The sequence below is a fragment of the Eulemur rufifrons genome, chromosome 30 (assembly GCF_041146395.1).
Source record: "Eulemur rufifrons isolate Redbay chromosome 30, OSU_ERuf_1, whole genome shotgun sequence".
Classification (NCBI taxonomy): domain Eukaryota; kingdom Metazoa; phylum Chordata; class Mammalia; order Primates; family Lemuridae; genus Eulemur; species Eulemur rufifrons.
The window spans coordinates 66,579,953-66,652,041 of NC_091012.1; the positions used below are offsets into that span (position 1 = coordinate 66,579,953).

Here is a 72,089-nt window from a genome sequence, read left to right on the forward strand (position 1 = left end):
ATAGTTACTAGCATTTCTTTGACATACAATAGTCCATTCTTTCATTAGATAATAGCTGAATGTTTTTGAGCTCATATTTCATGCTATTCCATTGGAGGTATCCCATGATCTCTAAAGTGGAAATAAGTGGTTAACAAGGAAAATGAATATATGGGCAACTTCAATGGTTAAATCTGAGATGAGATGGCTCCTTCCCATTAACTTCTTTTCATTGGAATTTTTCTAGCAACCTATTAATTTTTAAACTTGATCAAGTTTCAAGGAATTGAACATTTTCAAAAATTATTCATTGGATTTATCACCATCCATGCAGCCACATAATGGAGATATCTCTCCTCTCTCTCCCTCTCCCCCTTTCTCTCTCTCTTTCTCTGTCTCCCCCTGTCTCTTGGTTTCTCTCTTCCCCTTCACATTCAACATTTCATAAAGAGTTTTCCACATACCCTGGTAACATTGTTCATTTCCCACTAATGCTTTATCCCACTACACCAAGATCCCCAAGATCAATTAACATATGTGAATTCAAACACCTTTGAAGTATCTTCCTTGTGCAACTAAAAATAATAAATGGAATGGAAAATATCCTCATGACAAGCAATTATAATACAAAATCAGATCAAGCTCTAAATGGAATACATCCCTAAACCAATTAAGGGATTTGGACAGTAGTCTGGACAAAAACCAACTCCAGAGAATGATTGTCTTCTTTCACCAGCCTGGCCCAGATTAGGTTCCACATGTGCAGGATAAGCCTGCACAACTAGCAGTTCAAATGAAAGACATACAATTGGGCCCATACAGATGGAAGACCTTACACATTCAAGATACACTGAGACATCATTTTAGGCTAGTTGGCTCTGGGGAAACACTAAGACATTGAACACATAAGGGGGAAAAGGGGGTTTGAAATTAATATCTTCAGATTTTGTAAGTACTCCCTATAGCGCATAAACCGAGGAAATGTGTGTATCTGTTTCAGTAAGTCTGCAAGAGAGTGCACATGACAAGGAGGGATACATGACAGGTCCCACTGTTGAGATGTGAATGTGTATTTGTTCTCCTCATGTTTCTTCTTTCCTGCTCTTCCATGAGGTAGCCAGGTATTTAGAGGTAAAATCATGGCACAAAACATCATATTTCACTTATAAATATATACATATGTAAAAACGTATAGATAAACATCTTAAAAATATAAAACCCAAATTCTGCATAGTGATTACCTCTGAAAAAGAAGGAGCCTAATGCAATCAGAGAAGACTTAAAAGTGTGTTTCAGGCCGGGCACAGTGGCTCATATCTGTAATCCTAGCACTCTGGGAGGATGAGGCAGGAGGATTACTTGAGGCCAGGAGTTCGAGATCAGCCTGAGCAAGAGTGAGATACCATCTCTACAAGAAATAGAAAAATTAGCCAGGAGTGGTGGCACGTGCCTGCAAGTCCCAGCTACTCAGGAAGCTGAAGCAGGAGGATCAATTGAGTACAGAAGTTTGAGGGTGCAGTGAGCTACAATTATGCTACTGTACTGTAGTCCAAGCAACAGGGTAAGACTCTGTCTCAAAAAAAGTGTGTTTCAATTGCATATGAAATGTTTTATATGTTGACATGAGTACATAGAAGTCTATTATATTCTATAATTTTGTATATTTCTGAAATATTTCATAACAACTACTTTCTCTCTGAGATTTGATTCTAAATTTAAAATGGTCCATATTAATTTGAAATTTGGGGAAACAATTCCAGAGATAAGTGAATTGATCAATAACCTCATCACTGATTAATTTTTAAATGAATAATTTTTGTACATTACCTCCCATTTGATTCTCTGCAGGTATATTTAATGTATGTTCATTATATATGGGTTTCATTTATTTGGAGACTCAACATTTCCTAAAGATCATGAAACCAGTTATTAAATGTACACACATTTTTCTCCCCACTCTATCTGACTCCAAAGCCTACTTCCCTACTATTGGGAAATACAATCTTTTCCTGTATAAGGGTTGAGGCAAGTACAGGGAAGTAACTCCCCATGGTCCTGTACACAAGGATAGATCTGATAGTGGGGACCCAGGTCCCCTGATTTTGGCATGTTGTACAGCAGACCCATCTTCATGCTCTGCCATTGTGTACTGTCTCCTCTCTGGGCCTCAATGGGAAGCTGCTATTCCAGTGTCAAAATAGAAGGCAAAAGAAGATGGTAAGAAAGGACATCAAGTAAAAAGTAATTAGGGAATTATTTGCTTTCTCCTCCACTCTGTGATCAGGAAACTTGTCCTACAAAGAAGAGACAGCTAAGCTTTTCTATCATAGAAATATGTAAACATACCCTTTCCTGTTGCTTCAAATCTAATTTATCTTTAGGAGATGTTCATGTTAAAGGTGTATCTTTTGTGGAAGGGAGTTAATAGGGCAGGCTAATATCTATAGTTCTCGCAGTATTACATGTTAGACACTTTCCATAGGTTTGCTCATTGTTCATTTTTTCCTCACAACAGCTCAATGAGGTAAGTATCAATATGTCCACTTGACAGATGCCCCAAGTCAGGGTCACAAAGGGTAACTATTATAGGGTCACACATCTAAGTAGAGGCAGGAATGGGGATCTACCAGATACACACACACACACACACACACACACACACACAATAATCCCACACACATACATATAACATACAGAAAACACGTGCACATACATGTATTATTTTGTAAATTAACATCACATTTTTAAGCACTTTCCTTTTTATTCAACATAATGGCCCAGGATATAAATTTGCATTTCTTTAGTTCTTGTAATTTGACATGTTTTTGAAAGTTTAATGCATATGTAAGTTTTTTATATGACTTACTTGTAGATATTTTTGCCTGTCTCTCTATTCTTCAGGAAGAGTTCTTTCCACATTAAGGAGATTAATAGGGTTGTTTCGCAGGAAAAGTAGCCCCAAGAAAAGGGCAATAACCATTCTATATACCAAATAAAAAGAGAGAGCAAATAAAATATATATCCTAGTGAAAGATCTACTGAAATTATATATGTAATTTATACATATGTATAAATAATAGAACAGAACTGAGTCTTAATCAAATATATTGACTATATCAATAATGTAAATGGATATAACTTACCTATTGAAAGAAACAGATTTGCAGAATGCCTTTTAAAGTAAATTCCAAAATTATTTGTTTTCAAGAGACATATCTAAAACAAAGATTTTGGTTATGTTAAAAATTTCAAAATATCAAATGTATATCAGACAATTACAAATAAAAACAATTCAGGGTTTATAATGATATTTAAGAGGGCACAATTGAGAATTTTATTTAAGAGAATAAAAGGGATTTAAAAAAACAAAAAAACACACTTGATAATACTAATGGCTAAAACTCACTAGGAACATTAGTTATTAATACTTATGTACCTAATCATGCAGCAAAAATAAATTTTGTAGAGCAAAAATGACAGAAGGAACAGGAGAATTACGAAAAATCATATTAATATCTGGGGCTGTTAAATTTTGGGTTCAAATGCAAGTACAGGATTAAAATTGTGGAATTATATGAGAATAATGATAATGAAAATGGAATATATCAGAATGTACCACTACAGCAGTTATCAGAGAATATTTTAGGCATTAAATACTTAGATTGGTAAAAATAAAAATAAATGAATTGAACATTAAATTCAGAAAGCCAGATAAGGAACCACAACATAAACTAAAAGAATGCAGGCAAAAAAAAAAAAAAAACTAGTTAGAAGTGGAAGTGGAAATGAATGGGTTAGAAAACAAAACTACAGTGAGATTTATGTACAAAAGTAATGGCAGGTTTACTTGGGAAGATATCAAAAACATGGAAAGTCACTGAATAAGTTAATCAAAAAGGGGAGAAAGAAAAATGCATGAAGTTTAAAATGACAAGGGTGACACAGTCTTCACTACAACAGTCTTCAATACAAAGAAAATATGAAGTCTCTTAAATGCAAAGTTTGCAGAATTCTATTCAAATACATTTGAAAACAGATGAAATGGATAATTTTCTAGTAAAACACAACTTACACAAATTGGCCCCAGTAAAGGCAAAAGGTCTAATGAGATCAATCACATATAACACATACTGAATTTGGATAAATAATTCTTTCATAAAAAATCACCAGCTCCAGATAATTCCAGAAGAGAATTCTAGCAAACTGCTAGATGTAAGATAATACCAACATTATTCAAACTATTTCAAGGGTGTGGGAACTATATAAAATGAAGAAGTATAAAACTGATTTAAAAACACAGCTAAAATTGTATCAAAAATAAAATTACAGATCAGATAAAATAACAAGAAAGATTGTTCTTAAATATTAGCAAACCCCAATAAAAACACATCAAAAATAGATCATGACCTTATGGAGTTTATGACCTTATGGAACTTATGCCATGTATACAAAGTGTTTCAATATCAGAAAGACTAGTAATATAATTTGAGTATTAATGGAGCCAAGGCAATAATTATACCACTACCTCCATATGTAAAAAGATATTTAACAGTGTCAGCATTCCACAGGCCAAAAGATCCAGTTTCTTAAGCAAATAAATTAGAAGGTTAAAAAATAAGTGGTGAGACTTTCGATTAGAAGCAATATAACACTTCAGAGAAGGTTAAAGAGGAATTAAATCAGAGAAATTACAATTAAAACCACAATTAGGCACCACCACAAACCCACCAGAACAACAAAAATTTTAAAAAATTGTTTCTTAGTCTGTTTTGTGATGCTATAACAGAATAACTGAGACTGAGTAATTTACAAACAGAGAAATTTATTCTCTCACAGTTCTGGAGGCCAGGGATTCCAAGATCAAGGTCCAGGTATCTGGTGAGGGCCTTCTTGCTGTGTTATCACATGGTGGAAGGCAGAAAGACAAAAGAGTAGGAATTCATTCCCCGAAAAAGCCCCACCTCCCAACACTGTAGCAAGGGAGATTAAGTTTCCAACACATGAATTTTAAGGGACACATTCAGACTACAGCAGGTGAAAAATTCCAAGTGTTGGCAAAAATGTGGAATAGTTAAACTCTTACACACTGCTGGTTGGAATACAAATGGGAACAACCACTTTGAAAAACTTGCAGTTTCTACTGAGCTGAACATACACATACCTTATGACTCAGAAATGCCACTCTTTGATATACACCCAAGAGAAATAAACGTCCATCCAAAAGATACATACAAGAACGTTCACAGCACTATTTTCATAATAGGTCAGAAACTGAAAAATATGTAAATCCTCATAGTGGAGATATATATATATATATATATATATATAGTTAAATACCCACACAGTGTAATACTATCCACCAATGAGAATGACAATCTGTAAGTACAGAAAACAAAACGTAAAGGACACACACATTATGTTGATTGAAAAAGAGCTAGACACAAAAGAGAACATGCTGTTATGAGTCCAGGAATTTTTCTTCTAACATCCCATAGAGTTTGGGGAAAATCAATGCCCCATTTCCTTTTATTTGAAGGCACTTAGTGTCTTCTTATATTACCTGCACATTTATGTAAGAGAAGCATATATCTTCTGAGCCCTTGAAAAGTGATTTACTACATATAACAACAAGATTAATGCCATGTCTGATGGACAGGCAACAGAGTGCAATTCAGGAGACATACGTGGACCACAGCGACAGGTCTAACCCACTAACTCTAAGGAGCCTTGAGTACTCACCGCAATACATCTGTTTCACCTATTAAAGGGTGATCAGACCAGCCCTGCTGCCCAATCAACAAAGCACAGAACAATGTGATTTCTAACTGGAAAAGCACTCTGAATTCCTAAAAGGGAACAGAATTCACCATGGAAGTCCACAGAATTTAACAGCCAAGCTGTATAAAGCATAGTAAATGTGATGATTATAATGTTTTTTAAAAAATTATTATCCTTTTGTTTTTACAATTATAGCCTTTTTGTTTTTCTTAAATAAATACCACCTGGTACATGGCAGAAAGGCTATGGAAGAATAGTTTTCACCCAAAGACATATGGCCCTGTCTAACATCAACCACCATGGACTGACATGGTTCAGCACATGTCTTTTTCTTCTTCCTAAGTGTACTGGTTAGGAGGGTGGGCTCTGGAGACAGACTAGGGAAGAGCCCTAGTTCTTAAAAACTATCTGACTTTGAATACTTTTATTTCACCTTATAGTCACCCAAATGCCTTATCTTTAAAGCCAAAATTATGCCATGCTTACTGTAGAAGATAAAATGTTTTTAAACAAATATTAATATTACTTCGTGTTTTAGTTTTACAAGTTTACGTGGTCAGGAATCCCAGTATTTTAAAAATCCCACTGCAAAGTCATTGAAACACCTGGATTTCTGTGACCTTGGGAGAGTGAAATAGCCTCTCTGTGGCTCAGTTTCTCTTCTATAAAGTGGGGAAAATAATTGTCCCTACTTCATGGGTTGTTGCTTTGAAAATTACTTGAGTTAATATATAAAAACCCTTAGAACAGTGGTAGGCACACGGTAAAAGATCAACAAATGTGAGTTCTATAAAATTTGCAGGCTGACATTTTTACAGTTTTGATAGTTTTATAGTTGGCATTTGTCTTTAATAAAGCTTACTGTTCTTCCAACTCAATCCTATTCATCAATTGATTCTGAATAACAGGAGAAAATCACAATGAAATTAGACATTAAAGGATTCAAAATTTTAATGGACCTTGTCACAAATCCACAGAAGTGCTTTTAAAACCAGGATGAGAAATAGAACCAACTGGTGAAAATATTCAAGATGTAGACATCTCCCCAACTTTGATCAAGTGACTTAGGGTAGATGGAAATATCTGCTATTTTAAGAAGTAATCCCTTATGATTTTGACGAAGTAGTCCATGGACCTCACTTGGAAAAATCCTCACATCAATAGTTCACATTTGACTACCATTAATTTAATGCCCACCATGCAGAGTTCTGGGACATTTCATGTAATTACTCAAAAGTGCATTGGACATTTCCTCCCACCTAAGCCCACAGATTGCTTTCCCACATGGGATCACAATTAAACTCCGGACTATAATTGGTGGTCAAGAGGAATGGGAAATGTTATCCTATAGTGTAAACAAGGACGGTCAAAAGGCAGTGACTGACCTGACATGTCACAATGAAGGAAGCCTGATTTCTTCACTCTTGCTCCAGTAACCTGTTTAGCAAACTCCACAACACATTGGGTTCTTCTCTATGAGCTCCTGGTCTAGGGAAGAGTCCACATCCTTGTCAGATGTCATACTACAAAAGGGAGAAATAGGCTGGTAGTACAGGACTGGCTGCCCTGGCTGAACAGACCCATCACCCAAAACCTGCATTGGACCTTGCACCTCACGCAGGGGCATCGGGAGGGCTGAAGTTGGGGCCTGAGCTGACTGTAGCCGGTGGGTGATGGGAGTGTCGGCACCTGGTTGGTCTGGAATTGGCAGCCGGGAGACTGATGGTGGCGGGGTGTCTGGCGGATTCGGGGGCACTTCTGGACGTGTCACAGTAGGGCTGTAGGGGGGCCGTGGTGGCTCCTCTTCAGGAGCTTCCTGATAGATGGGTTTGTACAGTTTGGAGTCTCTGGTCCTTTGGGCCACAAAAATCCTGCTCTGTCCCTTATTAGCAAAGAACCGGACCCAAGGGGGCAGGGTCTGAGCAATCTCTAGCCATGAATCTATGTAAGGGAATTGGTTGGGGTGGCCAGGAGTCCCGGTCACAACTTCCAAAACTGCTCACACGGTGGGGAGGTCTAGAGTTCCTGTTGTAGGACAGTCAAACCCAAATGCCGGCCATTCGTGTTCACAGAGGGCCCTAAGTCTGCTGGGACTCAGTGTGACACTGTAATCTCCCGTGAAACCCTTCTTAAAGTTCTTTAACATGCATTTAAGGACTGTAGGCTTAGATTCTACACTACCCACCCTAGATCCCTGAACGGCGTCGCAGTTTAACAGACAAAAGGTGTGTGTGTGGGGGGGGTTTCTCTCAGGTGTCCGCCTGGCTGAGTCCCTCGTGGGAACTCAGGCGCGTCTTGGCTAAGGTGTGCCCGTATAAACCCCGGGCCTGGTCACTTCTTTTAGGGGAGTGAATCACTGTTATGCCGTACGCCGCCGCCACAGAACCGCAGGTGAGGACCCACTCAGATTCTGTAGCCATAGCTGTGGAACCACAAACAGTCACTCTTCACTCACTCACTCAGACAGGCAGGGGTTACACATTCCCGCCCTGGGAACTCCCTGCACTCAGGAGGTGATCAAGCTCCTATTCCGTCGTCTGACGGACCTGACTCGGACGGGTCCCAGGACTTTACCTGGTCCGATGCCTCCAGACCTGATTTGACTTGTCCTTCTCTCCGGCGTGTCCGGGCGAGTTCAGGCCCCCACGGCCAGCGGAAGCTCCCAAGGAGCGAAGATATTCCGCAAAAAGGCGGTTGGCTCCGGTTCGCTTCTGTCGCTGAGGTCCCACTGGTCGCTGCGCCCGTCCCCGAACCGGTGGCTTCCAGCGGCCAGCGCGGTCGGTTTTCCCGGTCAGGGAACCAAAATGTTACAGCAAGTGTTACAGCGAGTGGTCCCCAGGACAAACCAAGCGGCACACAGAGAGTCGGAGAATCAACGTTTATTCGATGGCGGGCTCAGAGGAGTCTCGCCACCAAATTCTGAGCCACGTCTACCCAATTCTTCCCACTTTTATTAAGTTGGGGTGATCCAAGGGGAGGGGGGGTCTCAGGTGACAACGCCCGCCAGGTAATGTTTAGTGTCTGCACCAGGCAATAGGATTAGTGTTATGCTGATGTGCCAAATGTTAGGTCAGTGATATGTTAATGTACCAGGTGTTAGGTTAGTGACATGCTAATGTGAGTCCTCCATGAGGGGTGGGGGTCTCAGGCCGCTGTGCAAGCAATAGATGGGAGCTTTCCTTATCATCCACACTTTCCAACTGTGGCAGTGGCTTGAGAGTGAGTCAAGAACAGAGTCCAGAGCCTTCCCTTTGTGCCACAATGTCAGCATTATTACTTTGCTCACTCCTCTATAGCCTTTCTCACATGACTTCACTTGGGGAGTATAAATGGCACCGCCTTTATGGTGTCAGTATGCAGATACCTATCAAAGGACTACATAGGTACACACCCTTTGCACCAACAATTTCCCTTTTAGAAGTTTATCTTCTGGACGTAGTGGAAGATGTTGATGATTATCTGGTTATAAAAATTGCCATCCTGATAATTCTCTTCCTTCAATTCTGAGCCTGAATTTAGGAAGGGAGACCAACAGGTATATAAAGCCATGAAGGGGCAAAAGGAAGCAAAGGTAAATGCTGTTGTCAACGCACCCACACACAGTGATACACACACACACACACACACACACACACTGACACATTAATATGCAAACCATGTTCTGTTATCACAATACTAGAATTCTCCCAAGACAGTTTGTTGGCCTCTAAGGAGATACATTCCGTTTACTAGTGCAAACAGCCACATTAACTCTGCCCTGAACTGCTCCCTTCAGCAGTGCACAGACTGTGAAAAGCTGTCATCCACACAGTGTAGATAATAGGGACTATCAGAACACTCTGAATAACATGGGGATGTGAAAATTGATTATGTCACAAACACAGGATGGATTTCTAGAAGTCAACAGAAACAAATTATAATGAAAAAATGATGAAAGATGATTTATTGCCTATTAGATTAGCAATAGCAATCATTCCCTTTACTTCTAAAATGTGGAGATACAAGTCCTTACATACTGCGATGTAAGGAACATAAATTAGTAACAGTACTTGGAATTCATCATGTTTATATAAAATTTTATAATTTCCAGGGTTTTGAAAGGACATTTCCGGGAACTTTTTATAAAGAAAAGCTTACAGAGATATTTGCATATACAGTATAGGAGCAGGGTGTTCAGTACACTATTGTTTGCAACAGAAAAAAATGGTAAAGCAACCAAATTTTCATCACTAGGATACTAATGAAGTGAATTTGGGGGCACTCACATGATGAAAAGTCTTGTCAAAAAAAATGAAACTAAAACTTCATTGTAAAGAAATTTAAAATGTTATTATAGAAATTCATTTGCATAAAAAGACGATCATAATTAAGGCAGGTCACACAGATCATTAATTGGCCAGGATGATAAGGAAACCCCCCATCTATTACTTAGCACAGCAGCCACCTGAGACCCCCACCCCTCACAGAAGACCCGCATCAGCATAATACTAACCTAACACCTGGCCATCAACTAACCTATTACCTGGCGCATCAGCATAACACCAAACCTATTACCTGGTGCAGCAACATAGTACTAACCTATTACCTGACACATCAACTAATCTATTACCTGGCAAACATTAGTCACCTGAGACCCCACTCCTTGGATCACCCCAACTTAATAAAATTGGGAAAAATTGTGTAGACAGGGCTCAAAATTTGGTGACGAGACCCCTCTGAGCCCGCCGGCAAATAAACCTTAATTCTCCGACTCTCCATGTGTCTCTCGGTTTGTCCTCGGCACCACTCACTGTAACACTTGCTGTAACAAGGACGTATTTTTATTTGTACAGGTCTGTAGCTATTTACCTAGAGCTTTCAAATAATAAAAATAGAAATGATCATTTTGTTCCTCTTACTTCGAATTTTCCCTTCAACACAGTAAGGGCTGTGTTTTCTGTCTTGAGGCCGTCAGTATGCCTGTACTCTAAGAATGCCTCCATTTCTACCCAGATTTCCAGAAAGCTCTGTAGGGTGTGATTGGGCCACAGCCCTTCCCTCCCACCTTCCTGCTCAGCGATGTTCCAGCTGCAGTTCAGGCTTCTGTCACGAGAGGGCACCAAGGTACCAGCATTATCAGATTCTCTACAGCTGCGGTCCACAACCCCCGGGCACAGAGCTCTGCTGCCCCCCGCCCCCTCCTCCATCCGTGGAAAAATTGTCTCCTATGAAACTTAGGAAAGTGGAGGCTGTGGGGTGCACAACAAGAGGTGAACAGCGGGCCAGCGAGGGAAGCTTCATCTGTATTTACAGCCACTCCCTATCGCTGGCATCACCTCTTGAGCTCCACCTCCCCCCTCCCTCCGGTCCCTACCCCCTCCCCCCATCTGTGGAAAAATTGTCTTCAATGAAACCTCTCCCTGGTGCCAAAAAGGTTGAGGATCACTGCTCTACAATGACGTGTAAGCTAAGAAGAAACAAACAAACCCATACCTCCCTTAAAACACGATTTATGAACTGAGGTGCAGAATTATTCTGATTCTGTCTGAATAAATCTGATAGGCTTTTAAAAAAGACTGTAAACTAAGATACAAGGTAGCCCTAATGCACCTGGGGTTTACTGGAAGGCAGGCATAGGGCAGTGCAGGGCAGGCAGAAGGTGACTGAGAGAGGATGAAGGTGCTGCAGTGGGGTCTGTGCAGCTGTGTCCATAGTGTCCCAGAGAGGGGATGACTGAGAGGGGGTGGGAGAAGGTCTGGGAAGCCTGCACAGGGGTGGGTAATGGAGGGTGAATGCCCTGCTGTCTGGTAGGGAGCTCTCTACAGTGTGGACATCTCGACCCACACTGAGGGAAGAGATACAACAGTAAATGCCATGTATATTTGAGGTCAATATCAAATGTAACTGCTTTAATATACATATGACTTTGCCAAAAATAACTGGTATCATAGTAAACAGCTTCATAACATTTCTTACTCTTTGCATAATTTGTCACTAAAAATGAAAAAAAAAATGAGTTGGTCCGAGGGTTGTGGCTTATTGTTAAGCTGACTTAACAAAAATGAACAAAAATGGAGACACCTGTGACGCTGTTTGGTGGCTAGAGCCAGGACTGCAGCTCTGAGAAAAGACCGGGGGGACAGCAAGAGGCAAGAAGGGAGCTTGGGAGGTTGGGAGTTGATCAAAGTGATCAGACAAGGGTTTTTGGAACTTTTCACTTACCCGAAGCAATCCCTCTGTCTTAGGCTGTTCACATCGCTATAAAGGAAATACATGAGACTCGGTAATATATACAAAAAATAGGTTTATTTGTCTCACGGTTCTGTGGGCTGTACAAGATGTAAGGTGCCAGCATCTTCTGGTAAGGGCTTCAGGGAGCTTCTAACATGGCAGGAGGTGAAGAGGGCACAGGCATGTCACATGGCAAGAGAGGGAGCAAGAGAGAGAAGTGCCAGGTTCTTTTTAACAGTCAGTTTTTGAGTGAACTAATAGAGCAAGAACTCAGTAATTACAGGGAGGATGGCACCAAGACATTCATGAGGGATCTTCCCCTGCCACCTGTGACCCAAACACCTCCCACTAGACTCCACCTCCAACAATGGGAATCAAATTTCAACATAAGATTTGAAGGGGACAAACATCCAAACTCTATCATCCTCTGTATCATTTTTCAGGAATATTTTTAAAAGTACATTTTCTGGGATATTTACGCCTGAGGTCATAAGCCAGTCCTGGTCTGCAGGTAGAGCTACAATAGCTAGAAACACACACACACACACATTCACAAATGCAGAGTCAATTCAATTTTTTATCTGCCTCATTTCCTGATGAAATTGAGTATAATGCATGCTTTTACAAAGTAAGGAATTTGTGGAATATATGTGCACACTACTTTTGTCATTCTGATCATAAATACATTCTGTTTTCAATTTTTTATCAAAATATATTTTCCTGAATACAAAATTTCAAACACTATACGAAAGCACATTTATAAATTTAAGTTATCCTGCATCACTCACTGGCCAAGCTTCCATCACCTAACACAAAGGAGTCTGTTACATATAGAATTGTGCACACTCTCCAAACCCGTCCCTGCAGATGAGGTGCACACAAACATGTACACCTATATACACATATAGTCTTTTCCAAAAATGCAGTCGAAGTCTTCATCTTCTTTTGCAAACTGTCTTTTTTACTTTATGTAAATTCTCAGGATTTTTTTTTTTTTTTTTTTTTTTTTTTGAGACAGAGTCTTGCTTTGTTGCCCAGGCTAGAGTGAGTGCCGTGGCGTCAGCCTAGCTCACAGCAACCTCAAACTCCTGGGCTTAAGCGAGCCTACCGCCTCAGCCTCCAGAGTAGCTGGGACTACAGGCATGCGCCACCATGCCCGGCTAATTTTTTCTATATATATTTTTAGCTGGCCAGATAATTTCTTTCTATTTTTAGTAGAGACGGGGGTCTCGCTCTTGCTCAGGCTGGTCTCGAACTCCTGACCTCGAGCGATCCACCCGCCTCAGCCTCCCAGAGTGCTAGGATTACAGGCATGAGCCACCGCGCCCGGCCTAATAGTTCAATTTTTATTCCACTTAAACCCCTGCTATTCCATTGGAGGTGTCTCATGAGCTCTAAAGTGGAAATAAGCAAGTATGAAGGGAAATGAATAAATGAGTAATTTCAAGGGTTAAATCTGAGATGAGATAGGTCCTTCACATTAGCTTTTAAACTTGCTCAAATTTCAAGGAATTGAAGATTTTAAAAAATTCCTCCTTGGATTCCTCATCCTCCATTCAGCCACAGGATTAGACTCCTTTCCTCCCCTCATTCCCTCTCTGCTCAGCTCTCACTCTTCTCTTGCCCTCTGGTTCTTTGTCTCTCATCTGCTCTACTTCTCTATCTCCTTCTCTCTTTCAAATTCAAATTACCAAAACAAGTTTTCTACATTCCCTGTTCACATTCTTCAATACCTACTGACTCTTTATCCGACCTGACTATGGCTTCTATCCACAGGATTGCAATGGATGTGCTCTTACCAAGAACACAATCTACCTTTTTGTCAGTAGGTCTCAATTTTTGTATACATACATTAGCGTACTGGTATTGCTTTTAATGACATCCTAAAATAGGCATGCTTGCGCACACTGCTTCTTTCACTTAACAACAAATCTGTGACAATTGCCCCGGCTCTGGAGCATGATGCACTGGACACAAATCCAAGCTGTCCTACTTCCTGACTCTGCTGTCTTGGGATTTAGCAAGAGTACCTAATTCATAAGGGTGTTCTGAGCACTGAATGACTCAATACATAAAAAGCATATGGTACATAAGAAATATTAGCCACTTTAAATTATTTTAACATGTTACTGACATGAAAAACAAGATACTGACTAATGTTTATTCATAATCAATGACATTTGCAGTATATTGTTTGTGAGTATGTTCATTTCCTGGGATTGCCACAACAAATTATTAATATCATGAACTTTGTGTATTTAAACAATAGAAATTTATTATCTTACAATTCAGAAGTACAAAACCAAGGCCAGAATTAATAAGGCAAGGCTATAGCCGGGGCCACCCTGTCTCTGAAGCCTTTCAAGGAGAATCATTTCTTAGCTCTTCCTGCTTTTGGTGGCTGCTGCTTATTTGGTTTGTGGCAGCATCACTCCAGTCTCTGCCTCTGTCTTCACACGGCCTTCTGCCCTGTGTGTCAAATCTCCCTCTGCTTTCTTTTATAAGGACACCAGTCACTGGATTTAGGCACCAATTTCAATCCAGGATATTCACATCTGGAGGTTTTTAGCTTAATTATATCTGCATAGACCTTATTTCTTAATAAATGTGGGGAGTTATGATTGAGACATATTTTGGGAGTGACACAATTCTACCCACTCCAGTGAAACAAGCAAGTTACACAGTGAAATGTAAGACAAAGTATCTTTTGTATGTAAATATATAAATTCATGCATACATATTCAATCATAGGTTTAATATCCTCTGTATATGAAATACTCTTAAATAACAGAGATAGGTCAATGATACAAAGAGATAATGCACATAAAAATCAATATAAATCCCCAAAGAACATTTGAAAAAACACAAAGCAAATAAAAAATAAAATGAAAAAAGAATCATATCTACTCAATCAGGAAAGTCATAGATGATAATGCAATATATGGTTTCATTATGCAGAAGAATATATATATTGACATTGGTTTATAATTACATGTGTTACTAAAATAAGTTAGTTATTACATGCAGAAAAAATCTGGAGAATAGATACCAATAAATTAAGAGACTATTTTTGTATAATAGAGAGGGAGAAGATGGGGACAGATAGAATATTTTTAATTTCTAATATATGTCTTGACTATATTTGATATATCTTAGACAATGAAAAGATTTAACTAACAGTGTGACAAAGTTAGTGAGATAACGTGTTGTAAATCAGGAAAACCTGTGGCCCTAGTCACAAAATGATAGTGTAGAAATACATTTATTAACTAAGAACCATGTTCATATACTGCTGTGGAAAAAGAGCACATTAAAAAGATTTATTTGATAAATCAGCATGTGTACGTTTGGGGGAGATAGTGGATTCTTTTATTTTGTAAATTTGTGATTTTCTAGTGTTTTAAATATGGCAACTTCATTGTACAAAATGTTGACAACATAAGATAATTGTGAACTGATTATAAATATGATACTCATATTTATTGTTTTTTTTTTTTTTTTTTTTTTGAGACAGAGTCTCACTCTGTTGCCCAGGCTAGAGTGAGTGCCGTGGCGTCAGCCTAGCTCACAGCAACCTCAAACTCCTGAGCTCAAGCAATCCTCCTGTCTCAGCCTCCCGAGTAGCTGGGACTACAGGCATGCGCCACCATGCCCGGCTAATTTTTTTTTTTTTCTATATATATTTTTAGCTGTCCATATAATTTCTTTCTATTTTTAGTAGAGGTGGGGTCTCGCTCTTGCTCAGGCTGGTCTCGAACTCCTGAGCTCAAACGATCCGCCCACCTCGGCCTCCCAGAGTGCTAGGATTACAGGCGTGAGCCACCGCGCCCGGCCTCATATTCATTGTTTTTTTTTTTTTTTTTTTTTTTTTTTGTTGAGACAGAGTCTCACTTTGTTGCCCAGGCTAGAGTGAGTGCCGTGGCGTCAGCTTAGCTCACAGCAACCTCAGACTCCTCGGCTTAAGCGATCCTACTGCCTCAGCCTCCCGAGTAGCTGGGACTACAGGCATGCGCCACTATGCCCGGCTAATTTTTTCTATATAGATTTTTAGTTGTACATATAATGTCTTTCTATTTTTTAGTAGAGACGGGGTCTCGCTCAGGCTGGTCTCGAACTCCTGACCTTGAGCGATCCACCCGCCTCGGCCTCCCAGAGTGCTAGGATTACAGGCGTGAGCCACCGCGCCCGGCCTCTCATATTCATTGTTTAGGAAACATCTTCACGGTATACTGTTTTATGCATAAAAAATTAGATCAAAACTATTTATTTTACAAGGTGTCTGCTTGTGTGATGGGGATTTCCAGGTGTTTCTATGACTCAACCTTCTTCACAACAATTATTTGTACATCAACTAGTGCAGCTTTCTATTCAGTTCACACGAAGGCTAAACTTCTAGTCCTAGGGCTTTAAGATACCAGGATGAGCATGAATATAGCAGAATTGCCACCAGTGTGTAGAAAATCTTTGGCTTATACAACAGAATTCAAGCACCTCCCTCTACCCCAAATTCCCTGCCCATTGCCAAGCTCCCCGGTTGAAAGTTTCACTACTGCATTTCTGATTTTGTCCACCAGGTGGCAGCGTTCTCCACTCTCTGCAGGTTATTTTTCTCCCAGAGATAAGGCATAATTTTCATAAACAGAAACAAAATTTTTCCCCAAGGCAGATAACAAAACAATAAGTTCAGTGTAACCCCCAACTCTCCCTGAAAAATTCATATGTTTATAAAAATAATGAGAGGACATACACATAGTTTTGTTTCCTACTTATTCCTATGTCTACATCTAATTAATTTATGAAATATGTTTTGGGTGTCTACTTCAGAGGTTCAAATCACTTGAGGTGAAAGGATATCAGAAATTTTATAAAGGATGGGCCAGCCTGACAACACCAGAATCCAGTGATCAGTTTCAAGTTCGCAGGAGGAGAGACAAGCAGACCCAATGAGTCTCCTGGTATAACACCGTAGGAGTAAAGGACACCATTTCTGGGGTACTCTTGCCAAAAACCTGAATCTGAACAAGGCTTTAAATCTAATTATCAATTTAAAGGAAATTGGAGGGGCCAGAGGAGCATGACAAATAACATAATAAGGATACAATCAGGAAAATCCGGAAGACAAACCCCACAGGATAAAAGATCCAGTTTCTTAAGCAAATAAATAGGAAGGTTAAGAAAAAAAGAAGACAGTCATTCTTTAGATTAAAAAGAAACTTAGAATTTCAGAGAGAGTTAAAGAGAAATTAAAATTAAATTTTAAATCCACAGTGAAATACCACCACATGCCCACCATAAGGAAAAAAATGAAAAAGTTGGAAAATACCAGGTGTTGACCAGAATGTGGAGTAGTGGAACTCTGAATATTGCTGGTGGGAATACAGATTGGAACAGCCAGTTTGACAAACTGTTTGGCAGTATCTACTGAGTTGCATACATAAACCCCATGACTCAGAAATACCATCCTCATCATCCTTTAGCGCATCCCTGGGAGAAATGGTCTCACCAGTCAAAGGGCATCAGACCAGCCCTGCCTCCCAAACAGTGAAGCATAGAAACAGAACAATGTGATTTCCATTTGTAATAGCACTCTGAGTTCCTGAAAGGGAACAGAATTCACCATGGAAGCCCAAGGAATTATTTGAACAGCCAAGTTTTCTAATGCATAGTAACAGTGATGATTATTACCTCTATAAAATAATTATTACCCTTTTGTTTTTACAATGATTACTTTTTCAATTTTTAAAAAATGAATAGCATCTGATTCATGGTCCAAACATTGTTTTCACACGGTTTCCAGCTGAAGAGATAGAGTCCCGACCTAACATCAACTGACATGGGCTAACATGGTTTAACAAATAGCTTTTTCTTTTTCCCAAGTGCACTAGGTAGGAGTGTGGGTTCTGAAGACAGACTAGGGAAAAATCTTGCTTCTTACAAACAATGTGACTGTGAACACTTCATCTTCACTTTACAGTCACTCAAATGCTTCAGCTGTAAAACCTGATTATTAAGTACTAACCTAAGAAGACAAGACTTTTTAAACTAATACTGTTTTGTGATTTGGTTTTAAAGGATAAATGCTCAATAATCTAATTAAAAAAATTCTGCATGGACATTAGGATACCTGGTTCTCTTTGACCTTGGGAGAATGAAAGAACCTCTATGTCTCAATTTCCTATTCTGTAAAATGGGAAAAACACTCATCCCTACCTCATGGATTGTTGCTTTGAGAATTACTTGAATTAGTACATGAAAACCCTTAGAATAGTGCTAAGGGCACAGTAAAAAATCAATAATGTGAGCTGTTTTATACATGCTTGCATATTGAGATTTTTATAGTTCTGATGGTTTTATATTAATAATTTGCATATGTCTTTAATAAAGCTTAGTAGTCTTTACAACTCAATCCTGTCATCAATTGATTTTTTTTCATTTTTATTAGAAAAAATGCTGAATATTTATTTCTTAAGAAAATCCTCAAACACATTTGGTATTTTTTTCCTATGAATCTGTATTTGTGAAGTAAATATTTTCCCAAATTGCATCAAAAACATGCAACAGTTTTTCAAAACAGATGTCTTTAAATCACTGGCAGTCACATGTCATGTACACAGGCTCTCCGCTAAAAGCAAGGATAACTTTCGAAATGGATAGACATTTATTTACTACCAAAGTTCACAGCCAGCGGTTTCTTTCCTCATAAACCTATTTCATGTCAATTGAAAGTATTATAAAATAACATTTCTGTTAACCTATACCCCAAAGATCCAAAGCTTTAGGTCTCTAAGCTTTAGATACACAATAGCGGAAAATGGTTATTTTCACCTGAAAGCCCATCTCTTAATTCTATTAATTGGCTGACGAGATCCACCAAAGAACTGAAAATAATTTCAGAACAGGAAATTCAAAATAACCCACTTTCCTATTATACCCTACAAAATTTCTGAAGTTGCTTATTATTTTCCTTTCAGCATAAAGAAACTAAATGTAATTAATTAGGGGAATAACAAACATTGATATAGCTGTTTGTCTAGATTAAACTGCTAGAGATAAGAGTATGTGAGCACTACATTTCAAAATTAATTCATTTCTAACCATAATTATTTTAAATAATTGTCTTACAATTAATTCTCTTTTATGAATCATCTCTGAGCCTTCGTAATCATACTTAGGTTTTTATAAGTCTGAAGTCTTCTATCTTTGAGGAGACTTCAAGAGACTTCTATAAAACTGACACTAAGGCAGATGATATGATTATCAAATTGAACACAAGTCAATTTTTTTCTAAATGTAGAACTATGGTAAACTAACAATGCTGTGCATACCCAAATGAGTTCCTGAGACAGAGGCTCCTTATTCCCATGTCCTGAGAACTTTCCATAGTTAAGTAAAAATGAAAAATTTTATCCCCATTGTGCTAGTTTTGAATGAAACATACAAATATGTTGTTTCAAATGCAGAATGATGTAATAACTCTGTTATTTCATATGTATCTGGAAATGAGACAAATAAGTGTCCTGGTCCTGTCACAAGAGGTAGAATTCCATCATTTGGTACAACATTCCAAGATAGTGTCAAAGTGACATTCCCAATTCCCTGAAGACCATTTCCATTGTCAAAGAAATAATATGCTGTTTTCATATCTTTCAACAGAAGCTTGAGATTATTACCTTTCAGAACAATGTTGTCCCGAAGGACAACAGACTATTATATTTTTGTTAAATATTCTGCTGCTGAATAAAGAAAAATCTGCTTAACACTCCAATCAAATGTCTTCTCTAGATCAGCAGTTATATGAAATGCAATGAATCCTAAATCACTACTTTCTCTAAATCCAGTGAAGTTTTCTACAATTTTTTAGCATAATCCCAGAGTTGTGCTACCACACCTATACACTCTTGTCTTTGAGCGCTGTGGTGATGAAGCTGCTCAAGTTGAGTGCCACCATCACGTTTGCTGAGCAGCACCAAGCTCATTGTCATCATCTCCTGCGAGCTCTGTCTCCACAAGCACATCTGGGCTCGCAGGGTGCACTGGCTCCAAGTGACCTGTGCCACCTGCAGTGCACAAGTTCCCAGAGTGCCCTCTGCCATGGATCCTTTTTTAAGCTCACCAATTTTCACTACAACCACAGTTGGATGACCTAACTATCCTGACAACATCTCAAAAGCACTGGGAGTGACTGATCTTGGAAAACAGCACCACCATTTCTCCACATGGCCCAACAAAAAGCCCAGGGATTATCCTTGACTCTGCCTTATCCCCACCCATTCTGCAGGCACAGACACTGCAGGTCCTGCCTGCCTTATCTCCAAACACAAAGTCCACCCTTCCCTCTGCACACGGCTGCAGCCCTGGTCCCGTCTACCGGAGTCCCTCCCCTGGGCTTCTGCAATATTCTTCTAATCGTTATCCCCACATGCTCTCTTGTCTCTCTCCAGTCCATTCTCCACACAGCAGCCAGAGTCACCTCTGACAAAAAGAATCAGATCATGTCATTCCCATACTCTAACCCTCCACATTCAGAATAAAACCTAAAGTCTTTACATGGCCCAAGCCATGTGGCTTCTGTTTGTTCTTTGGACCTCATCTCTCACCTGTCTGCACATTGTTACCCAGGCTCCAGTCACTCCAGGTTTTCCTCTGCTCCTAGATCAACTGGTGCCCACTCACAGCATGAGGACACTGACAAAATGGCCTGTCCTTACCTGGCTTCTTCTTGACCTTCAGGACTCAGCTCAAGTATCACTTACTGAGAAAGACCTTCACTGACAACCCTATCTATAATAATCCCTGTCCCGGCCATTTTCTACTATACATGCTTATTTTCTTCAAAACACAAATCCCCATATGAAATCACCTGGCTTACTGACTTGTTTAATTGTTTATTGCCAGTTTTCCCAAACTAGAATAATAGCTCCAGGGACCTTGCCTGTCTTGTTCTCTGTGCTGTTTCCCCAGTGCCTAGTTCAGTACCTCACATATAAATCACTGAATAAATATTACTTAATTGAAGGAATCATTACCAGTTTGATGCACAAAAGAAGATACCAATATTTAAAGCTGAGTAGCAGGAGCAACTGACAATCAAATTTGACATGAAAGCTTTCAAAATATTTTAATGGGCCTTGTTGCAAATCCACAACAATACTTTTCAAGCCTGGGTGAGTACTAGAACCAGCTGGAGAAATTACTCAAAATGAAGGCAGCTCCCAACCCACCTCCCTGGATTTGATTCAGCTGATTTATAGTAGATAAAAATATCTGCTATTTTTATCTTTGTAAAATGCTTTTTATTTTTATTTTTTTTATTTTTTAGAGACAAGGCCTCACTCTGTCACCCAGGCTGGAGTGTGCGATCATAGCTCCTGGGTTCAAGGAATCTTTCCACCTCAGCTTCCCTAATAGCTAGAACTAGATGCATGCACCTCCATGCCTGGATGATTTCTTAATTTTTTTTGTAGAGACAGGGTTCTCCTTATTTTGCCCAGGCTGGTCTCAAACTCCTAGCCTCAAGTGATCCTCCTGCCTTGGCCTCCCAAAGTGCTGGGATTACAGGCTTGAGCCACCGTGCCTGGCCAGTATCTGTATTTTAACAACCAATCCCTCAAGACTGGAAGAAGTGGTCCATAGGCCATACTTGGAAAAATCCTGTCCTCAACAGCTCACATTTGAGTACCATTAATTTAATGCCAACTATGCAGATTTCTGGGACATCTGAAGAGTCTCTGTTAAGGTAATTACTTGACAGTGCACCGGTCCTTCCCTCCCACCTAAATCCTCAGATTTCTTTCCTACATGGAATCACACAAACTACAGAATATTCCTGGTGGTCAAGAGGATTGAGAAATGTTATCCTGTTGTATAATGGGGTAGCAGTGACTGACCTAAAGTGTCCCAATGACAGGGTCCTGATCTCTTCACTCTTGCTCCAGTAACCTGTGGACTTCACACCACACCTGGTACTTCTTTATGAGCTCCTGAGTTTGGGGCACAAAGTCCACACTCTTCTCTGATGTTACACTAGACAAGAGAGTAAGGGGATGAGAAAGCACATGGAATAGAGAGGAAAGTAAGAGGATGGGAAAACACATGAAACGCAGGGGATGGGGTGGTGATGTCTTGCCTATCCCCTCTCAGGTAACTGGAAACTGTGCAGTGATGCTTCTCCTCTCCCCCAGCTCCATCCCACAATCCCTCCCCCACACAGCAGTGACACTGATGCTCACACATAATGGAAATGTGGGCTTATCCCTGCTTGCTGTCACACTTCCAAGTGTTCTTTCTGTAGTCACACTGTTATGTTAATATCAGAGACATCACGTTGACAGAATGAAGGAGGCAAAGTTGGAAAGCAGAACTGATATTTATTGAGGGCCTACTTTATGCCAAATGCCATAGCTTGTTATTATGAGACTTTTCCTCTTCAAATCCTCAAAGTAATGCTCTGAGATGGCATCATTACTACCTTTCTACACACGGGGGAATAGGCTCAGAGAGCAAAGTACACACTTAAAGCATTCGAGGAGGTGTCAAATGTTCACAGAGGCCAAATTGAAGGGGCTTCCACTGGCCAATTCTGGGACAACTTGAGCATCAACACATATATTGAGAGTAGTAACAGGGGGTAACCCTTTGAGAAAAATGGGAATCTCTGAGGCATACTTTTGATATAAATAGATAAGTAAATAATTAAACAAGAAGAAAAAGCTTTACCCTATTCTAAATGGCAACTAATAATTCTAGAAGGAATATCAGAATTGGAATACCAGCATGTGACAACACCATAGTAATAAGGGATTCAGGCAACAATTATAAATGGATACTCTGCACCAAATCCCACAGAGGTCGCTGAGTCACCATTGTAACCATGCTGGCCAAGGAAAGCTGGGAAAAACAAACAACCACCACCCCAATCTTGTTCCTATTATGTGCTAGGACTAGAGTAAGACTGACATGACCACAGCAATTAACCTCAAGTATTCCTTACAACAAATATTTCTGCCAGTTTCCATGATATACAAATATTTATATACACATACTTACGCATATATCACCATACAATTATGTTCTATCCCTCTTTCTCTCACAACCCAAGATCCCAGAAATTCATATAGATGGATTTACTTGGAGGTAAAGAAATAAAATACCACTTTGGAACAGATTGATTTCTACCCACACATATAAACTTTAAAGCTACTAAACCATGTTCTTTTAGTGATGTAGTGGAGATGCCCTGCTGAATTGGAATTGTCTCTATGACATTTCTGTCATTAGCTTCAATACATTGCCAATGACTTTCAAAAGCTGATATGGAAATATAGGTAAAAGCATGTTGAGTATCAAACACTTTTTATCTGAGAATACTTTGTGCTTTCAACTAAAAAGTTTCCTTAACAACTATTGTTAAACATTTGACTGCTGACAGTTCAGAGAAAATATAACAATTAGCAATTACATTTTGAAAAGTAATGCTATTTAAAGTAGCATCAAAATACATGAGGTATTTATAGATAATCTGTACAGCTATGGAAGCCTGACACTAAACACTACAAAGCCTTGCTGACAGAATTAAAGGTCTGAATTAGTAGAGGACATACCATGTTCATGGGTCACAAAAATTCAGTATTGTTAAGATGCCTATTGTCCCCAATCTGATCTGTAGATTCAATGGACACTCAATAGAAATCTTACCAAACTTCTTTTTTAAAAAATTGACAAGCTGATTATAAAATTCATGTGGAAATGCAAAGGATCTAGACTATGAAAACAACTTTTAGTAAGAACAAAGTTGGAGAACAAACATTACCTGATTTCAATACTCCTTAGAAACATGCAGTAACTGGCATTGAGATAAAAAAGCAGACCAAAAGAACAGTATTAAGAATCTCAAAATAGACCCACATTTTATGGACAACTGGTTTTTGACAAAGATACAAAAGCAATTCAGTGAATAAGGGATAGTATTTTCAACAAATTGTGCTGGGACAAGTGAATATCCATATTTACAAATACAAACTGTGATCCATATATTGTACCATATACAAAAGTAAGTTCAAAATTGATCATAGATCTAAATATAGAACCTAAAGCCAAAAAACATTTACCAGAAATTACAGGAGAAAATCCTTGTAAATTTGGGCTAGTCAAAGGTTTCATGAGACACCAAAACACAAACTATAAGTGAAGAAATCAATAAATTGGACTTTCTCAAATTTAAAAACTTCACCTCTTCCAAAGACACTGTTGATCACTTTCTACCTTTTTAGCTAAGATCATGTGTAGTATCTGTTTATATTAGTTTAATATCTGATATGTTCTCTATCCAAAGTCACTGTTGACAGAAATGAAAAGACAATCAATCACCTTACCAGGAAAAAATATTTGAAAATCATGTATCTGGTAAAGGACTTAAATCTAGAACATAGAAAATCTCACAAAACTCAGTAAGAAAACAGACACTCCAATAATAAATGGGGAAAAGAGTTGAACAGACACTCCACTGTAGAAGATATACAAATGTCAAATAAGCACATGAAAATATACTGAATGTCATTAATCTTTAGGGAAACATAAATGAAAAAAACTACAATGAGATACTACTAAACTCCCGTGAGAATGACCACAATTAAAAAGACTGACCATACTAAAAAATAGTGAATCTGTAGAGGATGAAACTCTCATACACTGCTGGTGGCAATGAAAAATGGTACAACCACTTGGGAACAGTTTGGCAGTTTCTTACAGTGTTAATCTTACATCTACCGTATTATCCAGCCATTAAACTCCTAAGCACTTACCCTAGGAAAAGAAAGCATATTTTAATGAAAAGATTTATTCACGAATGTTCATGTACAAAATACCCAAATTGAATACATCCCAAATATCCATCAGTAGATGAATGGATGCCACAATTTGTGGTATAGCCATACACTGGAATACTATTCAGCAATCAAAAAAGAATAAATTTTTGATATATGCAACCAAATGAATAAATCTAAAAATAAATAAGGTGAATGAAAGAAGCCAGTTCTGGCTTTAAAAAACAAAATCTATATGATCCCATTTAAATAAATATTTTGGACAGAAAACCTAATATATAATGACAGCAATTCTGTGTTTGCCTGCAAACAGATCAGTCAGAGGGGACAGAGAATCAGCACCACAGAACTGCAAATATCATGTCCTGGGAAAGAAAAATAATGACGTTTAGGCTCACCTGGTTATTTGAAGGGACGTGGTTGCACATGTCTCCTAAACGGGCAAACTGTGTTGTAATTACTATTTTTGAAAATACCAAATTCTTATGCCTGACATTTTGACATTTATAGCTAACACTGGATAAATTCCTGGCTCCTTAAGAATCTCATTATAGGATGGATAAAAAAACAATGGCAACCACGGAAGAATACATATTATAATCTCAAATTGCTAGGAAGACCATTTAACCAACTTCATATTTTAACATCCATTTGAGGGATACGTGGGAATCACTATTATTATTTAAGGAGGGTTGAGTGTGTACCCCACATGAGCACAATACTGCAAATGTGTGAAACTCTAAGTTTTCATATGCTAGAAGGTCACGATGTATAAAATATCAATAATTATCACTCTGGTTTGGAATTAAGGGGAAATATATTCTGTTATACTTGGAAGAGGCTCCCTCAATATTTTTTGTTCTTCCTAAACCCAAGGGATCTTCTCCATTCTAAAGGTGAGTGTCTTTCCTGTGGTTGGGGCTGAGAATTTTTGATTTTACATGACACATTATTTTTTGTGTGTAATTACAAGAGCATTAGGTATTTATTATAGTTATAAATAGATAGTGCAGCAAAGGAAATAAATAAGATTACTCTAAAATAAATCAAAGAGAATAGCTACTGATATTTTCATTGTATATTCTTCTACAAGTTTTCTTATGCAAGTACTTGTATATTTATGCAGAAACGTATCCATTTATATATGTATCTGCAGAAGATAAAGTATCATCCTATATTTAGTTTCATAACCTTCTTGTTTCACTAACAACATACCTCAAAAGTCATTGATCATGCATGAACATCAATCTACACCATATGATAGTAGAGATGCTAATGGCAAATAAAAACAGAGAAAATGAAATAAAGATGGCTAAAATATGTTTTGTGTCAAGTTGGATGGTTTGTATATTCAGATGGCAATTCTGTTTGGAAAATTCGTATGTGTATTACAGCAGTTTCATTTGCTGTTGACCCCAAATCTATGTCACATTCACTGATTTATCTATTCTCTCATTAATGTAGGCTGAGGTGCCTACACTGTAGAGGACTCCCTCACAGGGAGCAGGGCGTTCACCCTCCATTGCCCAACCCTGTACAGGCTTCCCAGACCTTCTCCCACCCCCTCTCAGTCATCCCCTCTCCAGGACACTATGGACACAGCTGCCCAGACCCTGCTCCAGTGCCCCCTTCCTCTCTCAGTCACCTCCCACCTGCCAGGCACTGCCCTATGCCTGCTGGAGACTGCCAAGGTGCGCTAGAGTCACGAGGTGTTTCATCCTATGGATGTACTGGACTATATGATTTTACAGTCTTATTTACATCTACCAGTTTTTTTTTCAGACAGAATTAGAGTAATTCTCTACATAAGTTCATCAGCTCAATTTTAAGTGAAGTTTTTTTGTTTTTGTTTTTTTACATTGGTGCTACCTCATGACAGAAGCTTGAGCTGCAGTTTGAACATCCCTGAGCAGGAAGGTGGGAGGGAGGGACTGTGGCCCAAGCCCAGTCTATGGAGCTTTCTAAAAGTCTGTGGAAAAGTGGATATTCCCAGTATATTGACAGCCACCAGACATAAAGTGCAGCCTAGTGCTATGCTGAAGAGAAAGCTCTATTTATTTTTATCCACTGAGACCTCTGGATAAATAGCTAGGGATCTATATAAGCAAAAATGAGTCCAGGCCACTTATGATCTTTGTAACCTGACTTTGCCCTTATGACTATCTTTCCATGTAAATAGTTTTCTATAACAACAACTTAAAATACAGAAAACTTTTAGTTTTTTAAACATATTTCACCAATATCTCAGTGATGAAAATTTAGCTTATCTTTTTTGTTATAAACAATAGTATACTGTTAACCTAAATAACAGACAGAGAGAGGTTCTCTAAAAGAAAAGCTATTTATTTTGGAATCGAGCATAGAAAGGGCAATACATATGCCATAGTAAAAACTATATGTGTTTTCAGGGAAATAAAGACAGGTTTTTAAAGGGAAAAATGAGGAAGATTATGCAATTGTTTGAGATACTTATCCTTAGATACAAAGATCAATAACAAGGGTGCTGCCAGTCTGAAGTTGAACAGGGAGTTGCTGGGCAGATGTCTTTGCAGAAATATTTTTTGTAAGGTTTTGATGGCCTTTGTGCAAGGTTTTAGTTTTGCAGTATTTTGTTATAATTTTTGTTAACAGGCATACAAACATGAGAACCCTCTCTTAATGGCCTCCCCCAGCTCTATTTGTCAGAGTTTTCTTAACATTAATGACTCTAGTTTGATTCTGACAACTTTCACATTTCCCCCTTTTGATCAAGATCTTTCTTTGAAAATATCACTGATCAATCATCTTGTGGTTAGTTTTTCACGTCCCTAGGTGCCAGGATGGACCTTTCCCAATTTGTAGTCTCATCTCATGTTGGGGGGAGTGACTGGTGACTAGGAATCAGTGTCAAGACCCTTTTAGCCACATTTGAGTCATGAGGGAGGTTTGAAGGGAGTGGCTCTTGGGCTAAGTCTACCTGTAGTCTATTATTATGTTCAATTTTGTCTGTCCTGTAGTTTTTTGGTATAATATTGAAGTACTGGGCCAGCATCATTTTGTTAGGACTTGTACTTTTGCAAAAATTTAAGTAACATATACAAAGTTTAAAAAGAGAAAATATAAAGTAAAATTCATAGTCATATGACAATTTCAGTTTGCATAATGGTTTTGAGCCATGAACCTAGGCTTAAAGACAATTTATTGACTAAATCAAATGACTATAGGGAATAAGGTGAGACCTGTTTTTTTCTTTTGTATATGGATCTTAACTTTCCCAGAAAAATTTGTCCAGATACAGCATGTAGTATTAACAACAGCACAGACATTTTCTTATTTAACCAACGGAAACTAAAGGATTTCTTAGGTTAGGTTTTAAGTTACCAGAAGCAGCTATTGTTTTTGAAATTTCAATTATACCATTATCGGGCCAAGTAAAAAGAGTAGCATTAAGGGAGGTAAAATTCTCATTATGATATATAGTCTTTGTTCTGACATCTTGGGAAAAGTTGCCTACAGCATGAATACATCAACATTTTCTCCTGGTTTGTAGGTTAAATGTTCATGACATTAGGTGGTTTGGTGAACTTTTTGTGTGGCCCATACATCAGGCATGAGGCTTGTTTTTTAAAATTCATCTAATTTCAGCTCATAGGGCTGTGGATAGTTAACAAGAACTTGAAAACAATGCACAGGGCTATAATCTAATAACGTGTGTATTATAGTTTTACTTTAGAAATGTAACATTTTCTCTCTATAATGATCACATAGGAATCTCAGATTTAAAAACCTCTTGACAATAGGAAGCCAAACCAAAACTTCTAAATTTTACTTACAGTCTTAAGGTTCTTGGATCTGCCAGGAAGTGACAATTTTCACTCACTTTTGGTAAGGCAGGGAACTCTTGGAGCCAGGCATTTTATGCACATTCTTTAAATTTTTTTTGAGACAGAGTCTTGCTCTGTTGCCCAGGCTAGAGTGTGGTGGCATCATCATAGTTCACTGCAACCTCAAACTCCTGGGCTCAAGCAATCTTCCTGCTTCCACCTGTCCAGTAGTTAGAACTACAGGCACATGCCACCTCACCCAGCTACACATTGTTAAATATGACATTTCAAAGCCTTGGTAATATAACCAATGTTTTCAATTGTATCTTGCTTATAAAGGGAGAGTAGAATTTTATTGAACTTATGTAAATAAAAATAGTCAAAAATAGTTTACAAATTTTGAAGGAATAAAGTAGTGAGAAAAAGCAAATGCTTCCACCATTGTTCATAAAAGTATACTTTACCAAATTGTTGTAAACTATATATATATTTCATGAGAAAAAAAATTCTTAAATCTGGAAAACAAAAAATCTAAGTTAAGATCCAACTATGTTTTTAAATAAAAGTCATAAAAACATTTCTTCATCAATTACTCAATTTCATGTAATTAATTTTATTTTATTTTGTCTGATCTTGATCAGCAGTTTTATGAACCCATAAGCTTCTTTACTAGGGTTCTGGAAGTTTTTATTTAGTCCTTTAATCTTAAAGTTATGAGAAATCTGTGTTCAAGAATACTTGTTAGAGTCTTTTCCATGGAAAGCAATTTTGAACTATAGCTGATTATAAATTCTTTTAAAGAACAATGCAAAACAATAATAGTGGATAACAAAATAGCCATGGTTAAAACCTACTGAAAGTTCCCAATTGACATGTAAATTTAATTATTTCTATTACATGCAGCATTTTAAGATAACAACCAGAATCACGACTGACAGCATCACATCGGGACCATCAAACTTTTACAAATTTCATATAATCTTAGAGTACTCACATTAATAACATACCCATACAAATATAACTTTAGAAAAGATTTAACACCATAATCAAAATTATAACTAACATATTAGGTTTTTATGAATTTATATACTTTTTGGAAGATTTATGTATTCATATAAATGAGCATTTATTCATATAAATGGATTTTCAACATACCCATATATGTAACTGAAGGCAGATCTAGTATCCCTTATCATTTGACAATGCCTTGCATATATAGTTTTGTAACCTTCTTGTCAAACCCTAACACCTTAAAATATCTAGCAGAGACAAATATAAAACTGTCTGACTAGTAAACCCAGGTAAAAATATATGTTGACAATTCTAGAGACATTTTTTTCTTAATCCCATTCACTGTATGGAGACATTATTATATTTGTTTTGCCAATAATTTTAAAATAAGCTTGTTTATTAAAGATTTACTTAAGTCATGTGAACTACACAACATATAATACATGAACATATGCATAAACACCTCTAAACACATATACACGTACAGATAAAGATCTTATAGCTTTCATTTTAGAATTTTAATCATGAGATAGTAATACAAATTCATGGGTTAATAAAAGACAGTTGGATCCAAATTATATTTCTGACAAAACTGGAGCCTTTTCACATGGTTAAAGTTTATTTGCTCCAATAGGTAATCTAATGGACACTGTGGACCAAAATTTGGGGCAAAGTAGTTTCTGTGGCAGTTTGATTTTTAAAAATCCTGTCTCACCCCCTTCTCTTTTTTCTTTTTTTCCCCCAAATTAGTTTACGGTTAAATTTTCAATGTTTATATTTTAGCTAGAACTGGCTGAATGGTACATGAAAAACAAAATCTCCTAGTAGTCTTGAACTAGTAACAAATCTTTTGTTTCCTGATCTGGTTTGCTTGATTAACAAATGTGGGTGGGGAAGAGTTTGAGAAGTTTCTTTCTTTTATTTTCTGGCATTTTCCTTTTGGCCTCTGTGTGGCAGGAAAAGCAAAAGTTTTATGCTAGACAAAGATATTTTATTTTATTGCTCTGAGCTCAAGATTTTCACCTGTGTGATCTAAGAGCCCTTTATAAACACTTATCTAGTTCATTTTCTTTTAGATTATTAAATTTTCAATTGTTTTATCATTGTGCACAATTGTTAGCCAAACCTAAATTTATATTTCTAAAATGTGTCTAGGTTGTTGGTTACCATGGAGCTGTTGTAATTTGTAAAGCCATTAGTTTGAAAGTAGTTTAAGATTTCCTTTTTAAACAAATCTTGACTAGTATGTCATAAGCAATGAGTTTCATCTCAAAACCAGCAGAGAAGTCAGCAGATTCAAAGTAGAAAGAAAAAATAGAGAGATGGAGAATTTAGAAGACTCTACATGCTAACTTTATAGTTATAAGTGTTTTGAATAATGACCATCTGAGCTCTGAATTTTCCTTGATATAATTTGCCCATCAGTTTAAAAATGTGCACAAGAATGGGCCATAACATGCAGCCAGCTGGAGTCCCAGAAAACCTAACATGCCTTATTGTTTGAGAATCTCATTCTGTTTTTGTTTGTTTGTTTATTAATCTCTCAAGAGCAAAGAAAATCCTATAAATCCTGTCAGGGAATGTCAAGAGTTTAGAACGGTGTTTTAGATGGTGGTGATTGCTTTAGTGGGTTTTATTTAGCCATCCTGCACCTACCAGTTAGAATGCTTTTTTTTCTCTTGGAAGATTTTCAGAAACAGGGAAGAGTCAAACCAAATCAAAAGAAACCAAGATAAGAATATCCACAAAGATTTTGACCGAGGCATGCAGATCATAGAAAATGTTAAATTAAGTGTGAAAACCAGAGATGACATGCCTTACAGAAAGAATGTAAATTCTGTGGAAACCAAGAGTACTCAATCTAGAAAGACATCTGTCTTTATACCTGAAAGAACTTACCAGAAAAGACAAAAAAGTATTTTATCATTCCAAGAGGGATGTATGGTCCTTTATTAAGGTGGCCTTATCCAAACCAAATCTCAAATAATATCAAAAAGCCCTTACCAAAAGGAAGGAGGCTCATCCTGAGAGAAGACTCACCAGGTCAGAAAAGGTGAGCCATGGAAGTGGGGAGCTTAAAGGGCTCAAGTGATCACTGCTCACTGGCTCTAAGCATCACCAGTTTTTCTGATAGGGATATTTTTCACGTCCTGTTTCTGACACCATATACATCAACCTAAATAACAAACAGAAAGAGGTTCTCTAAAAGAAAATATATTTATTTTCCAATAGAGCATTGCAATGGGAATACGCATGCCATAGTAAACTATGTGTATATTCAGAGAAGTAAAGGAAGACAAAGGTTTTTAAAGGAAAAAATGAGGAGGATTACACAATTGTTCTGAAATAACTATCCTTGGCTACAGAGATCAATAACAAGGGTGATGCAATCTGAGGTTGGACAGAGAGTTGCTGGGGAGATGTCCTTGAAGAAGCATAATTTCTTTTTTTAAGTTTTCAATGGACTTTGTGCAAGGCTGTGGTTTCTTGCAGTCTTTTGTGACAGTTTTTGTTACCAGACATACAAGCATGAGAATCCCCTCTTAATGGCCTTCCTTGGCTCATATCATTAGGGTTTTGTTAACATTACTGACATTTTGATCCTGACAACTTTCATAATACTTAACCTTGATCGTATATATGTGAATAACTTTGTGAGCATTTCTTTTTTTTTATGTTTTACGATTTCCTTTTTGAGACAGAGTCTCACTCTGTTGCCCTGAGTACAGTGCCGTGGCGTCAGCCTAGCTCACAGCAACCTCCAACTCCTGGGGTCAAGCGATCCTCCTGCCTCAGCCTCCCAAGTAGCTAGGACTACAGGCACGCACCATCACACCTGGCTAATTTTTCTATTTTTAGTAGAGATGGTGTCTCACTCTTGCTCAGGCTGGTCTCGAACTCCTGAGCTCAAGTAATCTTCCCACCTTGGCCTCCCAGAGTGCTAGGATTACAGGCGTGAGCCACCATGCCCCGCCATGTGAGCATTTTTTTATAAGAGGTTCCTGAAAGTATTCTTTCAAAAGCATACAATCTATAAAATTTTATATTAACACAATAAATTCAGAATATATTAATGTATATTCTCAACAAAACAGTATGAAAAATGTCTATTTACCACTCATTAGAAATAATGTGAATCATTACTAATCTGATAGGCAACAACCCACTTCTCATCGTTTTCAATATTTCTTTTGTTGCTTTTTAAAATTCCATCCTATGCATGTGACATAATCAATTTTCACAATCTCGTGTTAGTCATAGTGTTCTGATGTTCCCTATTACCTACACTGGATGGATGGCATCTTTTCAGAGACTGTGCACTGCTAATGGGCACATTCAGAGCATAGTTCATGTGACTACTTGCATTGGAAAGCGCAGAAGGTGTCTCCTTTGAGCTGAGCAAACTGTCTTAGAAAAATTCTAGTATTGTGATAAGAGAACCCACTCAGTGTATCAATGTGTGGGAGTGTATGTCAGTGTGTGTGTGTATGCACGTGCACACATGCATTTCCTCTGCTTCCTTCTGCCTCTTCATGGCTTTGTGTTCCATTTGATCTCCCTTCCTAAATTCAGGTCCAGAAGTAAAGAAAGAGAATCATCATGATGGCAGTCCTTATAACTAGATCCTTATCAACATCCTTCACTTTATCCTGTATATCTAAAGCAGTGGTTCCCAAACAGGGGCGATTGTGCTCCTCTCCTCCAGGGACATGTGGAAATGTCTGCAGACACTTTTGGTAGTAAAACTGGGGTTCATACTGGAATCTCGTGAGTAGAGGCCAGGGATGCTTGTAAACATCCCACAATGCCTAGGACAGTACCCACAACAGTTAGGGAGTGGGACAGCTTGGATTTGTATCCAGTACACCAAGTTCCAGAGTTTAGGAAACCGTCACAGATTTGTTGCTAAGTGAAAGAAGCAGTATGCACAAGCATGCACATATTAGAAGGTCATTAAAAGTAATACTGGCTATGCTAATATATTTATACAAAAAACTGGACCCAGTGACAAAAATGTGGATTGTGACCTTTGATAGCATGTTCATTGCAATCCTGGGGACAGAAGCCATAGTGAAAGGGGATAAGGAGTAGGTGGAATGTGAAGAATGATATCAGGGAATGTGGAAAACTCTTTTAGGTAATTTAAATTTGAAGGAGAAGAGAGAGAGATGAGGCAGAAGGAGGAGGAAGGGGGGAGGGGCAACAAAAGGGGAGGAGGATGGATTTCTCGATTCTGTGGCTGAATGTGTGATGAGGAGTCCAAAGAGGGATTTTTGAACATCTTCAATTCCTTGAAAGTTAAGTTTAAAAATTAATGGGAAAGAGTCATCCCACCTCAAAATTAACTTTTTAAGTTGCCCATATAATATTTTCATTCTTATCCTCTTATTTCCACTGTAGAGACCATGAAATGCCTCTAATGGAATATTATGGGTATTGAGCTCAATATATATTTAGTTATTAGGGAATGAAAGAAGGGACAATTGTGTGTCAAAGAAATGCTAGTAACTCTTGGATTTTTTCTCTCTTACATGGCTGAATTCCTGGTGTGATGTGGCTGTATGATGCATGATCTGAGGGTGACTGGCCTCATGACAGTGAAATGGGTCCAGAATTTTCTTTTAAGTATATAAACATATTGAGCAGTTGAGGAGCAGCCATTAGACAAACACCATGCCTTGCTTCCCTGGTGAGATGTATCACTGAGGTCACCAAGTAACTTTAAAAACAGGCCTGACTTTTAAAGGAGGGAAAGTCAGTTTGCATCTTCTCAGAGGCATGATGTTGAACAGCTCTTTGAGCTGCTCAAAACTCAAAAAGTAGAGAAACTTCTCTTGCCACAGTTTTGAACTCAAGACATATTGAAGAGATATTTGCTTCTTTCCTCTAGATATGTGTGTGTTCTCATTAGGAGAAACAATGAAAAATGATTTTTCATAATGCCTCTTTAGCCCTGAGGCTCAGCCAGCCCCTAGTGCTGTGTCTCTACATTTCAAGGGCCACTGAAGTCCCACTCCATGCCATATACTCTGAACAGGTTTTCTCATTTACTTTTCAGACAGCTCTGTAAGGATGGTGTGGTCAGTCCTACTTCACAGATGACCAAGCTCAGGTTCACAGAGCCTAAGTCACCTCCCTAGATAAATGGCAGGATTGGACTGAGGTTCCAACTCTCTCGCCCTCCCTAGGGGACTTTCAGCAACCTCCCTTTTAGAGGAAGGGCTTCCAGGGCTTGAGAAATGGTCAGATCACACTCCCCTGTTATTGTGGCCCCATGGGGCCTCACTCAACCACCCTTCTTGGTGATGAAGAGAACAGAGGAGATGAAATTCTGGCCTTTGTGCCAAGAGACCTGGGTGCAGGGCCACAGGAGTTGGCTGATCCCTGAAGTGGTGTGTGGGCTCAGGCAGAAGCTCAGGTGTCGTCCTTTGGACAGGTGAACAAGAGGGAAGGGAAGTACTATGTACTAAACTACTTTAAGCAAATGCACTTTATATTTCATTTCCTTTAATCCTATATGTCAATGAAGTTATGCACTATTATCACCATTATTCAGATAGGATTACTGATTTTAGGGAATTTTAAGTAAATCAGAAAAATACCCTTGTTATTTCCCTTTTGGCAGCTAATTCTGACTTATTCTAACATTTTTCCAATTTTATCTTATGTTTTCTGGACTCTGGATGATTTAATCTCCCAAGGGTATGCCACTGCATCCTCCCAGGGTATTAACCTTTATAGAAAATTATGATTTATATAGTTTTTAAGTCACAATATTTTTGAAATTAAACAAATTCTAAATGAAAACAACAGTGAGAATGGTGTGAAAACTTGGAGAAAATATTTGCAACCTACACTTTAAATATCTGGTTATTATCCATGGTTTTTGAACACACTAACAAAGAGATTGGCAAGTAATTTCAACAGAGAATTCAAATAAGTAGATACATGAATAGTAAAGCATATGATATATGTCAAAACTGCAAGAACTAATGCAAATATTTTAAATTATTGACAATTTATGTAAAGTGGAAAAGACAAATTGCAACAGAAGATAAGGACTGTGATTGCACTTTTGGAGAAGACTGTGTGTATGTAGGTGTACATGTTCTTGTGCACCTCACCTGCACGGACATGTCTGGAGAGTGTGCTCCATTCTATAGACAACAGACCCCTTGGGGTCAGGGGTAGGAGTTGAGCCAGTGAGAGATGCAGATTAATTCAAAGTCATCAATGTGCTCTTATATATTGTTTTATATTCAAGAAAATTATGTTGGTAAAAATTTGAACTAAGTAAATACTAGTGAACACATTGACAAAAGTACTGTGTGTATATATTCCTTATTTTGAAAAATCATTCATTGCATTCAATTTCCTGAGGAAATGCAGCAGATGAAAAAAATGAATTGGCTCTGTGTGTGTGTTTGTGTGTGTGTGCATGTGTGTGTTTCTAGCTCTGCACCATTATGCTCCATAAGCACTAGGCCTGGATTTCCAATCTCAGGTTAGATATCTCAGAAAATGTGCTTTTTTTCCTATAACCCAAAGAAATAATGAGTACATAGGGATTGCTGCAGGTATGTGAAAAATTTCAGAAAACTCAGGCTGATCTCATTAATCAAACTCCCAACCTCCATCACTCTTTCCCCCATGTTGACCCCCTCCCCAACTCTTAGAGCTGTAATCCTGGCTCTGACCACCAGGAGGCATTACAGCTTTTTTTTCAGGTTTGTTCTTTTTATTTTTAGTTTTCTTTTTTTTTTTAATTGCAGGGTATTATGAGGGTACAACGTTTTGGTTACATTTTATGTCTTTGCCTCACCCAAGCGAGGATTAGAGGCATGCCTTTCCCCTCTACAATGCTCACTGTGTCCATTAGTTGTGAGTTTACCAGCCCACCCCCCCCACCCCTAATCCCTGGAAAATATTACTACCGTGTGAGCACCATAGTGTTGATCAGTTAGTGCCAATTTGATGGTGAGTACACGTGGAGGCTATTCCTCCGATCTTGTGATACCTCACTGCGGATAATGGGCTCAAGCTCAATCCAGGAAAATATAAGAGGTGCTAGATCACTGTCATTTCTTACAGTTGAGTAATATTCCACTGTATACATATACCAAATTTTAATAATCCACTCATGAATTGACGGGCACTTGGGTTGTTTCCACATCCTTGCAATAGTGAATTGTGCTGCCATAAACATTCAGGTGCAGATGTCTTTATTATAGAATGTCCTTTTGCTTTTTTGGATAGATGCCTAACAGTGCTATTGCTGGATTGAAAGGTATTTCTATTTTTAGCTCAAATTAAAAAGCTTTTGCACAGCCAAGGAAACTATCATTAGAGCGAATAGACAGCCTACAGAATGGGAGAAAATATTTGCTCTCTACACATCCGATAAAGGGCTGATAAAAAGATTCTATCTAAAAAAATCAAAGAACCCCATCAATAAACGGGCAAAGGAAATGAACAGAAACTTTTCAAAAGAATACAGAATAATGGCCAGCAAACATATAAAAAAATGCTCAACATCTCTAATCAATAGAGAAATGCAAATCAAAACCACAATGAGATATCACCTAACCCCATTGAGATTGGCCTCTATCAAAAAATCCCCAAACAACAAATGCTGGCAAGGATACGGAGAGACAGGAACATTCTTACAACTGCTGGTGGGACTGCAAATTGGTGCAAACTCTGTGGAAGAGAATTTGGAGATACTTCAAAGAGGTTTGTTCTTTTTAAATGAAAAGCAGTACATTTTGCAAAGAGTAACAAATATTATGCAACATGTTTTTTTTTTTTGTCTGTTTGTTTTTAGTATAACAGCAGTTCTGTTTGGAAAATTCACATGTATATTAAAGCAGTTCTATTTGCTGTTGACTTCAAATCTCCATCACATTCACTGACTTCTCTCTTTCCTCATCAGTGTGGGTGGAGGTGTCCACACTGTAGAGGGCTCCCTCCTAGGGAACAGGGCATTCACCCTTCATTACTCCACCCCTGTACAATCTTCTCAGACCTTCTCCCATCCCCCCTCAGTCAGCCCCTCTGCAGGACACTATGGACCCAGCTTCCCAGACCCTGCTTCAGCGCCCCTATCCTTTCTCGGTCACGTCTCGCCTGCCCTGCATTACCCTTTGCCTGTTTCTCAGCCACAGCCATGGTGCGCTAGAGCTGCCTGGTGTTTCAACCCATGGATCCACCTTATATATGTTTTTACAGTCTTCTTTTATACCTACCAGTTTTTTTTTTTTCTGACAGAATGAAAATCATTCTGTATATAGGTTCATAAGCTGGGTTTTAAGGGAAGTATTGTATAATGTGTTTTTGCTCCTTGCAGACACTCCATTGGAGAAGTTTGATCGTGGTGGTACGGTGGTGCCCCTGTTGGCAGTAACCTGAACTTCAGCTTAAACATTGCAGAGCTGGAAGGTGGGAGGGAGGGGCTGTGGCCCATGCACACCTTACAGAGTTTTCTGGAAGTCTGGGTGGAAAGGGGAGCATTCCCAAGGTACAGAGATACTGAAGGCCTCAAGACAGAAAGTGCAGTCTCTTACTATGCTGAAGAGAGAGTTGTATGTAAGAGGAAGAAAAAGATCATTTAATTTTTATGCTTTGACACTGGATAAATAGAGACCTACATAATGGAAAATAGATCCAGGCTACTTGTTATCTTTGTAACCCATTTTACTTCTTTATTACCATCTTTTCATAGAAATACATTTGTATTATAGCATTTGCAATTATAAAATAATTTTAATATTTTTATATGGACCTAGTGTTTCATCTTATGATGCCTCAAACTTTATTTTCTCAGTAAGTTTAAGTGGTGAAAATTGAGTTCCCGTATCATAATTTCTATTACAGACAATACTATACTTAATATCTTGTTCACATATGCAAATATTTTTGTCAGAATTTCTTTATAAGTACTTGAAAGGGTCCTTTCAAAACCCTGGAATTTTATATGAACGTAATGAAACTGAAATGCTATTAATAAGTTATATTCCTGATATCCCAGTATGAAAGCTGCTGTTTCTGCCCACATTAGATATAAGGTGAATAACTGCTAATCTGATAAGAAAAAATAATTTATCATCATTGTTTTCAACATAACTCATTTTTGTTGACTTCCAGAATTCCATCCTGTGGTTGTGACATAATCAGTTTTCATGACCACATATTATTTACAGTGTACTGATAGTACCTATTATCTACACTGTGTGGATGTCTGTATACTGCTAAAGGTCACAGTTCACTACAGAGTTTACATGGCTATTTGTACTGCTGAGCTTAATGTGTCCTCTTTGAGCCCAGTGAACTGTCTTGGGAAAATTCTAGTTTTGTGATAACAGAACCTGGTCAATGTATGAATGCGTAAGACAGTGTGTGTGTCAGCGTATGTGTGCACTGACAACCACATTTCCCTCCGCTTCCCCTGCCCCTTGGTATCTTTGCATCTTGTCTGGTCTCCCTTCTTAAATTCAGATCCAGAAGTGAAGGAAGGAAATTATCAGGAGGGCAGTCCACATAACCAGATCTTCATCAACATTCTTCACTGTGTCCTAAAGATAGCCATATATTAATAAAGGGACGTGCTGGCACAAAGGGTATGCACCTATGGAGCCCTTGGTAAGTATTGCTCTACAGACACTCATAAAAGTAGTGCCAGCCAGGCACGGTGACTCATGCCTGTAATCCTAGCACTTTGGGAAGCTGAAGCACGAGGATTTCTTGAGGCCAGCCTTAGGAAGAGTGAGACCCCATCTCTACAATAAAATAAAATAAAAATTAGCCAGGTGTGGTGGCGCGTGCCTGTAGTCCCAGCTCCTAAGAGGGAAGCTGAGACAGGAGGATCACTCGAGCCCAGGAGCTTGAAGTTGCAGTGAGCTATGATGACGCCGCTGTACTCTAGCCCAGATGACAGAGTCAGACCCTGTCTCAAAAAAAAAAAAAAAAAGTAGTGCCAGTTAGACTCCCCAAGTGGAGGCAGGTGAGAAAGGCCCCAGAGGAGTGAAGAAAGTGCTAATGCTGACGTGGTGTCACAGAATGAAGGCCCTGGACTCTGTGGCAGATACACATGTTGGTTATTACTGTGATACAACAGAAAACCAGGCCAGTATCATATTTTTAAACAGCTTTCTTATAAATGAACTTACAGACAATAAAATTCCCACATTTAAAGGGTACAATTTGGTGAGTTTTAGTAAATGTATAGAGTTGTACAGCCGTCCCTATAATTGAGTTTTAGACATTTCCATTACCCTAAAATGTCCCATTGTGCTTGAATGCAGTAAATCTCTGCCCCCAATCCCAGCCCTAGGCAATCACAGACATGTTTTCTGTGTCTATGCATTTGCTTAATCTGGATATTTCAGACAAATGGAATCATTACGATATTTGGTCCTTTGCACCTGGCTTCCTTCACTTAGTATAATGTACTTAAGGTTCATCCACGATGTAGCATGTGTCAGAATTTTATTTCTTCTAATGATTGAAAAATATTCTGTTGTATAGATATACCAAATTTTGTTTATTCATCTATTGTCAGGCACTTAGATTGTTTCCAGTTTTTGGCTATTACAGATAATTCTACACACATTCTTAAACACATTTTTATGTAGACATATACTTTCATTTTGCTTGGGTGTGTAACTAGAAGTGTAATTGCTGGGTCATATGGTAACTCCCTGTTGAACCATTTGAGGCATGGCTATGCTGTTCATGACCCTGACAGTCTTGAGGAGTATAGGCTTAGTCAGTTGGCTTATCCCTGATTAGACTGTTGTTATGGGTTTGAGAAAGAATACCACAGAGTTGATGTGCCCTTCTCATCACATCATATCTGGAAGTATATCATGCTCAGATGACATCACTGGTGATACTAACCTTCATCACTTGGTTAATGTGGTGTTTGCCAAGTTTCTCTGGTGTACAGTAACTATTTTCCATTCCCTACTCTGTTCTTTGGAAGGACGACAGTAAGTCAACCCAGCACTCACGGGTGGGGGCAGAATTAAGCTTGACTTCAAGGAGGGCAGACAGCCACATATTTCATTTAGAATTATTTGATAAAGACAATTTGCCTTCTCTCACCCATTACTTTATTAATGAAAACATTTATATTAGTATGGATTCACGTAAACTTATTTTATAGGTTTGGTTATTTTATTGAGTGGATGCATCACAATAGAAACTCCATCATGGTATCTGTTATGCAGCCTGGAATGTGAGAACCCAGGGAGATTAGAGCACTCAAATTCCTGGCAGCTCAGGACACAAAGCTTTAGTGAAATTTCAGACTTTACTATTCAGCAGGCATTAGGCCGGGCGCGGTGGCTCACGCCTGTAATCCTAGCACTCTGGGAGGCCGAGGTGGGCGGATCGTTTGAGCTCAGGAGTTCGAGACCAGCCTGAGCAAGAGCGAGACCCCATCTCTACTAAAAATAGAAAGAAATTATATGGACAGCTAAAAATATATATAGAAAAAAAATTAGCCGGGCATGGTGGTGCATGCCTGTAGTCCCAGCTACTCGGGAGGCTGAGACAGGAGGATCGCTTGAGCTCAGGAGTTTGAGGTTGCTGTGAGCTAGGTTGACGCCACGGCACTCACTCTAGCCTGGGCAACAGAGTGAGACTCTGTCTCAAAAAAAAAAAAAAAAAAAAAAAAAAAAAAAAAACTATTCAGCAGGCATTAATACAAGGCAGTTTCCCTGATTTATTAATACTTACCCTCTTCTAACTTCCTATAACCTGATCTAAACTGGGCATTTAATTATACGTTACTTGAATAAAGGTTAAGATTGAAGGAAATACAACTTAGAATACCATTGGGTTATATTAGTTTTAAAAACATTAAAACGCTACCCTCTCAGAGGAAACACCTGCTGTTCTGATTGAGCCCATCTGTCTGCCACTTTTAAAGCCAGTTAATTTACATGGTCCCCATACCAAGGTCTTCTAACCACAAGGAGAGAATTTTACTTGTTGCTGAGTGAACAACCACGAGGGGGTGTGAAATGACCAGTCCCTAAGCCTTGGCCCATCATCCACAGAAGAGATTGCTGGGTACATGAAATGTTTTCCAGTCTTCTTTCATTATCCAAATGAGCCTTTTAAAGACATTTTCCCTCCTTATTAATCACTTCCTGCCTGAAATATGAAATTTTAATACCACAGATGTAGTGTTAATTTAATACCACAGATGTAGTGTTAACTGTTTATGTATTTTGCTCCTTTGTAGAGCCACAAAACATTGTAATATCTGCCATCTTCCTCCCTTCAAGAACCAATTTTCAGCCCTGTAAGAGTGATATTGGCTCTTTCAGAATGCATGGAACATTGTGATGAAGGCAAAATCTGGAATCCCAGTAGGACTTCTAGACGACTGATTAGAGGTTCCTGACACTCGCCTTCTTCACAAGGAAGGACCAAAAAGAGTGAGTAGATATCCACACGTTGAATAGAACTTCTAAGAAAGAACACTGGAATTCAACAGGGATGTGATAGGGAACCTCTGAGGCACAGAAGGAGAGAGAAGTGAAGCAGATGGTCTTGTCAGGATCAGATTGTAGCCAGGAGGAACTCCCTACCATGGGGAAAAGGTAAGTGAGAGATCTCTAGCAGTCCACATTTCCACCATGGACTCCTGCAATCTTAGCAACAAGAGAGCCCTTGTCCCCTGTGGTCCCAGAGACTAGTACAGGGAGCTGCCTGGGGTCCATGTCATGGCATTGTTCCAGAGAGGGGGCTCACGTTGGGTCCCACATACCCCCAAGACCCAAGCAACTGCAGTATGGTGCTATTTTGAGATCCCAGCCCCCACCAGATTGCATGCTGCCCTGGGGCCAAACAGCCCCTGCATCTCCACATCCCTGGAGCCCCACTGACATCCCTCCACCCCATCTACCCAGAGGGCTATAGCAGCATCACGATGCCAGCTGGACTCAGTGGTGCAGCCAGTTCCCCAGCACTCTAGCCAGAACAGTGTCCTACACCTTGGGGAATGGGTGGTGCAGCACATCCTGGGACAAAGGGAGCTGAAGCACATGATCCTCAGAGCCTAAGAGTGGCCTGCCTGGGGCTGCTGCTACTGATAGCAAATCCGCCCCCTACAGCGTCAGGGTCCCCAGGTTCCTGCACACACCTTCAGGGGGCCTGAAGACAAGCCCACCCAAGTCTAAATGACACCATTGTAGAATGCCTTTAGAGCAATACTTATCAAAGGCCTACATAGATGCACACCTTTTGGACCAACAATTTCCCTTTCAGAAATTTATTTTCAGAACACAGTGGAGGATGTTGCTAAGGATCTGGTTATAAGGACTGTCATCCTGATATTTCCTTTCCTTCACTTCTGGGCCTGAATTTAAGAAGGGAGACCAAGTGGGATGCAAAGACATGAAGAGGCAGAAGGAAGCAGAGGAAAATGTGGTTTTCAGCACACACACATCCTCCACACAGACAAATACAAACTCAGACATACTCAGACATTGACCAAGTTCGGTTATAACATACTACAATTCTCCCAAGATAGTTCACTGGGCTCAGAGAGGACATATTCAACTCACCAGTGCAGACAGCCACAGAATTCTGCCCTGACCTGCTCCCTTCAGCAGGGCACAGACCCTGAAAAGCTGCCATCCACACAGTGTAGATAATAGGGACTATCAGAACACTCTGAATAACATGTGGTTGTGAAAATTGATTAAGTCACATCCATAGGATGGAATTCCAGAAGGCAGCAAAAACAAATTATAATGAAAATGATAAGAGGTGGTGTGTTGGGTATCAAAATAGCAATGATTCACATTATTTCTAATGTGCAGAGAAACAGATACTTTCATATGTCAGTGCTATGAAAATAGTAATAGTATTTTGAATGCATTATGTTATATAAAATATTTTAGTTTTTTCAGGTTTGAAAAGACACTTTTAGGGACTTATGAATTCTTATCAAAATATTTGCATATACATGAAATATATATAACTTGGTGTTAAGTATACTATTGTTTGTATTAGAAAAACATGTTAAAGGTATTAAATTTTCCTTACTGGGATACTAATCAAATACATTTTGGGGCATCCGTAGTATGAAATACATGGTCAAGGGGGAAAAATGAAATTTTGCTGAAAAGTAATTTAAAATATTATCATAGAAATGTATTTATATGGAAAGATAGTCATGATAAAGGCAAAGGCAGCTTACAAAGATCATAAGTGGACAGGATCAATTTTCACTTATATAGGTCTTTAGCTATTTATCCTGAGGTCTCAAATGATAAAAATAAAATTGATCTTTTTGTTCTGACGTACTATTTTCTCATCAGCATAGAAAGAAGCTGCACTTTCTGTCTGAATACCTAAGTAGCCCCATACCCCGGAATTCCCACTTTTCCACCAAGAGTTCCAGAAAGCTCGGTAAGGTACACTTGGGCCACAGCCCCTCTCTCCCATCTTCCTGCTTAGCGACGTTCAAGCTGCAGTGCAGACTTCTGTCAGGAGGGGGCACCAACGTACCAGCATTATCAAACTCTACTACGTGGACGCAAGCAGCACAAAAAAGTACAAGAGCTCCCTTAAAATCTAGCTTCTTGATCTACATAGAGAATCATTCTGTCAGAAAAAAAAGTTAGTGTAAACAAGACTGTAAAAACATAGTCCAGGGCATCCCTATGATGAAACATCTGATAGCTGTAGCGCATCTTGACAGTCCCCAGCAGTACAGGGCAGAACAGGGTAGGCAGGAAGTGACTGAGGGAGGATGGGGGCGCCAGAGCAGGGTCTGGGCATGCTGTGTCCATAGTGTCCTGGAGAGGGGATGACTGAGAAGGGGTGGGAGAAGGTCAGGGAAATCTGTACATGTGTGTGTAGGGTAATGGAGGGTAAACACCCTGCTCTTTGGGAGACAGCCCTCTACAGTGTGGACACCTCAGCCTACACTGATGAGGGAAGAGATAGATCAGGGAATGTGATGTAGATTTGGGCTCAACAGCAAATGGCATGGCTTTAATGTACATGCATTTTCGAAACAGATTTTGTATCATGATAAACCATTCTAAGATGTGTTACTTTTGGCGAAATGTAACTCTTTTCATTAAAAAGGAAAAACAAAGGCCAGGCACAGTGGCTCACGCCTGTAATCCTAGCACTCTGGGAGGCTGAGGCGGGAGGATCACTTGAGGTCAGGAGTTCAAGACCAGACCGAGCAAGAGCGAGACTCTGTCTCTACAAACAATAGAAAAATTACCTGGGCATCGTGGAATGTGCCTGTCGTCCCAGCTACTCGGGAGGCTGAGGCAGGAGAATCGCTTGAGCCCAGGAGTTTGAGGTTGCTGTGACCTAGGCTGACACCATGGCTCTCTTGCCCAGGTGACAGAGCGAGACTCCTCTCAAAAAAAAAAAAAAAAAGGAAAGAAAAGAAAAATGGACATGCATCCCACTTGGTGTCCAGAGTCAGATTTGCAGCTCTGAGTCTCAGACCAGGGGCTTAGCAAGGAGGATAGAGGGATGGAAGTTGGGAGCTTGGCTCAAAGGTTATTGGCCAGAGATTCTTGGAATTATTGAATTAACGATAGCAATCTCCTTATGTCCATTGTTTCTGGGATATCTAAAAATGAGATTGGTTCCAACTCCTATCTAAACTGAAGATAAAGCTGCACTTGTGACTGTATTTCAGATGACAGAGCTAGAGGAGACACAGAAACATGCACACACCCAGTAAGTACCCTGACAATTCAATTTCTTAATAGATACAAATACTTGTACATATTTATGGGGTACATGTGATATTTTGTTACATGCATAGACTGTGTAAAGATCATGTCAGGGTATTTAGGGTATCCATCACCTCGAGTATTTATCATTTCTCTGTGTTGGGAACATTTAAAGTCCTCTCTTCTAGCTATTTTGAAATATACAATACATTGGTGTTAATTATAGTCACCCTACTCTGCTATCGAACATTATAACGTATTCCTTCTAACTGTATGTTTGTACCCACTAACCAACCTCTCTTTTAAAATATTTATTGATATGTTTTTTGATACAGGGGTCTCACTATGTTGCCCAGGTTGATCTCGAACTCCTGGGCTCAAGTCATCTTCCCACCTCAGCCTCTCAAGTAGCTGGTATTACAGGCGCACACCACCACACCCAGCTCCAACCTCCCTCTCTTTATCCTCCCCACACCATTTGCAGACTTTGTTGTTTATCATTCTATTCTCAACCTCCATGACATCAACTTTTTTAGCACCCACACACATAAGAGAGAACATGTGATACTTGTCTTTCTGTGCCTGGCTTATTTCACATAACATAATGACCTCCAGTTCCATTCATGCTGCTACAAATAACAGGATTTAATTTTTTTTATGGTGGAATAACATTGCATAATATATATACACCACATTTTCTTTATACATTTGTACATTTGGTAAACACTTAGGTTGATTCCACACATCTTTGCTATTGTGAATAGTGTTGCAATAAGCATGAGAGTGCAAGTATCCCTGTGATATAGTTATTTCTTTTCTTTTCTTTTTTGTTTAGATAAATACCCAGTAATGGGATTACAGGATCATATTGTAGTTCTATTTTTAGTTTTTTGAGAAATCTCCATACTGTTTTTCCATAGTGGTTTTACTGATTTACCTTCCCACCAACAGTATGTAAGACTTCCCTTTTCTCTGTACCCTTGCCAGCATGTTATTTTTTGTCATTTTTATAATAGCCATTTTAACTGGGGTAAGATAATATCTCATTATGGTTTTGATTTTCAGTTTCTTAATGGTTAGTGATGTTAAGCAGTTTTTCATATACCTATTGGCCATTTGTATGTTTTTTGAGAAATGCCTATTCTTGTCCTTCGTCTATTTATTTGGTGTTTTTACTGTTGAACTGTTTGAGTTCCTTATGTATTCTATTTATTAGTCCCTTGTAAGATAAATATTAATAGTTTGCAAATATTAATATTTTTTCCCATTTAACAGGTTGTCTCTTCATTCTTGTTTCCTTTGCTGTGCAGAAGCTTTTTAGTTTAATATAGATTCACTTGTCTATTTTTGTTTTTGTTGTCTCTGCTTTTGAAGTCTTAGCCATATCCTGAAATTAAAAAAAAAAAGAAAAGAAAAAGAAAAATCTTTGCCTAGGACAATGTCTTGAAGCATTTTCCCCATGTTTTCTTCTAGTAGTTTTATAGCCTCAGGTCTTACATTTAAGTCTTTAATCCATGTTGAGTTTATTTTTGTATGAGAGATAGGAGCCCAATTTCATTCTTCTGCATATGGATATCCCATTCTCCCACCATCATTTATAGAAGAGACTATCCTTTCCCCAGTGTATGTTCTTGGAACCTTTGTGGAAAAGAAGTTGGCTATAAATACGTGAATTTATTTCTGGGTTCTTTATTCTATTCTATTGGTCTAGACAATCTACCTCTCTTTGTATCTCTTTCTTTATTTCTGCATCCCCCCTCCCCATTGGTTTTGCTCTCTTCTTCAAATTCAAAGTTCTGTAAAGACTTTTCTACATTTCCTATTTATTTATTTATTATATATATATATATATATATATATATATATATATATATTTTGAGACAGAGTCTCACTCTGTTGCCCGGGCTACAGTGCCGTGGCGTCAGCCTAGCTCACAGCAACCTCAAACTCCTGGGCTTAAGTGATCCTACTGCCTCAGCCTCCTGAGTAGCTGGGACTACAGGCATGCGCCACCATGCCCGGCTAATTTTTTCTATATATATTTTTAGTTGGCCAGATAATTTCTTTCTATTTTTAGTAGAGACAGGGTCTCGCTCTTGCTCAGGCTGGTCTCGAACTCCTGACCTCGAGCGATCCACCCGCCTCGGCCTCCCAGAGTGCTAGGATTACAGGCGTGAGCCACCGCGCCCGGCCCAATATTTTTTATTTTTATACATTCCCTGTTAACATTCTTCACTTTCCATTCACTCTTTATTCCATTGCACTATGGCTTCTGTCCCCAGGATCAATGAACACATGTGAATTAAAACACCTTTGACATACCTTCCTTGTGCAATTAAAAATAACAAATGGAAAGGGAAATATACTCACATCCAGCAATTGTGATACCAGAACAGATCAAGCTCTAAATGGGATGCATTCCTGAGCCAATCAAGGGATTTGGGTAGTAATCTGGACATATGAAAACCAACTCCAGGCAATCACTGTCTTCTTTCACCAGCCCAGCCCAGATTAGTTTCCAGATGGACAGGATAAACCTACATGAGTTACAGTTTGAATGAAAGACAGAAAATTATGTCTGGACAAATGGTAAGTGTTTCGTTTCAGAATGCACTGAGATACTGTTTTAGGCTAGTTAGTTCCTGGTAAACTATTAAGACATTGAACTCATCATTTGAAAATAGTATCTGCCCGTTCTGTTCATTCTCACTACAGCATATAAACTGAGAAAATGGGTGTGTCTATTTCAGTAAGTCTGAGAGTGCACATGATAAGGAGGCATATGTGGCAAATCCCAGTGTTGAGATGTGAATGTGTATTTGTTTTCCTCATGTTTCTTCCTTCCTCTTTTTCCACGAGGTAGCCAGGCATCTGCAGATAAAACCATGCCACAAAACCATACCATATTTCACTTACACATATATACATATTTAATATAAGTATAGAGAAATGTCTTCAAAATATAACACCCAAAATCTGCCTAGTGGTTACCTGTGGGAAGAAGGAAGCTAATGTAATCAGAGACGACTTTAAGGTATGTTTCAATTGCATATGAAACGTTTAAATGTTGACATGAGTACATAGAAGTCTGTTCTATTCTGTAATTTTATGTATTTCTTTAATATTTCATAAAAGCCACCATTTCCCTGAGATCTTTAATTCTGATTTTTAAAAAGATCCATACTAATTAAGAAATTCTGGGAAACATAATCAAGTCCAGAGAAAAATACATAACTAATCAATAACTACATCACTGTTTAATTTTTAAAGTTTATCATTTTTGTGGATTACTGCTCATTTCATTCTCTATGCAGGTATATTTAAGGGCCCAGCACATATTTCTGCTGCACAACTCTGCTTGCAGGTATATTTAATGTATGCCCATTACATATGGGTTTCATTTATCTGGAGACTCAACATTTCCTAAACATCATGAAACCAGTTAATAAATGTACACACATTTTCTCTCCACTCTATCTGACTCCAAATCCTACATCCCTACTGTTGGGAAATATAATCTTTTCCTATGTAAGGGCTGAGGCAAGTACAGGGAAGTGACTCCCCATGGTCCTGTACCAGGTCTCCTGATTTCAGTGTGTTGTACAGCAGACCCATCTTCAGGCTCTGTCATCCTGTACTTTCTCCTCTCTGGGCCTCAATGGGAGGCTGCTATTGCAATGTCCAAATAGAAGATAAAAGAAGATGGTAAGAAAGGACATCAAATAAAATGTAACAAGGGGATGATTTGTTTTCTCCTCCACTCCATGATCAGGGAACTTGTCCTATAAAGAAGGGGCAGCAAATCTTTTCTATCATTTATATATATATATATATATGTAAAAATTCAATTTCCTTCTGCTTCAAATCAAATTGATCTCTAGGAGATGTTCATGTTAATGTTTGTGCTTTGCAGAAGGAAGGGAGAACACAGGGCAAGTCAACACATATATTTATTGCAATACTACATGTTAGACACTTTGCATAGGTTTGCTCATTTTTCATTTTCTCCTCACAACAGCTCAGTGAGGTAACTATCAATATGCCTACTTTACAGATGATCCAGGTCACACACATCTAAGTAGAGGCAAGAATAGGGTCTATCAGTTATATATATATATATACATACCCATGCATATATATGAAATACACAAAACATGTCCACTTAACATGTATTATTTTGCAAAATTGAGATCAATATTTTTTAAGTTCTTAACCATTTTCATTCAGTATAATAGGCCAGGGTATAAATTTGCATTTCTTTGGTTATTGTAATTTGACATGTCTTTGAAATTTTACAGTTCCTCTTACCAAAGGAATCGATAAACGAAAGAATCTAGAAACATCTGGAAGGAAGAAAGAACAACAGAGAAAACAATAATATGGTTACATAGTATAGATTTTACTATTGCTCTTTAGATTGCCCAATTCTGTCTGATGTTTGAAGCAAAAAGTAAAATACTATCTGATTGATTCTCAATATATGCAGAGAAAATATTCAAGACTATACTACTATAAGTGGTGTATGGTAAAGGGACTTTACTTACCATGTTATTAGAAAGAGCTGAGCATGCAGGCACTCACCACTGTTCAGGGCACCTACTACCCATGAATATATGAATAAATACATTTATGACAGATATCTTGGGATGGAAGTATATATGTTCCCCATATTCTAAATATACAGGATCTGAACATCACCTCATTGCACAGTAGGTTACTATGGCCTCAGTGATACTTTTTCCTCGCTTAAAAAATATCTCTATTGGAACACAATGTTTTCCAGATATTCCAAACTGTTCTGAAAGCACCAATCTCATTTTGTCAAAGCTACTTTCTGGGTATTCAATTCTTCTTCCCCCAGGTCACAAGACTTAGGGAAGTCCAGGAATCATTCCTCATATCTTCATTACTTCCTACCGTCAGTAATTTGGCAGAGAGAAGTATTTAGAGAGAAATGAAAGGGTCACTGTGAATAATTGTGATAAATCAGTGAAGTTATCCAAAATTATCAAAAGTGATAGGGCCAACTGGATATGTAGGAATGTGTGTGGATAACATAGTTGAAATCTAGAAATAAACCATCAAATCCCACGGGAAATCTTGTGCAGAGACTCTACAGGACACAGTTGAAAAAGTCAGGTAGTGTAGACAATAGAAAAGTACACATTTGAGTAAGGCATGGTGAGCCCATGAGTCTGCAATAGCACAGAGCTGCCCAACCATAAGGGGGTGTTGGGTCAACAAATGCAGCTCTGTTGGGTAGGATTATACATTTAACTCTGCTGAAATAACTGCAAAAACAATATGTAAAAGAAAGTGAATGTAAGTCTTAAATTGTGCCCAAACTTGTTAGAGCGGTGTTGAGTTGTGACACAACTCACTGAGCTGATAAAAGGAGCGAAGGTCACAAAGAAGCAGCAGCAGCTCCTGAAAAATCCCTGCAAGGATAGAGAAAACAAATGAAAGTGTGGAGGCAGTATTGTTATCCTATAGAAAAGGGTGTTCTGGTTAAGAATGTGACTCCAGGAGGTAGGCAGAAACATGCTGGCACATGAGAGACCATGGGACCTGGGGTCAGACAGAAACTAAAGTGGGTGTTTCATTTCCAGAAAACATGGGGGCTCAATTACTGGTAAATCCTTCCTCTTGACATCTACTTCCCACTTTAATGAATATTTAGGGAACTGGCATCAACCGCTTCATTACTGTCAGTTCTCCTTGGCTAGGGACCAGTGAGAGGCATACAGGACACTCTTCTTCTCACCAAATTTCAGGGTGTAAAAGTGACGTGCAACATCCTATTGAAGCAAATGTGTCCTTCCCCAATTGGTCCCAAACCCGGATGGCCTCAGACCCCTGTAGTGTCCCATCAGTTATCTCAGACCCCTGTCTGCTCCCCTGGGAGGCCCTCACTCTTCACTCCAGGCAGGCCAGAGTCCCTGTCTCCTCCCTCCCATCCAGCCCCCATAACTCCTGCCCATTGTACCAGGCCCAGCTCCTCTTTGAGGAGCCTCTGATGACTCCAGTGAGGTCTTCTACATCCTATATAGAAAGGTGGCTCTACAGAGGTCTCCATAACTTCCACAAGGACCTGGACCTAGTGTAATGGTTACCGTGACTTCTCCAGCTCCTGGGCCACTGCAGGTGTGAAGAGTGACAGTGAATACCTGAGTGACGGTGCAGGTCAAGGCAGGAGAAAAAACTCACCCTGGATGATGACTCAGACATGGGGACCCAGAAAGACCTCCTGACTCTCGCTCCAGTGTCCCTCCTGCAGACCCACAGTCACCTCTTCCTGGAACTCCAAGAAGGTCCTAGAGCCCCAGGTCATGTATATACCTGATGGGAACACAGAGGGCCCCAACAGAGTACAGGGCAAGCACAATTATTAAATGGGAATGATGAAGATTTTTCCTACCCCAACTCCATTATACTGCATAGCACACAGGTGGCACTGAATTTTCTACATAATATAGTTGAATGTGTGTCGTTCCTTTCTACTTACATTCCCAAATACTTAATAAACCATAGTGATACTATCAAGGTGAACAAACTATATTGCTGCTAAAGTTTGGAATTGTTGGGATGGGAAGGAAGGAAACATTGGTGTTGTGGATGATGTGGCAAATGCCTTGCTGGGATCTTGACATAGGTTTCCCATTGAACTCCTCACAAGGCTTCCCATAGTGAAAGGATCAGGATAGATACACATATATACATAATAAGAAACAAATTAGCAAGCTGGAGGATAAGAACATTGTGTGTAGTGAAAACACACAAAACAATACTATATTTTGTTTAGGAAGCTCTCATATGGAACAAAAAGATAAAGTAATACATGGGAATAATAATAATCTCATTCTGGGTAGTGATTATCTCTAATGGAGAAAGAAGTGAGTTCAATCATGGAGGAGTAAAGTTTTTTCTTAGATTAACTTTATAGCTATGTTTTGTTTCTGAAATATTTAAGTAGTAGATATTTTAGGAGCTAAATTTTTATCATAAATGTATTCCACATGCATCTTTGCAAATGTTTAACATTGAGTCAAGTACAGAAATTAAAAATATTAATACTCAATATTCTCATCCTTATTGAAATTCACATTATGGTGTTTTAATCCACTGGCTTTTCTGTCTATGCAAATGTAATGGATATATATGTACATTATATTTTACATAACTATTATCATACCATATATAGAGTTTAGTATTCTGGGTCTTTGTTATTTTTGTTTCTGCTTTTATCTGAACTTTTATTTTAAGTGCTAACACATAGATGAATCATTCTGATTAAATGACATGGTATAAGATATGATCTAACTTTGCTTTTTAATGAACACCTTATCAGCTGACTCATCTCCAATTTTTGAACAATGCATCTGGTTAGAAATGCCGTATCTGGCACAGTAGCTCACGCCTGTAATCCTAGCACTCTGGGAGGCCGAGGCGGGTGGATCGCTCGAGGTCAGGAGTTCGAGACCAGCCTGAGCAAGAGCGAGACCCTGTCTCTACTAAAAATAGAAAGAAATTATCTGGCCAACTAAAAATATATATAGAAAAAATTAGCTGGGCATGGTGGTGCATGCCTGTAGTCCCAGCTACTCGGGAGGCTTAGGCAGTACGATCGCTTAAGCCCAGGAGCTTGAGGTTGCTGTGAGCTAGGCTAACGCCACGGCACTCACTCTAGCCCGGGCAACAGAGCAAGACTCTGTCTCAAAAAAAAAAAAAGAAAAGAAAAGAAATGCCATATCTGTAACATATTGAATGTTATATATATGGGTCTGCTCATGAGCTTTCTACGGACATCCTTTAATCTGTATGTCAAACACTCTATACATCGGTTACAAAAACAAAGGTTCTTGGAACACCATTAACACCTGACACTGTAATCCCAACTCCTATCATTCACCCTTTGGATGAGTTGTAGAATAGTAATAATAATAAAATGAACAATAGAGACACCAACAATTAATTATAGGACATATGGTAGATAAATTATTTGCTCTACATCATGCAGCCAGCAAGTAATCATTTCCAGAGTCAAATCCAGGTCCTTCTCACCCCAGATATCATGACCCTAACCACCATTCCTATATTGAGTATTCTTCTGTGTTAGACCAGAAGCCAACAAAGGGAATGGACTCACCCCAGGACCTATGGTCAGTTGATAAGTCTGGAAACTGGGATATAGGTCTGATGACTCCAATCTTCTGTGCAGCTGACCCATTATTGTTCTTGGCTCTTCTGTACTTACTATTTCTTCTTCCTGGGGTGCAATAAGAAATTCCTTCACCATGTCACACTAGGAAGAAAATAAGTGACCAGAAAGTATGTGGAATCAAAAGAATGATGAGATAGGACCAACATTCACTTCTTGCTGCTACACTTCTAGATGATTTCTGTTTCAAATATTCTATTTTATGAGGCAGGGGAATTTTCTTTGGGAACCAGCAATCTCTCTTCTAAGAATCTATCCCAAAGATATAATTCAAAGAGACAAGAGACATAAGCACAAGGTCATTCCTTGCAGAAAAATTGGTAATAGCATAAGACTAGAAATGAGATAGATGTCCACCAATAAGGGCTTGATTAAATAATCTAAGGTACATATACATCCTGGAGTATGGTGTAGGTGTAACAAGCAATGGGAACTCCCTCTCTCTACTGCTATGTAGTGATTTTCAGGATATATTGTTAAGTGAAGAAAGCAAGATACAGAAAAGTCTGTCGAGCTGCTGCTGTCTGACATAGTAGGCACTGGCCACATGTGTGAATTTAAATTTAAGTTGATTAACTTTAGATTAAACTAAAAATTTAGTTCCTCAGTCATACTAACCACATTTCAGGTGTTCAGCTGCCACAGTTGCCAGTAGCTATTGTGTTCAGTAATGTAGCACAGAATATTTTCCTTTCTGTAGAAATTCTATTGGACTCCATTCATGTAGATATGCCATCTTTTACCTATGAAATTGGATAAGTCTAATATAAATATTATATTTGCTTATATTTTAAAAATTGGAAGGTTAAAATAAATATTAATAAAAATAACTACCCATAAAAGAATGGGGAGGAGCAACTCAGGAAGGAAGCCAATCATGCATATTCTCTTAAAAACATAGTATGTGTTTGCTTGATCAATGCACTGAAAAGAACAAGAAGTCATGACCAACTCAATAGTAATAAGCAACTCCAGTCTCCAGATTGAATTCACTAACAACACCATTTCTTACTAAAAGGAACCAGGCTTCTTTGGAGAAATGGCTGATTCCAGGTCTCCATGAGAAGTGTACCAGATGACACTGGACTCAACCGTTCTACCAGAAAGCATGTCATAAAAATCAGAAGCCAAGCTAATGGGGCTTCCACTTCACAAAGATAGAACAATCTGAACATCAAATAAAATGACTGCAATAGATTAAAACATATCAAATAAGAAATACCTAGAGCTAAGGAAAACACTCTAAAAGAAAACCAAAAAACAATAACAACAAAACAAATTTAATTCACTGCTCATCACTGGAAGATCTTAGGGAAACAACTCATCATTTAGTAAAGCCGCAATGTTGTGAAAGAATTAAGCATTCATTCTACCCCTCCTATGTATAACATACTAACCTACAATCGATGAGGGAAAGTTTCTGTTATAGAAAAATTCCAGCTAACAAATGCGAAAAATTATAGAATTAGAACATCCAAGATGACAGGTAGCCTGGATACATTTTACTTGTATGGGCTTTTAGCTATTTATCCAGAGGTCTCAAAGCATAACAATTAAAATAATCTTTTTGTTTCTCACACATACAGCTTTCATTTCAGCAGCAAAGAGACTGCACTACCTGTCTGATGGCATTCTGTATCCTTGAACATTGGGAACACCCTCTTTTCCACCCAGACTTCCAGAAAGTTTTGTAGGGTGGGCTTGCGTCACAGATCCTCCCTCCCACCTTCCTGCGCAGCGATGTTCAAGTTGCAGTTCAGGCTTTTGTCACAAGGGGGCACCAACATGTCACCATTGTCAAACTTCTCCAGGAAGAAGTGTCTGCACGGAACAAAAAAATACAATGCGTCACTTAAAACCCAGTTTATGATCGTACATAGAAAATGACTGGTTCTAATTCTCCCTGAAAAAAATCTGACAAGTGTAAAAGAAAACTGAAAATACATATACTGTGGGGCTCCATATAATGAAACTCTAGTGTCCTTGGCAGTCCCTAGCAGGCAAAGGGAAGCACAGGGCAGCCGGGAGGTCACCAAAAAAGGATGGGGGTGCTGGAGCGGGTCTGGACAGCTGGTTCTTTTGAAAACAATGTGAAGTACATTTTAAATTAAAAAAAATCATTATAAAGTGCAAAATTCTATCTGTGTAACTAAAATAAAAAATAAGAAATTTGAAAATTTTGGAGAGATTATTTCTAATCCATATTCAATCATAGATTTTATATCCTCTATGTATGAAATATTCATGAACAGGCGAGATAGGTCAATCACATCAAGAGATAATATAAATCCCAGAAAAACAATATAAATTCTAAAAATATACCATGACATATAAAAAATAAAAGAGAATCATATTTAGTCAGCCAGATAAGTCATAAATTATAATGTAGTATATGGTCTCATGTATAGTAAAACAATACATATATATCTCTCAACATGAGTTTATAGGTATGTGTGTTTGAGTAAAAGTAAGTTAGTGTATTACATGCAGAGGAAAAATATCTGGAGAATAGATACCAATAAATTGAGAGAGACTATCTTTTCGCCCAATGACAAGGCATAATTTTTATAAGCAGAAACAAAATGGTCCCTTAAAGAAGATAATGAAACAATAAATATGGTATGACACCAACTCTCTTTGAAAAATTTATATGTTTATAAAAAGACTTAAAGGACATATACATAGCTTCATTTCCTGCTCACTCCTGTATCTACATATAATTAATTTATTAAATATATATGGGGTGTCTACTGTGTGCCAGGCACTGTCTCTACAATTCTATATGTGCATCCAACACCTTACCTCCTTGTCTCTATACCTGAATAACTGGAAATGTCCGCAATGAGTAACGTGAATGTTAGTGTCCATTTCATGGTGTATGACCTCAAATGGACTCCATTTCAACCAAATTTAGTTCATCTTATACCCTGAGTCCCAGAAACTCAGCATCTAAACACGAAATTTTGCAGCTAAGTGAGGAGACGTTGAACTTTACCTTGACAAACTGAGGCACCTAGGGCTACCTGGCTACTTTCTCCCGACAGGACCTCACTCAAAGATACAGAGTAAAGGACAAGGTCACCCTTGTGCAGTTTCAGTCTTGGTTCTTCTCAGGTATGCAGGAACACAGGTTTACTTTTTCCTTTGGCCCTTTGCTAGGTCATAGTGGTGGATTTCTGAACTGGTTTTGTGCCCGTCTTTTCCCTAGGAGGGAGATCCTTCCCATTTAGTCTTCTGAGGTGACATGGAGTTTCTGGTTCATGTAAGACCTCCCCTCCCAGTTGGGGGCATGGACCCAGATCCACAAGAGATGGAAAAAAGTAGAGGCTGAATTCTCAAAGATAAGCACAGGACTAGGGCACCTGCACAAACATCTAGTTCTGATGATTTAATGAAATGGTTTTCAGACATTTCTCACATGATGTTAACCTACCCTGTGTTTCTCTTAGATGGCCTATGAGAAAACAGGCATTCTCATATACTATTGGAGGTAATGTCAATAACACAGGTATTCACTCTTAGAACCAGCAATCTCTTTTCTTAGAATCTGTCCCACTGAAACAATGCAAAAAGACAAAAACAAATGCACAAGGCTATTTATGATAGAAAATTAATAACAGTAGAAGACTAGTAACGTGACAGATGCCCAGTGGTGGGCTGATTGAGTAATCTAAGGTACATCTACATTCTGAAGTACCATGCAGGTATAAAAAACAAGGAGGACTCCATCTCTACTGCTATAAGTAATCTCCAGGACATAGTGTAATATGAAAAACAAGGACCAGAAAAATGTGTAGAGTAGCAGCTTCCAATATAGTAGCCACTATGGACATGTGGCAATTTAAATTAAAATAATTATGTTTTGCGGGGGGTATGTTTTTGAGACAAAGTCTCACTCTGTTGCCCAGACTGGAGTGCAGTGGTGTACTCCAACCTCGAACTCCTGGGCTCAAGTGATCCTCTTGCCTCAGCCTCCTGAGTAGCTGAGTCTATAGGTGTGCACCATCATGCCTGGCTGATTTTAAATTATTCATATAAACTTAGTTCCTCAGACACACTCATCAGGTTTCATGTCCTTAGTAGCCATGAGTAGCTAGTGGCTACGGTGTTTACACAGTTCAGATACAGAACATTTTCATTTCCACCGAAATTTCTATTGGAGCGGTAATAATATAATATAATAAATAATATATATGTATTATATCGCTTATATTTTTTTAACCTGGAGGGTAATAGCTAAAACTGATAAAAAATGATTACCTATAATGGTACAGAGGAGCAGCCTAGGATGGAAGCAGATGATACAAATATACAAATATATTAATAATACATATATCCTGGTTTCATGCACTGAAAAGAACAAGAAACAATGACCAACCCAGTAGCAAGGAGCAACTCAAGTATTCAGACTGAATCCTCTAAAAGCATTTTCCACTAAAAGGAACCAGGCTTCCTTGGAAAATGGCTGATTCCAGGTCTGGGGTCAGGATTGCATAGGATGAACCTGGACTAATCCATCATGCCAGATAGCATGTGAAAAAAAGTCAGAAGTTAACCTGACGGGGCTCCTACTGGAAAAAGAAAATAAAAAAGATTAATGCTTGGAATGGATTAAAACACATCAAATATATAAGCATTTATGAGTCCATGAGGACATTACCAAAAATCAAAACACAAATAAAACAAGCTCACTGCTCACCTTTGGAGTACCTAGGGAAACAACTTATTGTTTTGAAAAGTGGAAATACTGCAAAAAAACTCTAAACATTCATCCTACCTTTCCTGTGCATACCAAATCTCAGTAAAACCTAATGGTTGAGGGGAAGTTTATACAAGAATTCCAGCTGATGAATATAGAAGAAATCAGAATTAGAACATTACCATTTTTATAACCTTTAATGAAATTCAGATACAGATAAGAATACTCAGAGACTGCAGAAAACATGAAGTGAAGGTGAATGGGAAATTTTATAAAGGACAGATCAGGCTGATAACACCAGAACCCAGTGATCAAAGTCAACATCACAGGAGAGACAAGCAGATCCAATGAGCCTCCTGGTATAACACTGGAAGAATAAACACCACCACACCTGAGATACTCTTGTCAAACTACCTGAATCTGAACAAGCCTCTAGATCTAACTACCAATTTAAAGGATATCTGAATGGCCAAAGGAATTTAAAAAACAACAACATAAAGGACACAATCAGCAGTATCCAGAATGCAAACTCCACAAGTCAACACTTCAGTTTCTTAAGCAAATAAATAAAAAGGTTAAAAAAGAAGAGTACATAAATTCTTTGCCTAGGCCAATGTCTGAAAGAGTCTTCCCTACATTTTCTTCTAGGATTCTTAAGTTTTCATGCCTTAGGTTTAAGTCTGTTATCCCTCTAGAATTGATTTTTGTAAGAGGTGAGAGGTGGGGATCCAGTTTCAATCTTCTGCATGTAGCTATCCAGGTTTCCCAGCACCATTTATTGAAAAGGGATTCTTTTCCCCAGTGTATATTTTTGTCTGCTTTGTCAAAGATTAGATGATAATATGTGGCTGGTTTCACCTCTGGATTCTCAGTCCTGTTCTATGTCTCTATTCTTGTGCCAGTACCATGCTGTTTTGGTTACTATAGCCTTGTAGTACAGCTTGAAGTCTGGTAGACTGATACTTCCCAGTTTGTTCTTTTTACTTAAGATTGCTTTGACCATACAAGGTCTTCTCTGGTTCCATAAAAAGCATAGAATTATTTTTTCTAGATCTGTAAAGAATGATGATGGTACCTTGATAGGGATTGCATTAATTCTGTAGATCACCTTAGGTAGTATGGACATTTCAACGATAATGATTCTACCAATCCATGAACAGAGTAGATTCTTCCATCTGTTTACATCTTCTACTATTTCTTTTCTTAGTGTTTCGTAGTTCTCCTTGTATATGTCTCTTACATCTTTCATTAAATATATACCTAGATATTTGATTTTCTTTGAGGCTATTGTAAAAGGTACTTTTTTAAATTTCAGCATATTATGGGGGTACAAAAGTTTAGGTTACATATATTGCCCTTGCCCCCCTCTGAATCAGAGCTTCAAATGTGTCCATCCCCTGCGTTTTTTATCTGAATTTCAGCTTGACTGTTATTGGCGTATAAGAATGCCTCTGATTCGTGTGAAGAAGACCCCCAAAGCAATCACAGAGGCTACAAAAATAAATAAATGGGACATGATCAAATTAAAAAGCTTTTGTACAGCCAAGGAAACTATCATTATAGTGAATAGACAACCTATAGAATGGGAGAAAATATTTGCCCTCTATATATCTGATGAAGGGCAGATAACAAGAATCTATCTAGAACTTAAAAAAATCAACAAGAAAAACATCAAACAACCCCATCAATAAATGGGCAAAGGATATGAACAGAAACTTTTCAAAAGAAGACAGAATAATGGCCAAAAACATATAAAAAAACGCTCAACATCTCTAATCATTAGGGAAATGCAAATCAAAACTGGAATGAGATACCACCTAACTGCAGTAAGATTGGCCTTTATCAAAAAATCCCAAAGCAACAAATGCTGGCGAGGATGTGGAGAGATAGGAACACTCTTACACTGCTGGTCGGACTGCAAATTAGTGCAACCTCTGTGGAAAAGAATTTGGAGATACCTCAAAGAGCTACAAGTAGAACTACCATTTGATCCAGCAATAGCACTATTAGGCATCTACCTAAAGGAACAAAGTCATTCTATAATAAAGACATCTGCACTCGAATGTTTATGGCAGCACAATTCACTATTGCAAGGATGTGGAAACAACCCAAGTGACCGTCAGCCCATCAATCCATGAGTGGATTAATAAAATATGGTATATGTATACAGTGGAATACTACTCAATTATAAAAAAACGATGGTGATCTAGCACCTGTTATATTTTCCTGGATAGAGCTTGAGCCCGTCCTCCAAAGTGAGGTATCACAAGAATGGAAGAATAGGCACCACATGTTCTCGCCATCAAACTGGCACTGACTGATCAACACTAAGGTGCTCACACAGTAGTAATATTCTTTGGGGGCAGAGAGGTTGGGGGTGGGTAAATTCACAACTAATGGATGTGGTGAGCGTTGTAGGGGGGAAGGGTGCATCTCAAATCATGGTTGGGATGTGGCAAAGTCATAACATGTAACCAAAATGTTTGTAGCCCCATAATTTCCTGAAATAAAAAAAAAGAATTTCTACCCACTAAAGTACAATAAAGCTATCAATGATTTGTATGGTAAAAAAATAAACAAATAAAACAGAAGAGTACAGACCTTCTTTGATTAACAGAGATTTAGCACTTCAAAGAGAGCTAAATTAAGGAGAAATTGAAATTAAATAGCACACACCCAGAAAAAGAAAAAAAAAAGTTGGAAAACTGTAGGTGTTGGTAAGGATGTGGAACAGTGGAACTCTCAGTGCTGCTAGTGAGAATACAGACTGGAACAACCACTTTGATAAACTGCTTGGCAGTATCTACTGAGCTGAGAATACACATACCCTACGACTTAAAAATGCCACTCTTTGATCCATGCCCAAGAGAAATTAAAATAAATGCTCATCCAAAAATATGTACAAGAATGTTCATAGCACCATCATTCATAATAAGTCAAAAATTGAAAAATATGTAAATCCCCAGAAGAGAGATATATATTGTAAAATATCCACACAATGTAATACTATACACCAATTAGAATCAACAATCTACAACTATAAACAACAATAATGTAAATCACATACACATTATGTTGATTGGAAGGAGCCAGATATAAAAGACTGCATGCCATATGATTCCAGGAATTTTTCTTCTAACCTCTCAATAGATTTGGGGTAAGGACAAGAAAATCAATATGCCATTTCCATTTATTTGAATGTACTTTTTATATTACCTGCAGGTTAACCTCAGAGAAGCCCATATCCTGTGAGCCCTTAAAAAGTCATTCATTACACATAGGAAAAAGATTAATGCCATGTCTGATGGACAGAGAACTGGGTGAGATACAGAAGACCTACTTGGGCCACAGTGTCGGCCCTAACTCACTAACTCTAGGTGACACTGGGTAAGTCACCACACCTCATCTGCCTCACCCATCAATAAGGGTCAGACCAGCCCTGACTCCCAACCAATGAAGCCTAGAGCATAGAACAATGTGACTTCCATCTGGAAAAGCACCTCTGAGTCCCTACAAAGGAAAATAATTCACCATGGAAGTCTAAGGAATTATTTGAACAGCCAAGTTGTCTAATGCACACTAACTATGATGATTATTACCTTTTTAAAATAATTACTACTCTTTCATTTCACAATTATTACCTTTTTCATTTTCTTAAATAAATACTATTTATTTCTTAAATAAATAAGTAAATAATAACCAAAGGGAAGAATCGCAAAGGGAAAAAAAGGGTAGATTTGTTTGCATAAGACTTTAAAAATCTTGATATATCTTTATGTATTAAAAACTTCATTGATCAAATTAAAATAATTAAAAAAACAAAATAGATATTTGCAACAACAAAAAATAATTATGAAAGCAAAAATAAAAGAAATTTCATATCCTGTTAAAAATACTTAAATACTTAAGTAAATACTTAAATAAATTTAAGAAATAAATTATTTCTTAAATAAATACTATTTGGTACGTGACACAATGGCTACTGAAGGATAGTTTCCACCAAAGACATAGGGCCCTGCCACTATAGGCTGACAAGGTTCAACACATGCCTTTTTCTTAAGTGTATTGGTTAGGAGTGTGGGCTCTGTGTGAATTTTAATACTTCACCTTACAGTTGCTCAAATGCTTCACCTGTCAAACAGGGATTGTGCAGTACTTCCTGTAGAAGACAAAACGTTTTTAAACAAATATTGCTTTGTGTTTTGATTTTACAAGCATAAATGGCCAGGAACCCCATTATTCAAAAAAAATTCTATTGCAGAGATGTTGGAACACCTGGCTCTCTGTGACCTTGGGAGATGAAACGAAATTCTCCGTGCCTTAGTTTCTTCTTCTGTAAATGGGAGAAACAATTGTACCTACATCATGGGTTGTTGCTTTGGGAATTAACTTTAGTTAATACATGAAAATCCTTAGAACATTGGTAGGCACAGAGTAAAAGATCAACAACACGAGCTATTTTATAAATACATGTAAGTTGAAAATTTTTTCATAGTTTGCATCTGTCTTTAATGAAGCTTAATACTCCAACAGCTAAATCCTATTCATCAAATGATACATTTTTAAAATCACCAATTTTCACTACAACCACTGTTAGATGATGTAACAATCCAGAGAATATCTCAAAAGCACTCAGAGCAATTGATCTCAGAAGTATATGTCTCCACATGACCAACAAAAAGACGAAGGGACATCCCTGACTCTGCCTTATCCCCACATATCCCACATACACAGCCACTGCAGGTGCCACCTGTCCTACCTCCAAACATGCCCTGTCCAGCTTCACCCCTCCTTCTGTGCACGGCTGCAGCCCTGGACCCATCCATTCACTTGCGTCCCTCTCCTGGACTTCTGCAACATTCTCCTAATGGCTATCTCTGCTTCCCATCTTATCCCTCCCCAGTCCATTCTCCACACAGTGGCCAGAGTCACCTTCTGATAATATGAATCAGATCATGTCATTCCCATACTCTAACCCTCCACACTCTGAATAAAACCCCAACTACTTACATGGCATGAACCATGTGGCTGGCTCCTGTCTGCCCTTTGAACCTCATCTCTTACCTGTCTGCACGTGGTCTGCCAGGCTCCAGCCACCCCAGCTTATCCTCTGCTCCTGGAACAACTGGTGCCCACTCACGGTGCAGGAACACTGACAAAATGGGCTGTCCATGCCTGGCTGCTTCTTGTCATGAAGAAGAGCTTCACCGATAAACCTACCGCTAATAATCCCTGTCGTTTTCTACTCTATTTACATGTTTATTTTCTCTAAAGTACAAATCTACATATGAAATGACCCAGTTTACTGATTTGTTTACCTGCTTACTGACTTTTTTTTCCAAACTAGAATAATAGCTCCAGGGACCTTACCGGCCTTGTTCTCTGTGCTGTTTCCCCAGTGCCTAGTTTAGTGTCTCACTTATAAATCACTGAATAAATATTACTTAATTGAAGGAATCATTACCGGTTTGACACACTAGAGAAGATACCAATATTTAAAGCTGAGTAGCAGGAGCAACTGACAATGAAATTAGACATCAAAGGATTCAAAATTTTAATGAGCCTTGCTGTAAATCCACAGCACTGCTTTTCAAACTTGGATGAGTACCAGAACCAACTGGAGAAATTATTCAAAATGTAGACACCTCACACACCATCTCACTGATTTTGATTCAGCTGAGTAAGGATGGACCCAAATACTTGCTATTTTAACAAGCAACTCCTGACAATTTTCATGAAGTGGTCTATGGACCATACTTCAAAAAATCCAGACCTAAACAGCTTATATTTAAGTACAATTAATTTAATGCCTGGATGAAGAGATCTTGCACATCTGCAGTGTCTCTGTTAATGTAATTACTCAAAAGTGCACTGATTGGTCTTTTTCTTACACCTAAGACCACAGATTGCTTTCCCCACATGAGATCACAACTGAACTCCAGAATATTCCTGGTGGTTGGGAGGATTGGGTATCATTATCCTGTTGTATTAATGAGGCTGGTGGAAGGTTAGTGACTTACCTAAAATATCCCCATTACAGGACCTTGATTTCTTCACTCTTGCTCCAGTAACCAGGCTAGCAGGCTCCACACCACACTTGGTTCTTCTCTATCAGCTCTCCGTTCTGAGGTGCAGAGTCCATAACCTTCTCTGATGTTACACTAGAAGGGAGAGTAAAGGGAGGAGAAAGCACACAGAACAGGGAGGGGAGTAAGAGGATGGGAAAGCTCATGAAACTCAGGGGATGGGGTGATGATGCCTTGCCTTTCCCCTCTTAGTTAACTGGAAACTGTGCAGTGATACTTCTCTACTCTCCCAGCTCCATTCCACACCCCCTCCCCCACATGGCAATGACACTGAAGCTCACACATAATAAAAATGTGGGCTTATCCCTGCTTGATGTTACATTTCCAAGTATCTTCCCTGCAGTCATGCTATTATGTTAATGTCAGAGGCATCTCATTGATAGAATGAAGGAGGCAATGTTGGAATGGAGAAATAACACTTGCTGAGGGACTACTAGATGCCACAAGCTGTTGGTTGTTATTTTCAGACTTTTCCTCTTGAAGTCCTCAGAGCAATGCTCTGAAGTGACATCATTACTTTCTTTCTACACATGAGGAGATGGTCAGGCTCAGAGAGCCAAGTACATGTTCAAGGAATTCTAGGAGGTGTCAAATGGACACTAAGGCCAACTTGAAGGTCCTTCCACTATCCAATTCTGGAAGAATTTGAGCATCAATATATGGAATGACAGTAACAAGTAACAGAGTGCAATCCCTTGAGAAAAATAGGAATCTCTGGGTCATATTTATATAAATAAATACATGAATAAATAACATGGAAGTGAAATCACTACACTTAAATTCTACTAATAATTCTAGAAGGAATAACGGAATTGTAAGAGCAACATTTGACAACCATCATACTAATAAGTGATTCAGGTAAGAATAATAAATGGAAGCTCAGTCTGTACCATCAAATCCCACAGCTGTCGCTGTGTCACCATGGTAACCATGCTTGCCAAAGAAAGCTGAGGAAAAACAACCACCCACTCCAATCTTTCTTTTAATATGTGGCAGGAACTGAATAGGACTGATGTGATGCTCAGTAATTAATCTCAAGTATTCCTCACAGTAAACATTCCTGGCAGCTTCAGTAATATACACATTCATACATACCTACATACCCACATACATATATGTTTGCTCCCTCTCTCACCATCCAAGATCCCAGAAATTCACTGAAGGTGGATTTGCTAGGGGGTAAAGAAATCCTCATATTTCAACAGATTAATTTCTAACCACACATATAAAGTTGAAAGCTACTAAACTGTGCTCTTTTAATGATTGATTTTCTCTGGAGATGACCTGTATAATTGTCTCTGGGACATTTTTCAAATACTTTTTCCATTTGAAAATAGTGTATGCTTTTTAACCAAAAGAATCTTCAACAACTATTGCCAAATATTTGGCTGGTAACAGTTCAGAGAAAATATAATCATTAGCAATTGTATTTTAAAAATAATGTCATTTACAGTAGCTTCAAAAAGTATGAAATGTTTATGGATAATCTGTCTACAGATATACAATGCATGTACATTAAACACTACAAAACATTGCTGTGAGAATTAAAGAAGACCTAAATAAGTGGAGGCACACTGTATTCATAGATCAGAAGACTCAGGATTGTTAAGATGTCAATTCTTCCCAATCTGATCTATAGATTCAGTGCAAATTCAAACTCAATAAAAATCCTACCAAACTTCTTTTAAAAGAAATTGACACATTGATTCTCAAATTCATGTGGAAATGCAAAGGACCTAGATGATGAAAACAACTTTGAAAAAGAACAAAGCTAGAGAACAAACATTATCTGATTTCAAGACTCCTTACAAAGCTACAGTAATCAAGACAGCATGATATTTACATTGACGTAGAAAAGAAGATCAAAGAAACAAAATAAGGAATCCAGAAATAAATCTACACCTATATGGACAACTGATTTTTTACAAAGATGCAAAGGCAAGAAAGGATAGTCTTTTCAACAAATTGTGCTGGGACAAGTGGATATCCATATTCACAAATATAAACTGTAATCAAATATTATACCATAACAAAAGTTAATCCAAAATGGATCATAGATCTAAACACAAAATCTAAAGCTATAAGACTTCTACCCGAAAATGCAGGAGAAAATTCTTGTGACCTTAGGCTAGGTAAAGATTTCATAAATGAGACAACAAATCCATGGGTGAAGAAATCAGTAAATTGTACTTCCTCAAAGTTAAAAACTTTGGCCCTTCCAAAGACACTGCTGAGATAATAAAAAGACGGGCCCCTGGCTGGGAGAACATGCTTGAGAATCATTTATCTGGTAAAGGATTTATATCTAGAACACAGAAAATCTTACAAAACTCAGTAAGAGGAAATCAGACACTCCAATAAGCAAATACATAAAAGAGTTAACTTTTATAGTGGTGACACTACTATAAAAGATATACAAATGTCAAGTGTGCATATGAAAAGAAGTTCAATATCATTAATCATTAGGGAAAGAAAACTGAAAACTATAATCAGATACTATTACATTCTGGAAAAATGACCAAATTTAAAAAGACTCGCCATACCGAGCATTGGCAAGTTTCTGGAAGATGAAACTCTCATACACTGCTGGTGGCAATGAAAAATGGTACAACCACTTGGAAATAGCTTGGCAGTTTCTTACAATGTTAATCTTACATCTTTCATATTATCCAGCCATTGATCTCTTTAAGTATTTACCCATGAGAAAGAAAGCACATTACCATGAATAGACTCATTCACAAATGTTCATAGAAGCTCTATTTATAAGAGCCCCAAATTGGAATTAACCATAATGTCCATCAACAAGTGAATAAATAATAAAACTTTTGTCATAGCCATATATTGGAATACTCTTCAGCAATCAAAAACAATGAAATATATCAATAGATACACACAATAAAATGAATGAATCTAAAAATAAATAGGGTGAATGAAAGAAGCCAGGCTCTGATTAAAAAAAAAAAAAAACACCTCTAAGATGCCATATTAGGCACTGGGTCAGTGACCAATGAGACTGAAACAATCTTGTTGTAGTGCTCACAACAAGAAAATACAATGAGTTTCTCACCAGGGTCTTTTTCTTCGACTTTCCTTGTCTATTTACTAAAAACAAATTTGAAAATGTTTAAGTGGCCTGAATTCATACAGACATTCATGATCCCACAATAAAGAGACATGGGCTTGCACAGGTGTTGTCACTGAAGGCACCAGCAATCCTGTGGTGAGCATTCTTATACCCATTTTACAGAGAGGGAAGCTGGGCTCAGAGAGAGTCGTTACCTGTCTCATCCTCCCGCGCCTGCCTTTATATGGACTGTAGCTTTAAGACACCTTGGAGCAAGACGCCACCCTCACTGGGGCCAGGAGGGTCCCATATCTCTCCCTCACGAGACAGCGGGGCACTGAGTCACAAAGCAGGAATGAAGCGACTTGGATCTGATAGTCTCCCCACATCCTAGTGAGGTTCAGCCCCCGCCGTGGGGCACCCATCCACTCAGCTAAGTCCAAACACCTGAAAGTAGGACTCTGCTCTTCTCACCAGGCCACGCAGGTTTCTATCAAAAAACCATCACGGTCGCCATTATGACGTCAGGTTTCTATGGCAACCGCGAAGCGCAGGCTTGTCCTTCACACTAGAAATGAATGCCTCCGCACAGCGTTCTGTCCCCTTGCCTTTCCCAGAAGACAAAACACCTTCATTTTTCAGGCCACCACTTGAGAAGACTTACTAAAAAGAGAAACTAAACTGGGAGCCAGGCAACTGGTGGAACTCTGCTCAGAGAGGCCAGCCAGAAATGTTTTGGTCCTGTATGTCCATCCACATGGAAGAAAATAACAGGAAGGGCAGGGCGGGGCGTAAAAACTTCAAGGAAACCATTGTATGGTTCAATTGACTAGGTTTCTGCCTATTAAATAACTATTTTATTCTAGGTCTGCTTCCCCGAAATAATTCTGAGATACCTTAATGTCATTTTTTGATGTTCTTAGATCATTTAGTCACAGAATTATAGACAGTCTCTTAGTTTTCTGCCACAGATGACTAACTGCCTACCAAGGTGTGTGAGTTTTACATGTTCCCCTTCAGAGGGTTAGCTCTTCTCCAAGAGCCCTAGGACACCTCCCCTGGGTCTCTGTGTGCTGATGATATTCCCCTAAGGTCACTTTTAGAGCAAACACAATTCCAGATAATACAGGCTTCTATCATACTGGCAGACTAAGAGATTGTCCATAGTCATGTGACTAAATGATCTAGGAACACCAAAAAATGTCATTTAAGATATCTCAGAGTTATTTCAGGGAAGCAGACCTAGAATAAAATAGTAATTTAGTAGGTAGAAACCTAGTCAATTGAACAATCATTTGCCTTGACAAATTTCTTTCTTTTTTTTTTTTTTTTGAGACAGAGTCTCACTCTGTTGCCCAGGCTAGAGTGAGTGCCGTGGCATCAGCCTAGCTCACAGCAACCTCAAACTCCTGAGCTCAAGCAATCCTCCTGTCTCAGCCTCCCGAGTAGCTGGGACTACAGGCATGCGCCACTATGCCCGGCTAATTTTTTTTCTATATATATTTTTAGCTGTCCATATAATTTCTTTCTATTTTTAGTAGAGATGGGGTCTCGCTCTTGCTCAGGCTGGTCTCGAACTCCTGAGCTCAAACGATCCGCCCACCTCGGCCTCCCAGAGTGCTAGGATTACAGGCGTGAGCCACCGCGCCCGGCCTGCCTTGACAAATTTCTTATCCCTCGTTCCTTTTATTTTCTTCCATGTGGATGGACATACAAAACCAAAACATTTCTAGCCTCTGCACAAACTCTTTTGGAAGGAGAAACATGTTGCTCAGCCCAAGTCCTCTCCCTTCAAAATTCTTGGTAGTAAGCTGCCCTTGAGGGGCACTTGTTCTGCTCTGCCCTCAGGGGTGGGTCTTACAATAGGCCCACAACTCTTCTCCCCATTCCATGTTTCATTGGCTCCCCAACTATTCCAATGGTCTTTTTTTTTTTTTTTTTTGAGACAGAGTCTCACTCTCTTGCCTGGGCTAGAGTGCCATGGCGTCAGCCTAGCTCACAGCAACCTCAAACTCCTGGGCTCAAGTGATCCTCCTGCCTCAGCCTCCCAAGTAGCTGGGACTACAGGCATGCACCACCATGCCCAACTAGTTTTTCTATATATATTTTTAGCTGTCCATATAATTTCTTTCTATTTTTAGTAGAGACGGGGTCTTGCTCTTGCTCAGGCTGGTCTCGAACTCCTGAGCTCGAGCAATCCACCCGCCTTGGCCTCCCAGAGTGCTAGGATTACAGGCGTGAGCCACCGCGCCCGGCCTATTCCTATGGTCTTGCTTCACAATGCTTGGATCTTAAAGGGGCCTGCAAAATGCCCTTCTGCTCCAAGTCTGAGCTCTAAACCACCTAAGTAATATGACAAAAGAAAAAATACATGGACTTTATTCCTTACAAAGATGATAATGGAGAATGTGACTTAGATTTGTTAGCACAGGGGCTTCCTATGAATGAGTCCCAGAACTGGACAGACTTGTCCACCCAGAAGTGCTGCACTGGGATAGTCACAAAGGCCAAGGACTACAATGCATATCTCTCTGCCATCTGGTGAAGAAGCCCGGTCTATGTGTGCCTAAGTAAAGCGATTTCCTTGCCAATGGTTAGCCCTGTAGCAGGAGATAGTGCTTCAGGACCCTTTGAGAAACACTAGTCAAAGTGAATAAATACCTTTTATTAAGAATGAATACTTACTAAGCCAACCTCTGAGGTCCTCCTGATGGAGTAGTTTATAGCACTATCCTCTCATCACCTTAATATACGTGATTGCATGGAAGCTCATCTTATGGTATCAGGTTCCAAATTCCAATAGTGGTAGGAGGATTATACATTGTGAAAATTTCCCCCAGGAATTCTTTCAAGTAGGAATTGACATGCTCAGAAATCTCTATCCACGTATAAGCAAACACTCAGATTATAGTCAAAATTCTAAGAAAGTTCCACCAAGCTTTCAAAGATAAAAGAATCCCTTTATTATCCAATAATAACAGACCACAGAAAAAGAGGGCAAGCTCAACAAAACCATAATGTTTTGGATTTCCATTTCTGCTTAGCCAATACCCCCAAACAATAGCCATTTATTATCTCTCAGGATTCTCTATGTTTACTGGGCTCAGATGGGTGTTTTCTTCTCTATGTGGTATCTGTCTCCTGGGATTACAGTCATCTGGAGGCTCCACTTGGCTGGGACATACCAGAGAGCTCACTCACATGGAGTGCTGGTGTTTGCTGGGAGCTCAGTTGTGCCGATTGCCTGAAGGAACTTGGTTCTCTACAGAGTCCTCTATGTGTAGGGCAGCCAGATATAACAGAAGACATTCAGTTAAATTCAGATTCCAGATAATGTATAATATTAATATTTTAGTGTGTATTGGTTAATTTTATATGTCAATTTGACTGGGCCATGGTGCCTAGCTATCTCATCAAACATTATTCTGGATGCTTCTCTGAAGATATTTTTGGATGAAATTAAAATTTAAATCATTAGACATTGTGTAAAGCAGATTGCCATCTATAATGTGAGTAGGCCTTATTTAATCAGTTGGAGGTCTGAATGGAAAAAAAGACTGATCTCCCCTGAGGAAAAAGGAATTCTGCTGGAAGATGGCCTTTGAATTTAAACTGCAACATTGGTTCTTCCCTGGTCTCCAGTCTACAAACACACCTTATAGATTTGGGACTTCTAGCTTCCATAATAGTGTTAGCCAATTCCTGAAATAAACCAATCTTTCCCTCTCCCCTCTCTTTAGATAGATAGATGATAGATGGAATAGAGAGATAGATAGATGCACACCCTATTAGATATGTGTCTATGGATGCAGCATGCAATATTATTTTGTTTATCTGAATTCAATAGACATCTTGTAGTTTTATTTGCTAAGTCTAGCAACCCTGGGGGAGGAAACTTTGGATATGTAAATTTTGAGGCAATGGCATTTCCAGTGAGGCAGGTCTGGGGATAATCAGATTAGGTTTGCAAAAAGGACAAAAGCTGATAACACCTAGAGTTAATGGAATAAAGGAAGAACAGACTTTCATATACACTGTTGGTGCCAAATGGATATATCCATTTTCTGAGGCACATATTATTATAGATTATTAACTTGAATGGCCTTTGATACAGAAGTCCTATTTCCACCAATAAGGGAGTTTCTGGTGAGGGCTTAAAAAAGGCTTATCAATGTGCTCTGATGCGCATCCTGGTTAAGGGGCCCTGGCTGAGGGGACAGGTTAAACTGCCACATAAACTCCCTAATCCAGAGTGGAAAGACAGCTACCATTTATGAAGTAGATTGTTTACAGGGGTTTAGCTTCAGGTTCTTAATATTAGTATCTGGATTTAATTTCGTGACAACCCTGCTGGTGAGGTATCAAGATCTTCTCTTCATGGATGTATGTGACTACAAAGCACAAACTCCTCACCACAGAGACACAAGGCAAAGAAGTTGCTCACGACACACACTGACAGAGCCAGGGATAGAACCTGCCAGCCTGGGCATGTTGAGTTGCTAGTGGCAGATCTTTAGCAAATTTATCAGGACATATACTGTTGAGGAGGTTAATCTCTTTTCACCCTGTATGTACTCTCCCTGATTTTCCAGTACGGAGTCAGGCTTGGTGCCCTTCCCCCTTGCCCCAGGGGAGGTTTATGGCAAGACTGAAATCAGAAGCTGTTGGAAGTTAGTGTTTCTTCTGTACTTTGAAAAA

At 38.7% G+C, this 72,089-nt stretch overlaps 1 pseudogene; it reads left to right on the forward strand.

The window, feature by feature from the left end:
- Positions 1 to 24,216: 24,216 nt before the first annotated feature.
- Positions 24,217 to 24,338, forward strand: LOC138379187 (U2 spliceosomal RNA; annotated as a pseudogene).
- Positions 24,339 to 72,089: the final 47,751 nt, after the last annotated feature.